At 50.7% G+C, this 71,192-nt stretch overlaps 1 protein-coding gene across 3 annotated transcripts; it reads left to right on the forward strand.

The window, feature by feature from the left end:
- The first annotated feature begins 31,645 nt into the window (after window positions 1-31,645).
- Window positions 31,646-53,759, forward strand: LOC133897231 (histone-lysine N-methyltransferase TRX1-like). 3 transcript variants are annotated; one of them, XM_062337877.1, is made up of 25 exons: window positions 31,646-32,327; window positions 32,428-32,479; window positions 32,559-32,633; window positions 32,917-33,130; window positions 33,933-34,056; window positions 34,135-34,239; window positions 34,384-34,583; window positions 37,892-37,984; window positions 38,107-38,204; window positions 39,416-39,574; window positions 40,753-40,878; window positions 40,967-41,014; window positions 41,095-41,212; window positions 41,281-41,346; window positions 41,432-41,493; window positions 41,597-41,653; window positions 41,728-41,796; window positions 41,904-42,093; window positions 42,422-42,685; window positions 43,419-43,480; window positions 44,187-44,264; window positions 51,923-52,018; window positions 52,712-52,815; window positions 52,891-53,034; window positions 53,418-53,759. In XM_062337877.1, exons 1-24 carry the CDS (start codon window positions 31,837-31,839, stop codon window positions 53,024-53,026), a joined length of 3,087 nt encoding a protein of 1,028 aa, XP_062193861.1. In that variant the 5' UTR covers window positions 31,646-31,836; the 3' UTR covers window positions 53,027-53,034; window positions 53,418-53,759. The 3 variants fall into 3 exon arrangements, 2 of the variants coding, with proteins under 2 accessions (XP_062193861.1, XP_062193862.1); XM_062337878.1 differs by having other exon boundaries at window positions 52,712-52,790; window positions 52,890-53,034; XR_009905876.1 differs by lacking the exon at window positions 52,712-52,815.
- Window positions 53,760-71,192: the final 17,433 nt, after the last annotated feature.

Here is a 71,192-nt window from a genome sequence, read left to right on the forward strand (position 1 = left end):
GACCGCCTCCGGCCACTTGGTGAACTTGTCGATAGCGACATATAGGTATGCATAGCCCCCGATTGCTCGGGGGAATGGACCCAGAATGTCCAAACCCCAGACCGCGAAAGGCCATGACAGGGGAATGGTATGAAGAGCCTGAGCTAGCTGGTGAATCTGCTTTGCATGGAACTGGCACGCCCTGCAGCGCCGAACCAGCTCGGAAGCATCCTGGAGAGCTGTAGGCCAGTAGAAACCTTGCCGGAAGGCCTTCCCGACCAGCGTGCGGAATGATGAATGGCCACCGCACTCGCCCTCGTGGACCTCAACGAGAAGATTGCCGCCTTCCGCCCGGGAGATGCATTTCAGGAGGACACCTCCTGCGCTACGCCGGTAGAGATCCCCATCTACTATGGCATAGCGTCTGGACTGCCAAGCAACTCTTTCGGCAGACGCCTCATCCTCGGGTAGGAACTTTTCTTTCAAGTACCCTCAGATGTCAGACATCCACGAGGCATATTGAGAACATTCGGCGAGCACAGCGCACTCGCCGGACGGCGGCGCCCTGACGGGGCTTCCCACTGAGGGCACCGCCGGGGTCCCCTGAATTGAGTTCGAGGTTTCCCCTTCATCCTGTTCGGCAGGCAGGACGGAAGGCCGTGCGAGTCTTTCTTCAAAGACTCCGGCAGGGACGCGCGCACGTGAGGAGGCCAGGCGAGAGAGCTCGTCGGCCGGAGCATTGTCGCGGCGAGGGATATGCCGCAATTCGAGGCCGTCGAAGCGTCTCTCGAGCTTTCTGACTGCAGCCACGTATGCCGCCATTTGAGGATCCGTGCACTGGTACTCCTTGGATACCTGGTTGACGACCAGTTGGGAGTCCCCTTTGACCAGGAGGCGACGAATCCCGAGCCCCACCGCAGCCCGGAGGCCGGCGATGAGACCTTCATACTCCGCCATGTTGTTGGATGCGAGGAATTGCAACTGTATGACGTACCGGAGCTCTTCACCCGTTGGGGAGGTGAGAACCACTCCGGCCCCTGCGCCTTTCAGCGAGAGGGAGCCGTCGAAGTGCATGACCCAGTACCCGGGCGCGTCGTGCCCGGGATAGGCAGAAACCTCTTCTGGGACGACGCAGGGGACGGGCGTCCACTCTGCCAAGAAGTCAGAGAGCGCCTGGCTTTTGATTGCCTGGCGACTGACGAAGTGTAGGTCGAACTCCGCCAGCTCTACTGCCCATTTGACAACGCGCCCGGTGCCTTCCCAGTTCCGGAGAATGGGTCCCAGTGGATAAGTGGTAACCACCGAGACCTTGTGCGCCTGGAAGTAGTGGCGCAGCTTCCGGGAGGCGAAGAGCACGGCATAGAGTAGCTTTTGCGCCTGGGGATATCTTGTCTTGGCTTCCCAGAGGACTTCGCTGACGAAGTACACCGGTCGCTGCACCCGGCGAGCCCGGACGGCGGCTCCACCCGGGGGGCTACTGCAGCCCCCAGGGTTGGCGGCACGGTCGGGGCTGGCCGGGCACTCGGGCTCGACTCCTTGGCTGGGAAGAGCAGTGTGCTCGGGCTCGACCCCTTGCCCAGGGGGAGCCGCGAGGACAAGTGAGTGGTCGGGGGCCTCTGGGAGCTGGGACCCAGCACCCGGCCCCAAACACTCGTCGCGCTCCACCACCAGCACTACGCTCACGACCTGAGGAGTGGCCGAAACGTAGAGTAGTAGGGGCTCACCTTGAGAGGGAGCCACCAACACGGGTGGTGAAGTAAGGTACTTCTTTAAGTCGCGGAAGGCCTGCTCGGCCTCCGGCGTCCAGTCAAAACGACCGGATTTCTTCAAAAGCTTGAAGAGGGGGAGCCCTCGCTCCCCGAGCTTGGAGATGAAGCGCCCGAGGGCTGCCATGCAGCCGGTGAGGCACTGGACCTCCTTGAGTCGAACCGGGGGTCGCATCTGCTCGATAGCCCGGATCTTTTCTGGATTGACCTCGATCCCTCGGCCAGAGACCAAGAAACCAAGGAGCTTGCCCGCCGGCACCCCGAAGACACACTTCTCCGGGTTGAGTTTGAGGCGGGTAGAACGGAGACTGTTGAAAGTCTCGGCAAGGTCCTCGAGCAGGGTGGCACGGTCTCGAGTTTTGACCACGAGGTCGTCGATGTAAGCCTCGACGTTACGGCCAACCTGCGAGTCAAGAGTAATACGAATAGCGCGCTGGAAGGATGACCCAGCGTTGCGCAGGCCGAAAGGCATTGACATGTAGCAATAAGTCCCCACCGGGGTGGTAAAAGCAGTTTTTTCCTCGTCCCCTACGGCCATGCGAATCTGGTGATACCCAGAGTTTGCATCTAGAAAGCATAAAAGATCGCATCCCGCAGTTGAATCTATAATTTGATCAATGCGAGGTAAGGGGAAGGGATCTTTAGGGCAAGCCTTATTTAGGTCGGTGTAGTCCACGCACATGCGGAGCTTGCCATTGGCCTTTGGGATGATGACTGGGTTTGCTAGCCAGTCGGGGTGGAGGACTTCTCGGATGAATCCGGCGTTGAGGAGCTTGCTGACCTACTCGCGGATAAACTCCTGGCGCTCTGGCGCCTGCCGCCGGACCTTCTGCTTCACCGGGCGGGCGTCCGGACGCACCGCCAAGTGATGCTCGATCACCTCCCTAGGGATCCCGGGCATGTCGGACGGTTGCCAGGCAAACACGTCTACGTTAGCCCGGAGGAAGGCGACGAGCGCGCTTTCCTATTTGCTGCCCAGGTCGCTGCCGATACGGACAACCTGGGTAGCGTCTTCGCCCACCACGACCTCCTTCGTTGGAACAGAGGTGTCGGCGGCGAGTCAGGGTTTGGATGAAGAGGGTCCCGGGCACCCTGTAGAGCCATCGACCTCAGCCTGCGCTGAGACCAGAGCCATGTATGACTGTTCAGCGCAGGAGACGGCGCCGCAGGAATCGGTGATCACAGAGATGGAGCCTGCGGGGCCGGGCATCTTAACCGTAAGGTATGCATAATGCACGGCCATCATAAACTTGGCGAGCGCCGGACGCCCGAGGATGGCGTTGTAGGGGAGAGGGAGCTCCGCGACATCAAAGAGGACGCACTCCGTGCGGAAGTTGTCCCGGCTTCCGAACGTGACAGGCAACTCAACCTGCCCGAGGGGCAGGGAGTGCCCAGGGGTCACTCCACAGAAAGGGAGCGACGGCTTTAGGCGTCGGGAAGACACTTGTAGCTTCTCAAAAGCCTCCTTAGAAAGGAGGTTGAGGCCAGCACCACCGTCGATCAGCACCCTGCCGACCTTGACATTGCAGACAGTGGGGGACACTACCAAAGGTAGTCGCCCCACGGCTGCAGTACTGGCGGGGTGATCAGCCATGCTGAATGTGATCGAAGTATCCGACCACCTTAGGGGCCTTGCGGCCTCTTCGCTCGGGGTTGCCGAGCACACCTCGCGTCGCATGACCTTGATGCCACGGCGCGAGGAAGGCGTATACGCGCCCCCGTCGATGAAGGCGACGGTGTGCTCGGGCTCCTGGAAGCCGAGCTCGGCGTTGTCGGGGGTGACCTCAGTATCGCCTCCTCCACGGAACTCGTCACGCTCCCTCTGGCGCTGCTCCATGAGTCCTTTGACCGTACGACACTCCGTGAGGTCGTGCCATCTGGTCAGGTGTATGGGACACCATTTACATGGCTCGGGCCCCGCGGGAGCGGGGGCTCTCGCTGGAGCGGGAGCTCGGCCAGGGGCCGGGGCTCTCGCTGGAGCTGGTGCCCTTGCTGGAGCCGGGGCCCTCGTAGGAGGAGCCCGAGCAGGGGCCCTGACGGGGCGTCGATCGACACCCGGCCGGTGCTCTTGCCGGTGATCGGGCTCTTGCGGCACCCTGTGAGCGGGGACCTGGGTTAGCTCAACGGGAGCGGCCTCGTGCTTCCTTCTCTTCTTCTTTTCCCGCTTGTCGGAGCAGGAAGAACTTGGCTGGTCGGAGGCGGGGCGAGGAGCATGCCACGCCCTGGCCTCCGCAGCCATGGCGCACTTATCGGCCAGTGCGAAGAGTTCCGCAGTGGTCTCGATCTCGTGCGTACCTAGCTTTTCGAGCATCCGCTCATCGCGGACGCCCTGCCGGAAAGCAACAATAACAGCATGGGGGGCCACTCGCGGAATGGTGTTGCGAACCTGGCTGAAACGCTGTATAAAGCGCCGTAGCGTCTCCCCTTCCTGCTGTTGGATGGCGTGGAGGTCGCACTCCAAACCGGCACGCGTAAACGTGCCCTGAAAGTTGGCCACGAACTGGTGGCACAGGTCATCCCAGGAGCCGATAGACCTTGGGAGTAAGTTCATAAGCCAAGAGCGGGCGGAGCCCCTCAGGGCAACATGAAAGTAGTTTGCCATCACCTTTTCGCTGCCTCCGGCCGCTTGGACGGCCGTTGTGTAGATCTGGAGGAACTCGATGGGGTCGATGGACCCGTCGTACTTCTCCAGTAGCTCAGGGCGGAACTTGGAAGGCCACCTGACCCGGCGAAGCTCGGCGGTGAAAGCACGGCAGCCGGTGCCGTACCCCGCAGCACGAGCTGGGGTCCTCGGTGGCGAGTGGCGGCGAGCCGGGGATCCCCGGTGGCCGTGGGCCGGGAGAGAGGAAGCCTGGTCCTCTGCCCCGAACCCCTGCCGGGTCTCCCGCTGACGCTCGAGAGTAACTCGGGCATCCTCGTGGCCCCTCCGCTCGTCAAGGCGCAAACGAAGGTCCTGGGCTTCAGATGCGACCAGGGGCACGGCACTCCGCCTGGAGACCCCTCGGCCCGTGCGGGTGTTGCCCGTTGAGGAGCCGGCTCTGGTGGCACCATGCCGGGAAGTGGTGCGAGGACTCCCGGCCTGCACCTGGCGACGAGCAGTGCCGACCAAAGCGACGACATCTTGTATCCACCGGCCTTCCGGAGTGTTCGGCGTGGCCTGAACAGGCGGGTGCCTAAGGAGAGCATGTGCTGCAAGCAGCGCGCTCCCTGGGCTAGCCTCGCTGAAAGCGAGCCCGCATCGTGGTGGCACCCGACGCGGTCCAGAGGCGGACCGGGCGGCCGGGGTCCCGACTACCTGCTGGGGGTCGGAAAGTGCGTCGGCAGCGGCGACGGCCACCCTGATGGGCCTAACGCCTTGATCCCCTTGAGCGGGAAAAAGCGCGCACGTGGATGGTGGCTGTTGCTGGTACGCAGCAGCGACTGGGCCTCCTCTGGCGTCGGGCAGCGCCCCGTCACTGGAAGTGGAGCCAGAACGCTGGAGGCGATGCCCACCGGCCATCTTTTCCTGTGTGGGAAAAAAAGCGAAACAAACAATCCAGGGATATTCCCCCCTACCTGGCGCGCCAGCTGTCGGAGGGTGAACTCCTATCGCAGGGATCCCGAGAGACCCCTTTTTAGAGATTCGGCGGGGGGATGATCCTGAACGAGCTTGTTTTGGGAAATAAGCGGGAAACGGAAATAAATGCAGTGGCTGGTGGGAGATGATCGTCCTAGTGCGAGAAAGATGGGTGCACCGGGGTTTAGACAGGTTCGGGCCGCACGGGGGCGTAACACCCTACTCCTGTGTGAGTGCTATATCTATCCTTGAAGGGAATTCTTCAAGGATGTATCTGGTTACAAGAGAGAGCCACTTACTGAGAGCTTGAGGCTCTCGTGTTCTAGCTTGGCTTGAGCTGGTTCGAGCGTCTACGTCCTCTTTCTTTTTCTTCTTACGGTCTCTCTTTTTACGTGTTCTCCATCCTTTCCTTTTATAGGCGCGCCGACCTCGACATATCCTGAATGGAAAAGAGGGGGTGCCAGTGCCAAGGTGCCACGGAGAAAGGCGTCATCATTCCGTCTTGGCAAAGTGACAGGGGCGGTGGAAAAATGCCCGACGCGCATCCGACCACCCGCCACTGTGGATGCCCTCGGGTGCCATTAAGGGGGCCCACCGGGCAGCCTCAGAGGTGCCCGGTGCGCCCACCCTGTCTTGTTCTTCTACCAGGGCAGGGTGGCAGGCGGAGCGCTTCGATTCTGGCAACGTTATCCCGAGGCACCCGGATGAAACGGGACGGGACCCGTGCATTTAATGGACCCACGCCCCCCTGCCAGTGCATGGCAGGGTCTGACACTGGGGCGTGGGCAGCTGAGAATGTCAGGATGTCAGGCCGCGCGTGCCTATTAAATGCGGCATTGGGCCTTTGACTGGCTGACACCCCGACGATGGGACCCTTCGGGTCGTCGGACGATCTTGCGTGAACCTTCGGGGAACCGAGTCCTCGGGGGGCTGCCACGTGCAGCCCCGAGCCCTCTCTCCCGAGCACTTCGGTGAGACCTTCGGGGAACCGAGTCCTCGGGGGCTGCCACGTGCAGCCCCGAGCACTCTCTCCTGAGCACTTCGGTGGGACCTTCGGGGAACCGAGTCCTCGGGGGCTGCCACGTGCAGCCCCGAGCACTCTCTCCTGAGTACTTGGGTGAGACCTTCGGGGAACCGAGTCCTCGGGGGCTGCCACGTGCAGCCCCGAGCACTCTCTCCCGAGCACTTCGGTGGGACCTTCGGGGAACCGAGTCCTCGAGGGCTGCCACGTGCAGCCCCGAGCACTCTCTCCCGAGTACTTGGGTGAGACCTTCGGGGAACCGAGTCCTCGGGGGCTGCCAAGTGCAGCCCCGAGCACTCTCTCCCGAGCACTTCGGTGTTTGGATCATCGGGGGACTACAGTACTCGGGGATAAGTGAGAAACCTCCCGAGCACTTCCTTCCCGGTATTTGGACTCTGCGGATCATCAGGGAACTGGGGTGCTCGTTAACCTAGAGGCTATGGCCCCGAGCACCTTCCCCCGGGACTTAGTTTTTTCTTATCCTGCAGGGTGGACCTCGCGGGATGGTGACATGTGGCGGATGGCCGGCCCGGTCTCGGGATTCGGGGACCCCTGGTTCCTAATACACCGACAGTGACGTGCATGGAAAATGTTCTTGAACTCTACCCATGCGATCTCCTAGGGATCCTCATGTGCAGTAGTGTACGCTATCATCATTCTTGTGCTGGCCCAATAAGCTGGTGGGAGGCGAAGAGAACTCTTTCTCATCCGGTACACTGGCCTATATGCAGCTTGCTCTCAATAGTCTTTAGCCAGTCATCTGCCTCCACAGGTTTAACTGCATGGGAGAAGGTGTGTGGCTGAGTACTCTGGAAAGTTCTAAGGTTGGACTGTGGTTGTTGCCAGTGCTTGCTGGCTTGAGGTTGCTAATTATTGGCCATAGCATGCACCAAACATTGGAGTATCGGGGAAGGGGCTCCAGCGGTTTTTGCGGCATCGAGGACTGCAGTGGAAGTGGTTTTTGCGGCATCAGGGAAGGGGCTCCGGCGGTTAATTGATGATGACGACCCATAAGATCCCCTCCGAAGGGACCTGCAGAGCCGAAGAGGCGGTTAGCTCAGCGGGAGACGATGCGGAAACGTGGAATTATGGAGGTGCGCAACTCATCGGAGTCGAAGAAGAAAATGGCAGCGGGGACCAACCGATAAAGAAAAGTGGGAGTGAGCGTGTGGAAAACATGTGGAACCTTGCCGTGAAGGTCATGGGTGTCTTAAAAAGGCGCGAGAGCAAGTGGAATGGCTGGGGCTCGGAGGTGAAACGGGTGGCGGCAATGGCCATAATGGCCGGCGGTTTCTGAAATAACTCGAGCATTAAGGAGGAGAATGATGGGGGAAACGGATAGGGAGGCTTGATAGGGCTTAAAGCTTCAAAATCGACCGTTACGGGGAGGAGAGAGAGTGCAGGGAGGCGCGGGATTTGTCGCGGCCGGCAGAGGACATTGAGCCGAGCGGAGGAGCAAGAAGAGGAGTCAATGGCTCAACTCAACGGCACGGCGCGACACAGCATTGGCACTAGCTAGGCCTACTGGTCAGAGAGAAACAGCAAGATGGGGAGGTCAGCTCGGCCGGTGGGCTTGGCCTAGGCGGGAACGCAGGGAACAGTCAGGCCAAGGCCCAAGCGGGGAGAGGGAGGGAGAGGTGGCCTGAGAGGGGGGAAGGAGAGTGAGAGAGGTGAGTTTGGTCTGTGTTTTGGGTAGGATTAGGCCCAGTTGGGTTTAGGAAAATAGGAGAAGGATTTTCTTTTTATTTTCAGAAAATCTCCGCAGAGAGCTTTTAAACGAACGCCTTCTAGTGAGCTTTGTAACATCTTCCACACATAAAAACTTGATGCAACTACTATAGCATGAATTCATCAAACATAAATATAACATATGGCAAATTAAATTTAGAAATTAATTCCCTTCTAAATTTAAACTAAGTCTACAACTCCTATTTAATTCTAGAAAAAGTTTAAACTATTGAGAAAACTAAAATTCAGGTTGTTACAGTCGAAGTCGTGTTGGCTGGTCCGATGGACAGGACACCACTTCTCACCACCTTGACTTAGGCTTTTGTTGTCCCTAGTGTTGCACGAATTGCTCCTGTTGATCCTGATTATGATCGTATCTGGATCCTTGCGCTTGTCCTCGAGTTTACTATTCTTCCCCTTGTTCTTCGAGGACTCGGGCTTGTCCTTACCAGATTAAGGGTTCTTGGCGTGTACCTGGGCTTCCACTTGCTTTGCACAATTGTTGACCAACTCAAAGAGTACTTTGATTGTGTGGATCTTCTGAGTAGCCATCTTCCCGAGCAGATTCGTGTCCCGGATGCCTCACTTGAAGGCGATGATGATAGACTCATCAAAGATGTCGAGGATCTTATTACGCATGTTGTTGAACCAACGAATGAAACCTCGGAGTGATTCATCCTCACCCTGGTTTAGCTGATGAGATCGTTCTCCGTTCCTAGGTGCTTGAATGTGCGTTGGAAGTTGGCTATGAACTAAGCATTCAACTTGGCCCATGATCAGATCGAGTTAGCAGGTAGGTTCAACAACTAGGACCTGGTAGGTCCATCGAGCATGGTCAGTGGATAATTGGTCATTACCTTGTTGTCATCGCTAGCTACTCGAATAACCGTGGTATAGATTTGTAACCACTCGTTGGGGTTGATATTCCTATCATGCTTTTGGGGCCCGCCTTGAACTTCTCGGGCCACCATATCGACCGAAGCTCATATACGAAAGCTTTGCAGCCTCCATCGAATTCTTCAAGAGGAGGTGGTGAGGACTATCACGCATGTTCCTTCGAGCAGGGGAGTCACGTCGACCATCCCATCCTAGAGATCTGTGATTGTAAGAACGGTGATTGTCCTCACATAGTTCCTCATGGCGGCTGTCTATCACTGTACATAGATCATGCCGATTGTGAGGAATGCGATCCCTCAGGTCTTTCTGGTTCCTGCGCCTATAGGAAGGGCAGTTACGGTTTGGCCCGCAAAGTGGTGCTTGGGCTCGATCACCTGAGCTTCCCCCTGGGATCCCTCAACTTGGGGATGCTTGCGTACGTGGCTTCTCGAGCTAGCGCCTTGCCGGTTGGGGTGCCTAGAGGTTGCTACAATTGCTCGCTCGAGCAGCTTGGATTTGGGTCGCATCGAGTAAGGTCTTGACCTGATTAACCATGGGGGTTAAGGGATTCATTGGATCCAACTCCAGAAGGGATGTTAGGATCAGATAGGCTCCCTGGATATTAGCATTCGGAGTGCTAGAAACATCACTGCCCAGACTTGGCTATGGTTGAGAAGATACTGCTCTACGGTTGCTATTCTAAGGGAGCTCGTTCCTCGATGCTTGAGCCGCTAGCGGTGGAGGTGTGCCCATCGAAAGTCATCGTTGAAGACCAGGAGGTACCTAACCTCCTGCTACCCGTCGATGGAGAGTTGTGTCAAGGACACATAAGGCTCTAGCTGCATATGTCTCTAGCGTTATATCACCGGCAACGTTGGTACCATGAGTAGCAGCTACCGTTGTTGGAGCCTCGGGAATTTTCGTGCCATCGTTTACCATGACGTTTGGATCCACCGCCATTGGGTTAGCAAGTGGGATATCAGCTCCTCTTGCCATGAACACGGATCGATTTTTTTGGCTACTCTGGCTGATGATAGAGTCATCATTGCCACCCTCGTCGCTGTCAGTTTCCATGCACTGCAGAACATTAGGATCCTTGAGATCCCACTCGAGATGTCCCACATCGCGGTATGTGTCCAATGGTGTGGACTCGATAATACCAATGCAGATCAGCTCACCTTGATGCTCCTAGCGGAAGATCATAGTTCTGAATGGGATCTTCAATCCGGCTAGGGGCGATTCGAGGGTGATAGTTGTTGACCCGAAGTAGTTGTATAAGTTGACATCGGAGAATCTGGTACCAATGTGCACTCGAGACATAGTCAATCCTAAAAAGCAAAAGATCCCTACCTGGCGCGCCAACTATCGAGGATTTGTTCCTGATAATACATCCAGAAGTAATGGGGTTACCTTCATGGATCAAAGATCAAACATGAAGTAATGCACACGCGATGTATATAGGTTCGGGTCTCTGGTTGGAGTAATACCCTACGTCCTATGTGGATGATAATGTGTATGTATTTACTCGAATACAGGCAATGTGGCTAACCTATTATCATGAGTAGATCGGATCTAGTCTAACCTAGGGCTAAATTAACCGAGTTCCTCAAGCGTTAATGCCTGATGCCTACCTCCAGTAGCTGGGAGAAAACAAGAGTCCCCCTGCGGGGGCTAGGTTCTTGCCTTATATAGAGGTGATGTATCGCCTCCTATCTATCCGTAATCCATAGAGGGTCATTTTCCTTGTTATCTAAGTAGATAGATCTATTATGGATACTAGTCTTCTTGAGTTGGGTAAGCAATCAAGGTATTCCTAGTATACACCTTCTAGATTCCGGGTGTATCAGGTACTATGAATTTTGTTCCATAATATCCAGAGTTGTTAAGTATGCACACGATATACCCTACCAGTATATGATATACTCTTTATACGTATATACCCCATAGTTAGATACTCGATATATTGGGAAAGAGGGACCTCTTTGTTTTATTTCCTAACAAGCAACACTAAGCATCACTTTCGCGACAACCTCATAGTCAACCTACTGGACAACTTATTTATCAAGTATTTTCTAGGCATCTATTTGATTTGAAGGTGAAATTTTGCCTTGCCCTGGTATTTTGGCTGATATTTGGTTTGAGGTCAAAATTTGACACTGCCAAATAGTCCACAACCAATTCTTAGCCCAACCCAGGGCAAGGAACATGATTGACACTGGTTTTGGTAGGGTAAGCTTCCATGCGTTGTGGTCAGCCATATAAATATAACATAAATTTGACACCGTCAAATAGTCCACAACCAATTCTTGGCCCAACCCAGGGTGAGGAAAATGATCGAGCCTGATTTTGGCAGGGTAAGCTTCCATGTGTTGTATGAGCTGATGAGTGGCAGATTGTTTAGCTGCCTATGGTGCGTTTGTAGTTGCCTCTGATCTCGTCAGATTGGAGTTGGAGAACGCCACAAGAGAACATCATGCGCAGAATTGGAGTTGCAGAAAAATAGGTTGAGGTGGAGAAGGCCAGATCGTCTTAGGGAACAATTCAAGTTGAGAAAAATTGCATCAAATCAAAGAACTCTGAGCTCAGGTATGACTTCGATCTTATGCCTAATTATTTTACAGATTATTTGCTTGAGAAAGAAAATTAGTTACGGATTGTTTAGACTTGAGATTTTTCATAGTTTGCACTACCTTATAGGAATTGAACCGCTTCATGTAGGAATTGAATTTTTCATAATTGGCTCTACCAAGATGTTTATTTGAGAAAGAAAATTAGTCAAGGATTTTTGGTACTTGAGTTTTTTCTAGTTTCCACTGCCGTAGGCTCTGTTTGGTTTCTGGAATTGAAATGGTTTTTTGAATTAGAGAACCAATTTCATTTCCCGAGGAACTGGAATTGATCTGTAATTTTAATTTTGCTTTTTGGTTGCAACCTGAATCCGCCTAATGGAATCCAGATACAATTCAATTCGTGAACTTATTTGGATCTGCCTTTTTTAGAATTGTCTTGATGTGATCTCTTGTAAACTATTTTTTATACATATATTATCCACCTTTGTGAATTGAAGTACATGATACCTACCTACTGTCACTGAAGATTCTAACTACTAGACGCATTGTCCAACCATACCAATGAAAGAGCAATACTAAGTCCAACCATACCAATGAAAGTTGTGACACCATTCAAGCGAACCTGTCCAGAAAAATGAAGGCATGTCAACTCATAAACTGGTGCAAAGGCAAGCGACAACTACAAGATCAAACCTGGAAAGGTGTCTCCTCACCAGAATCTTCAGATATGCTTGCCATCAGCAATTCCCATTCATTGTTAATACCAACAGTAGTCGCATGTGTATGACCTGACACCGCTGCTACTGACTAAAGAGCTAACACAATATTGATAGATCTGTTAGCCAAGCAATGGTGAACGAAGAAGGCTAGCAGCCATGCAACATTGGTAGTTGTACTACTCTACACTCTAAAGATGCATGAGACAGACAATGCGGAGATCGTGTTAAGCTATGCTGCTCTATCCTATGGTTCTACTTTGGCCAATCCTGCCGCAGGGGATGCACTCAAATGAGGAGAAACACCTCTGAGGACGGTGAAGTTTTAAAAGGTGGTGAATTATGACACTAAAAACTATTAGCTTCAAAAAATTTATAAGATAAATATATATTAATTTCTATCTAAATATGCTCTAGATTTACCTAATGCATCTACTCTACTATTCATAAAGGTTTGCAACCTAGTCTATGAAGACGAGTTGCAAGTATGTAAATGAGAAAACGTAAATAAGGTAAAGAGAGTAAACTCGAATTTTTATCCCGTGGTATCAGTGACATACAAGCTACCCTTAGTCCACGTTGGAGCTCCACAAAGGATATGCTTCCGATCGTCAAGACTCTTTCGGTCACGGCTCTTGAGCTACTAAACCACCAAGACAAGGCCTTAATCACGATAGGCAACCAAGATACTAAGGCGAGATCTCACAAGTAATCTCTCTTCCAGTCACTTATGCGTCATCTCCACTTCGGAGTTTTAGCCACCATGGCAAAGGCAGGTATCCCCGTACACGCCTCTTGCCACCGCTCCACACTAAGTCAGAGGGTCAACAAGCTTAAGCCACCAATGCTCAAGGTGTCGGCAAGTCACCAAGACTCTAAGGCGCCGGTGTACCTCTCGGTACAAGGTTGGATCATTTCTTAATCCATTTTCTAGGTTGTAGCACCTAACAACACTTCTCTCTAGGCTTATAAATACTAATCACTCTCTAATCTTGTGCTTAATCACCTTAGATTATCACTTTGAACACTTTGATAGCTTGGATGTCTTCTAAAATGTATATATGCTTCTTTGAACTCCAGCACTGTCGGAGAGTGAACTCCTGTCGCAGGGATCCCGAGAGACCCCTTTTTAGAGATTCGGCCGGGGGGATGATCCTGGAAAAGCTTGTTTGGGAAATAAGCGGGAACGGAAATAAATGCGATGGCTGGCGGGAGACGATCACCCTAATGCAAGAAAAAAGTGGGTACGCCGGGTTTTAGACAGGTTCGGGCCGCACGGAGGCGTAACACCCTACTCCTGTATGAACACTATATTTATCCTTGAAGAGAATTCTTCAAGGAGGTATCTGGTTTTAAGGGGAGAGCTGTTTACAAAGAGCTTGAGGCTCTTATGTTCTAGCTTAACTCGAGCTGGTTCGAGTGTCTGTCGATCTATCTTTGGCCTGGTTCGTCGGAGATTGTTGGTCGTCTGGTGGTCGAAGGCTTTTTCTTTTTTTTTTTTTTAGTGTTCTCCATCCTTTCCTTTTATAGGCGCGCCGACCTCAACATATCCTGAATGGGAAAGAGGGGACACGAATGCCAAGGTGCCACGGAGAAAGGCGTAATCATTTCATTTTGGCGAAGTGACAGGGGCGGTGGAGAAATGTGGCGCGCATTCGACCACCAGCCGCTGCGGAAGCCTCGGGGCGCCCTAAAAGGGGCCCACCGGTCAGCCTCAGAGGTGCCCAGTGCGCCCACCCTGTCTTGTTCTTCTGCCAGGGCAGGGTGGCAGGCGGAGTGCTTCGATTCTGGCAACGTTATCCCGAGGCATCTGGATAAAAACGGGACGGGACCCGTGCATTTAATGGACCCACGGCCCCCTGCTAGTGCATGGCAGGGTCTGACACTGGGGCGTGGGCAGCTGAGAATGTCAGGATGTCAGGATGTCAGACCGCGCGTGCCTATTAAATGCGGCATTGGGCCTTTGACTAGATGACACCCTGACGACGGGACCCTTCGGGTCGTTGAATGATCTTGCGCGAACCTTCGGGGCACCGAGTCCTCGGGGGCTGCCACGTGCAGCCCCGAGCACTCTCTCCCGAGCACTTCGGTGGGACCTTCGGGGCACCGAGTCCTCGGGGGCTGCCACGTGCAGCCCCGAGCACTCTCTCCCGAGCACTTCGGTGGGACCTTCGGGGCACCGAGTCCTCGGGGGCTGCCACGTGCAGCCCCGAGCACTCTCTCCCGAGCACTTCGGTGGGACCTTCGGGGCACTGAGTCCTCGGGGGCTGCCACGTGCAGCCCCGAGCACTCTCTCCCGAGCACTTCGGTGGGACCTTCGGGGCACCGAGTCCTCGGGGGCTGCCACGTGCAGCCCCGAGCACCCTCTCCCGAGCACTTTGGTCTTAGTATTTGGACCCTGCAGATCATCGGGGAACTAGGGTGCTCGGGAACCAGAGGCGGCGGCCCCGAGCACCTTCTCCCGGGACTTAGCTTTTTCTTACCTCGCAGGGTGGTGACATGTGGTGGATAGCCGGCCTGGCCTCGGGACTTAGGGACCCCTGGTTCTGAATACACCGACAGTAGCCCCCGGGCCCGTTGGTAGGCGATGGGACGGAGACTGCGAATGGGCCCTTCGTCGCGACCGAGGCCAAGGCCAGCGCGGACGCCATATGGTAAGCTTTCGAGAGGTGGCCCTTGCGGACCTAGACCTCAAGTACGTTCCAACGGGAAAATGAGTGGACGCGTGTCCACACAACTTCCGAAGGGTATGATAACCATACGGGCGGCACGCGCGGTCGGCGCGTAGATCGAGGAAAATACGCCTGGCAACCGCTGACATCGTGCGATCGTCGGGAGATTCGTCTGATAGTTGCGTCGATCGAGGCGACGCTTCGCCGAGCGAACCGTCTGGGGCGGCAGTTTTCGAATTTTGAGATATAAAAGGGGGAACGGATCGGTCCGTTTCCCCTTTTTACGCTCTCTGGCACTTGCGCTCCTGCCTTCTTGGTGCTCCGAAGCCCTCAGGAAAATCCCAAGCGACCGGAGCATTCTCTCTTCTCCCACTTCTCCACCAAAAAACACCTTCCACCCTGTTGAGATGACGAGGGTTGGAGGAGGACGCCGGGATAGGACTTCGGACAGCATCTTGCCGGAGTCTCGTCTGAGGAACGAGGAGGCGGCGGAGAAGATTAGGAAGCTGTTGGTACCGGAGGGTCAGGAAGGTGCCGTGGTGGTGAGGCCGGCGACTCTGACGCCGGCGACGACCGTCCCGGGGCGGACCGTTCTCTTCACCTCTTTCGTGGCGGCGGGGCTAGTGCCGCCGTTCTCCGCCTTCTTTCTGCAAGTTTTGGAGACGTACGGCATACAAATGGCGCACCTAAGCCCCAATTCCGTCGTGGCGTTGGCAGTCTTCGCGCATCTCTGCGAAATGTTCGTGGGGGTGATGCCGTCGGCGACGCTGCTTCGCCATTTCTTCGTTCTCCGGCCGGTGGGGAAGAAGAGGGGGTACTCCACGGCGGACGTCGCGGGGTGCTGCAACCTTCAGCTCCGGGAAGGCCTGGGGGATCATTATATTCCCCAGGTTCTGCGCAGCAAGTGGGAGGAGTGGCGGCGGGACTGGTTCTTCGTCGACATCGACCCCCACGAGCGCCTCGAATTGCCAGAGAGGGCGGCGGAACCTCGGCGGTCGACGTGGGAGGCGCCGCCGCCAGAAGATGCGAGACTGAAGCCGGTGCTAGAGCGCATCTTGGAACTGCGCGAGGGCGGGCTGACCTCAGTCATGGTGGTTGTGGACTTTCTGCGTCGTCGGTTGGCACCCTTGCGAGAGCGGGCCCGACCAAGCTGGTTCTACACCGGGCCGGAGGACATCACCAGGACCCAGATTGGCGCGAGCTGGGATCTGGGGCAGGCGGAGCTGCGAGGGATGACCCGAGTGATCACCGGGACGGAGGAAATGAGCCGGGCGGAGCTCCCGTGGCCGGAGATGGCGCTCTGCGCCAATCCCAACCGGGTGGCCATCATGGCGGGGCTGCCGGAGTTCGATGCCCAGGGGCCCGTGGACCGGCCACGAAGCCGGAGTCCCGAGGCCTCCGACCTCCCCGGCCTGGAGGAACTTCTTGGCGAGGAGGTCGCTGGTAGTTCGGCGCGGGCTGGCGACGTGGCCGCCGCAAGCAGCAGCCGCCGTGCCGGAGAGGAGGGCGCCACTGAAGTTGTTGAAGAGTTGGCGCCGGGAGACCGGGGAAAACGACCCCGGGCCTTGATCCTAGTGCCGGATTCTCCGCCGTCGCCGACGGCAGCGGCGGCATTTCCGGTGCTGGAGCCGCGCCTGGTGCGGATGGGGCCTGCATCGACGCCTGCGACCTGCACGGCGGAGACCGAGACCCGTCCGGCGGCACCCGAGGTTCGCACGACGGCGCCCGTGGCCTGCGTAGTGGTTCAGCCGAGCCCCCAGCGGAAGAGGCGGCGGGAGGAGTCCGGACCGACGGCACCGGACCCGGACATCAGACTCCCAGCGGCCAAATGGCGGTATCGGTGAGTCTTCTTTCTTGCCCTTCCATGGGCATTTTCGGCCCGAACTAAGTTTTGACAACTTTCACTTGTCTCCCGCAGGCCAGCTGCAGGCGCTGTTGTGACGGAGAGAGAGAGGGCGCCGGAGCCAGAGCCGAGCTTGCCCGCTGCGACGGCGGAGGCCGGCATAGGATCAGCGGAGGTGCCAATCGACGTGGCGGCCCCTGGGAGAGAGGCGGAGGTGGCAGCCGAAAGAAGGGTGCCGGCGGAACCTACCCCGGGCGCGGAGAGCCCGAGGCGGATAACGGTGGAGGCGGATGTTCTGCCGGGGCCGGTGGACAGGGCGGCCGATGCGGGAACGCGGCCGCCGTCCGAGACTTTGGCTCCGGCGGAGCCTACCCCGGGCAGGCAGAGCCCGGGGTGGATGGCGGCGCAAGGCCCGGCGGAGAGCTCGGCCCCCCTGGAGGCATCGCGCGGAGAAGCCTGGGCGCCCGCAGTGCCCGGCCGGTCTGCCGATCCCTTCCTGGCCGCCATTAAAGGCGTCCAAGCAGCAGTCGGGCAACTGGGCGCAGTGGTGAAGGCCAAGGAGGGGGAGCTCGAAGCCGAGTGCGCCCGCCTGGCACTGGAGAAGGCGCAGCTGGCGGGCGCCCGGGAGGAGGCCCGTGCGGCAGCCGCGCGGGAGCAGAAACTCCTAGAAGACATCCGCGCGGAAGCCGCGCGGGAACGAGAGACTTTGAAGACCGCGCGGGCAGAGGCCGCGCGGGAACGAGAAGACGTCGCCCGCTCGGCCGAGGCGTCGAGGCAACAAACTGCCGAGGCCCTTGCCAGGATGGGGCAGGCGCAGGAGAGGGAGGCGGCAGTCGCAGCCCGGGAGGAGGCTGCGGAGGAGCGGCAAGCCGAGCTAGCCCGCCGGGAGGGCGCGGACGAGAAGACGCGCGCCGACCTCCAGCGCTGGGAAGACGACCTCCAGAAGATCAGGGAAGAAATCAAGCGCTGGGAAGAGGACGTCTCCGTCCGGGAAGTAGACAACGAGCTATCAGCGTCGGATCTCGGAGCCCGGGAGGATTCGGTGGTCCAGCAGGAGGATGTGCTGGCCCGGCGGGAGAATGAGCTGAGTCGCCGAGAAGGCGAACTGAGTCGCCGAGAGGGCGAAGCTGCTGCTGCGGTGGCCGCCGCGGCTACCAGGGCGGAAGAGAATGCGAAGCACGAGGCGGAACTGGCCGCCCGTGAGCGCGCCTTGTCCGAGATGGTGGCCAAGGCGAAGCAGGATGCCGTCCCCGCCGCAGCTGGCGGTTCTTCTGGTCCGGCCAGGGACCAGGGACTCGAGGCACAGCTGCGGGCCGCCAAGGAGAAGCTCGAGACCGCCTTTGTCTCGCGGGTCAACCTAGAGCATATGCTGGAGGACATCCTCCGGCGGATGCAACGGGCCGTGGAGAAGGGTGGTCTCGGACGGCTTGTCGACGACAAGAAGGGCGACGGCCCCGCACGACAAGTGTTGGGGCTGCAGCAGGTCTGCGAGCGCCTGGAGACCCTGCCCTGGGCAGTTCAGGAACTTGCCGCCCGGGAGGGACGTGGCTTGGCACGTGCCGTGGCCGAGCACGTCTTGGCCTGCTACCGAAGCAGGGACCCGAACTTCCCGTTGGAGCCAGCGCGGGAGGGAGTAGTCGAGGCTGAGGAGGAGGCCGCCCGGGCAGCGGTTAGGAGTACCGCCTCCGTGGTGGCGGCCGGCTTCAGGCGAGAAGTGCCGCCGCCGCCAGCCCCCGGGGACGACTCGGAGGATTCAGCCGACGCCTCTGCCGCCGACTAGGCCTTCTGTGCCCTCTCTTCTTTTGTTGTAGATGTAGGAGTGAATATTAGGAGTGAACCCTTAGAAAACGCCTTGTATATGTCTTGTGAATATAATGGCAGCTTTTCCTTGGGCTCGCAACTCCAATTTCTCTGTGTGTTTGACGTTTCTTCTGGTGCTCTGTCTGGAAGTCCCGGGGAGTACTCAGTCGGGCCGTTCCCGACCTTCCCATCCCCGAGAAATGAAGTTGTTCCGGTCGCTGGCGTTGGCGCAGCCAGCCCTCAAGCTCTCGCGAGTCCGCACTACCTAGGTTAAGAAACGAAGACACAGACTCCCTTGCCCGGGAGATAGATCGATCCTGCTCGGAACACGCCGTGCCTAATGAACACTTTTTCACTTTGCGACCACTCAGTTAGTAGAAGGGAGACGCGTGCGGGCAAGAATGTGACCAAAAGTCCTCGCGGTCCGGTGGTGCCCGGGCTCAAAACGGGCCGGACCGAGCACTGACAGCCCGCCCCCAAGGCCGGAGCTCCGGACTACTCGAGCAGCTCGAGCGATAGGATTACCCAGGGCACCCGAGGACTCGGTAGTGATCGGGGTCCATAAAAGCAGACCGAACACCACGACGACCACGAAGGGCTTCGGTCAGACATTATCGTAAGCACGGTACTCCTTTCTACAAACCGCTATGTCGTTCTGGGAAAAAGGTAGACACGCGGCAGGGTTTTTGCGTGCAAGGAGACCACCTCGCCGAACAGATTAAAGCGCGAGAGCCCCCGAGAATGACTCGGGAACATAAATTTACTGAAAGCAGACTTGTCTGAACATAACCACTCACCGGACAGCTGTCGGCCTTCTAGCCAACCGATCCAGGAGGGGTGTGCTTCCGAGCTCGGGGGCCCGGGGACTTGATTCTTTCAACGGAGCGCCCGAGGGCCCAGAGGCATACGAGGCTCCTAGGGTCGGGTGGCCTCGACCACCCAAGCCTAAGTGGTAGGACCACCCGAAGACCCTTGGAGCCGACCAGAGACCGGGGCATTGAAGCCCTCGCGGCCGAACTGCTTGTGATTGCCAGCCTGTGACTTGAGAGAGAATATAGAATTTCTTTGTCTGGTGCGCTCTGTTAGTGCGGTACTTGCTATAGACTGTTCTCGTTTTTGACCCGAGACCTCTTGAATACCCAAACCGGCGAACAAGAGCGGACAGAGGCATAACCTAGAGGTCCTATGGTTCGATGGCGTCCGGGTACGACAGACCAGACCGAGCACCGACAGCCCGCTCCGAGGTCCCGAGCTCCGGACTACTCGAGCAGCTCGAGCGATTGGATTACCCAGAGCACCCCGAAACTTGGTAGTGCCCGGGAGCCTGCCATGACACCGAACACCACAGCCTACCATGCCGGACGTGGGTCAGTGGCGACTGCTCGCATGCATACCGATCGGGATTCTTTTGTCAACGGGAAAAGAGAGAGAGCGAACTTTTTCTCGCACAACCGAGCTCCTCACCAGACATATTAAACATACGGAATCCAGAAAAAGTATTTTGATATAGCAATTGCTTATTGAAAAACTTAATGTGCAATATTTACAAGGTTGGGTGACATCGACTTACCCCACGGGGCGAAGCCTTCAGACTGCTCGGGCGGGGAGAAAGCCCCCGGCCTTACTAACCTGAACCGCGAGCACGGCCATCTACGGGTAGAAGCGTCGAAGATGCTCGATGTTCCACGGATTCGGGAGTGGCTGTCCTTCCTCCGTCGCCAACCTGAAAGAACCTGCCCGGGGGACCGCGATCACGGTGAAGGGACCTTCCCACACAGGGGACAATTTATTCATTCCTTCGCGCGACTGGATGCGTCGGAGAACTAGGTCCCCCACCTCGAGAGACCGGGCCCGGACATGGCGCAGATGATAACGCCGCAGACTCTGCTGGTACCGAGTCGCCCGGACAGCAGCACGCCGCCGGCGCTCCTCCAGGTAGTCTACGTCGTCACGCCTTTGATGCTCCTGCTCACCCTCAGAGTATGCATGCACTCGAGGGGAGCCCAGAGTGAGCTCGGAGGGGAGGACTGCTTCGGCGCCGTAGACGAGGAAGAAAGGAGTCTCCCCGGTAGCGCGGCTTGGCGTAGTCCGATTGGCCCATAGCACGGCTGGCAGCTCGTCCACCCATCCCTTCCCGTGCTTAGCGAGCACGTTATAGGTCCGGGTTTTGAGGCCCTTTAGTATCTCCGCGTTGGCGCGCTCGACCTGCCCGTTACTCCGGGGATGAGCGACGGAAGCGAAGCAGAGCTTGATGCCGAGATCTTCGCAATAGTCCCCGAACAAGGCACTTGTGAACTGGGTGCCGTTGTCGGTGATGATCCGATTAGGGACACCAAAGCGGCTAGTGATGCCGCGGATAAACTGGAGCGCCGTGTTTTTGGTCACCTTGATGACTGGGACCGCCTCCGGCCACTTAGTGAATTTGTCGATAGCGACATATAGGTATGCATAGCCCCCGACTGCTCGGGGGAATGGACCCAGAATGTCCAAACCCCAGACCGCGAAAGGCCATGACAGGGGAATGGTATGGAGAGCCTGAGCTGGCTGGTGAATCTGCTTTGCATGGAACTGGCATGCCCTGCAGCGCCGAACCAGCTCGGAAGCATCCTGGAGAGCTGTAGGCCAGTAGAAACCTTGCCGGAAGGCTTTCCCGACCAGCGTGCGGAACGATGAATGGCCACCGCACTCGCCCTCGTGGACCTCAGCGAGAAGATCGCCGCCTTCTGCCCGAGAGATGCATTTCAGGAGGATACCTCCTGCGCTACGTCGGTAGAGATCCCCATCCACAATGGTATAGCGTTTGGACTGCCGAGCAACCCTTTCGGCAGACGCCTCATCCTCGGGTAGAAACTTTTCTTTCAAGTACCCTCGGATGTCAGACATCCACGAGGCATCTTGAGAACATTCGGCGAGCACAGCGCACTCGTCGGACGGCGGCGCCCTGACGGGGCTTCCCACTGAGGGCACCGCCGGGGTCTCCTGAATTGAGTTCGAGGTTTCCCCTTCATCCTGTTCGGCAGGCAGGACGGAAGGCCGTGCGAGTCTTTCTTCAAAGACTCCGGCAGGGACGCGCGCACGTGATGAGGCCAGGCGAGAGAGCTCGTCGGCTGGAGCATTGTCGCGGCGAGAGATATGCCGCAACTCGAGGCCGTCGAAGCGTCGCTCGAGCTTTCTGACTGCAGCCACGTACGCCGCCATTTGAGGATCCGTGCACTGGTACTCCTTGGACACCTGGTTGACGACCAGTTGGGAGTCCCCTTTGACCAGGAGGCGACGAATCCCGAGCCCCACCGCAGCTCGGAGGCCGGCGATGAGACCTTCATACTCCGCCATGTTGTTGGATGCGCGGAATTGCAACTGTACGACGTACCGGAGCTCTTCACCCGTTGGGGAGGTGAGAACCACTCCGGCCCCTGCGCCTTTCAGCGAGAGGGAGCCGTTGAAGTGCATGACCCAGTACCCGGGCGCGTTGTGCCCGGGATAGGCAGAAACCTCTTCTGGGATGACGCAAGGGACGGGCGTCCACTCAGCCAAGAAGTCGGAGAGTGCCTGGCTTTTAATTGCCTGGCGACTGACGAAGTGTAGGTCGAACTCCGCCAGCTCTACTGCCCATTTGACAACGCGCCCGGTGCCTTCCCGGTTCCGGAGAATGGGTCCCAGTGGATAAGTGGTAACCACCGAGACTTTGTGCGCCTGAAAGTAGTGGCGCAGCTTCCGGGAGGCGATGAGCACGGCATAGAGCAGCTTCTGAGCTTGGGGATACCTTGTCTTGGCCTCCCGGAGGACCTCGCTGACGAAGTACACCGGTCGCTGTACCCGGCGGGCCCGGATGGTGGCCCCACCCGGGGGGCTGCCACAGCCCCCAGGGTCGGCGGTATGGTCGGGGTTGGCCGAGCATTCGAGCTCGATTCCTTGGCTGGGAAGAGCAGTGTGCTCGGGCTCGACCCCTCACTCCGGGGGAGCCACGAGGACAGGTGAGTGGTCGGGGGCCTCTGGGAGCTGGGACCCAGCACCCGGCCCCGAACACTCGTCTCGCTCCACCACCAATACTACGCTCACAACCTGAGGAGTGGCTGAAACGTAAAGCAGCAGGGGCTCACCTTGAGGAGGAGCCACCAACACGGGTGGCGAAGTAAGGTACTTCTTTAAGTCGCGGAAGGCCTGCTCGGCCTCCGGCGTCCAGTTAAAATGACCGGATTTTTTCAGAAGCTTGAAGAGGGGGAGCCCTCGTTCCCCGAGCTTGGAGATGAAGCGCCCGAGGGCGGCCATGCAGCCGGCGAGGCGCTGGACTTCCTTGAGTCGAACCGGGGGTCGCATCTGCTCGATGGCCCGGATCTTCTCCGGATTGACCTCGATTCCTCGGCCAGAGACCAAGAAACCAAGGAGCTTGCCCGCCGGGACTCCGAAGACACATTTCTCCGGGTTGAGCTTGAGGCGGGTAGAGCGGAGACTGTTGAAAGTCTCGGCAAGGTCCTCAAGCAGGGTGGCGCGGTTTCGGGTTTTGACCACGAGATCGTCGATGTAGGCCTCGACGTTGCGGCCAACCTGCGAGTTAAGAGTGATACGAATGGCGCGCTGGAAGGATGATCCAGCGTTGCGCAGGCCGAAAGGCATTGATATGTAGCAATAAGTCCCCACCGGGGTAGTAAAAGCAGTTTTTTCCTCGTCCCCTACGGCCATGCGAATCTGGTGATACCCAGAGTTTGCATCTAGGAAGCACAAAAGATCACATCCCGCAGTTGAATCTACGATTTGATCAATGCGAGGTAAGGGGAAGGGATCTTTAGGACAAGCCTTGTTAAGGTTGGTGTAGTCCACGCACATGCGAAGCTTGCCGTTGGCCTTCGGGACGATGACCGGATTTGCTAGCCAGTCGGGGTGGAGGACTTCTCGGATGAATCCGGCGTTGAGGAGCTTGCGGACTTGCTCGCGGATAAACTCCTGGCGCTCTGGCGCCTGCCGCCGGACCTTCTGCTTCACCGGACGGGCGTCCGGACGCACAGCCAAGTGATGCTCGATCACCTCCCTAGGGATCCCGGGCATGTCGGACGGTTGCCAGGCAAACACGTCCACGTTAGCCCGGAGGAAGGCGACGAGCGCGCTTTCCTATTTGCTGCCCAGGTCGCTGTCGATTCGGACAACCTGGGTAGCGCCTTCGCCCACCTGGACCTCCTTCGTTGGAACAGAGGTGTCGGCGGCGAGTCGGGGTCTGGATGAGGAGGGTCCCGGGCCCCCTGAAGAGCCATCAACCTCGGCCTGTGCTGAGACCAGAGCCATGTATGATTGTTCGGCGCAGGAGACGGCGCCGCGGGAGTCGGCGACCACGGAGATAGAGCCTGCGGGGCCGGGCATCTTAACCGTAAGGTATGCATAATGCACGGCCATCATGAACTTGGCAAGCGCCGGACGCCCGAGGATGGCGTTGTAGGGGAGAGGGAGCTCCGCAACATCGAAGAGGACGCACTCCGTGCGGAAGTTGTCCCGGCTCCCAAATGTGACAGGCAACTCAACCTGCCCGAGGGGTAGGGAGTGCCCGGGAGTTACTCCACAGAAAGGGAGTGACGGCTTTAGGCGTCGGGAAGATACTTGCAGCTTCTCAAAAGCCTCCTTGGAAAGGAGGTTGAGGCCGGCACCACCGTCGATCAGCACTCTGCCGACCTTAACATTGCAGATAGTGGGAGACACAACCAGAGGTAGCCGTCCCACGGCTGCGGTGCTGACGGGGTGATCTGCCATGCTGAACGTGATCGGAGCATCCGACCACCTCAGGGGTCTTGTGGCCTCCTCGCTTGGGGTTGCCGAGCACACTTCGCGCCGCATGACCTTGATGCCACGGCGCGAGCAGGGTGTGTAAGCGCCCCCGTCGATGAAGGCAACCGCATGTTCGGGCTCCTGGAAGCCGAGCTCGGTGTTGTTGGGGACGACCTCGGCATTGCCTCCTCCGTGGGACTCGTCGCGCTCCCTCTGGCGCTGCTCCACGAGTCCTTTGACCGTACGACACTCCGTGAGGTCGTGCCATCTGGTCAGGTGTATGGGACACCATTTACCTGGCTCGGGCCCCGCGGGAGCGGGGACCCTCGCTGGAATAGGAGCTCGGCCAGGGGCAGGGGCTCTTGCTGGAGCTGACGCCCTAGCCGGTGCCGGGGCCCTCGCGGGCACAGAGGCCCGAGGAGGAGCCCGAGCAGGGGCCCTGACGGGGCGCCGATCGGCACCCGGCTGACGCTCTTGCCGGCGATCGGGCTCTTGCGGCTCCCTGTGAGCGGGGACTTGGGCTGGCTCAACGGGAGCGGCCTCGCGCTTCCTTCTCTTTTTCTTTTCCCGCTTATCAGAGCGGGAAGAACTTGGCTGGTCGGAAACGGGGCGAGGAGCATGCCATGCCCTGGCCTCCGCAGCCTTGGCGCACTTATCGGCCAGTGCGAAAAGCTCCGCAGGGGTCTCGATCTCGTGCGTACCTAGCTTCTCGAGCATCCGCTCATCACGGACGCCCTGCCGAAAAGCAACAATAACAGCATGGGGGGCCACTCGCGGAATAGTGTTGCGAACCTGGCTGAAACGCTGTATAAATCACCGTAGCGTCTCCCCTTCCTGCTGTTGGACGGCGTGGAGGTCGCACTCCAGACCGGGACGTGCGAACGTGCCCTGAAAGTTGGCCACGAATTGGTGGCACAGGTCATCCCAGGAGCTGATAGATCCTGGGGGTAAGTTCATAAGCCAAGAGCGGGCGGAACCCCTCAAGGCAACATGAAAATAGTTTACCATCACCTTTTCGATGCCTCCGGCCGCTTGGACGGCCGTCGTGTAGATCTGGAGGAACTCGACGGGGTCGATGGACCCGTCGTACTTCTCCGGCAGCTCGGGGCGGAACTTGGAAGGCCACCTCACCCGGCGGAGCTCGGTGGTGAAGGCACGGCAACCGGTGCCGTACCCCGCAGCACGAGCGGGGGTTCTTGGTGGCGAGAAGCGGCGAGCCGGGGATCCCCGGTGGTCATGGGCCGGGAGAGAGGAAGCCTGGTCCTCTGCCCCAACCCCCTGCCGGGTCTCCCGCTGACGTTCGAGAGTGACTCGAGCATCTTCGTGGCCCCTCCGCTCGTCAAGGTGCAAACGAAGGTCCCGGGCTCCGGACATGGCCAGGGGGACGGCACTCCGCCTGGAGACCCCTCGGCCCGTGCGGGTGTTGCCCGCTGAGGAGCCGGCTCTGGCGGCACCGTGCTGAGAAGTGGTGCGAGGACTCCCGGCCTGCACCTGGCGACGAGCAGTGCCGACCAAAGCGACGACGTCTTGCATCCACCGGCCTTCTGGAGTGTTTGGCGTGGCCTGAATGGGCGGGTGTCTGAGGAGAGCTTGTGCTGCAAGCAACGCGCTCCCTGGGCTGGCCTCACTGAAAGCGAGCCTGCACCGAGGCGGCACCCGACGTGGTCCAGAGGCAGACCTGGCGGCCGGGGTCCCGACCACCTGCTGGGGGTCGGAAAGTACGTTGGCAGCGGCGGCGGCGCTGATGGGCCCAGCGCCTTGATCCCCTTGGGCGGGAAAAGCCGCACGCGTGGATGGCGGCTGCCGCGGGTACGCAGCAGCGACGGGGCTTTCTTCGCGGGGCAGCGTTCCGTTACTGGAAGTGGAGCCGGAACGCTGGAAACGGTGCCCACCTACCATCTTTCCCTGTGGAGAAAAAAGTGAAACAAACAATCCAGGGATATTCCCCCCTACCTGGCGCGCCAGCTGTCGGAGAGTGAACTCCTGTCGCAGGGATCCCGAGAGACCCCTTTTTAGAGATTCGGCCGGGGGGATGATCCTGGAAAAGCTTGTTTGGGAAATAAGCGGGAACGGAAATAAATGCGATGGCTGGCGGGAGACGATCACCCTAATGCAAGAAAAAAGTGGGTACGCCGGGTTTTAGACAGGTTCGGGCCGCACGGAGGCGTAACACCCTACTCCTGTATGAACACTATATTTATCCTTGAAGAGAATTCTTCAAGGAGGTATCTGGTTTTAAGGGGAGAGCTGTTTACAAAGAGCTTGAGGCTCTTATGTTCTAGCTTAACTCGAGCTGGTTCGAGTGTCTGTCGATCTATCTTTGGCCTGGTTCGTCGGAGATTGTTGGTCGTCTGGTGGTCGAAGGCTTTTTCTTTTTTTTTTTTAGTGTTCTCCATCCTTTCCTTTTATAGGCGCGCCGACCTCAACATATCCTGAATGGGAAAGAGGGGACACGAATGCCAAGGTGCCACGGACAAAGGCGTAATCATTTCATTTTGGCGAAGTGACAGGGGCGGTGGAGAAATGCGGCGCGCATTCGACCACCAGCCGCTGCGGAAGCCTCGGGGCGCCCTAAAAGGGGCCCACCGGTCAGCCTCAGAGGTGCCCAGTGCGCCCACCCTGTCTTGTTCTTCTGCCAGGGCAGGGTGGCAGGCGGAGTGCTTCGATTCTGGCAACGTTATCCCGAGGCATCTGGATAAAAACGGGACGGGACCCGTGCATTTAATGGACCCACGGCCCCCTGCTAGTGCATGGCAGGGTCTGACACTGGGGCGTGGGCAGCTGAGAATGTCAGGATGTCAGGATGTCAGACCGCGCGTGCCTATTAAATGCGGCATTGGGCCTTTGACTAGATGACACCCTGACGACGGGACCCTTCGGGTCGTTGAATGATCTTGCGCGAACCTTCGGGGCACCGAGTCCTCGGGGGCTGCCACGTGCAGCCCCGAGCACTCTCTCCCGAGCACTTCGGTGGGACCTTCGGGGCACCGAGTCCTCGGGGGCTGCCACGTGCAGCCCCGAGCACTCTCTCCCGAGCACTTCGGTGGGACCTTCGGGGCACCGAGTCCTCGGGGGCTGCCACGTGCAGCCCCGAGCACTCTCTCCCGAGCACTTCGGTGGGACCTTCGGGGCACCGAGTCCTCGGGGGCTGCCACGTGCAGCCCCGAGCACTCTCTCCCGAGCACTTCGGTGGGACCTTCGGGGCACCGAGTCCTCGGGGGCTGCCACGTGCAGCCCCGAGCACTCTCTCCCGAGCACTTCGGTGGGACCTTCGGGGCACTGAGTCCTCGGGGGCTGCCACGTGCAGCCCCGAGCACTCTCTCCCGAGCACTTCGGTGGGACCTTCGGGGCACTGAGTCCTCGGGGGCTGCCACGTGCAGCCCCGAGCACTCTCTCCCGAGCACTTCGGTGGGACCTTCGGGGCACCGAGTCCTCGGGGGCTGCCACGTGCAGCCCCGAGCACTCTCTCCCGAGCACTTTGGTCTTAGTATTTGGACCCTGCAGATCATCGGGGAACTAGGGTGCTCGGGAACCAGAGACGGCGGCCCCGAGCACCTTCTCCCGGGACTTAGCTTTTTCTTACCTCGCAGGGTGGTGACATGTGGTGGATAGCCGGCCTGGCCTCGGGACTTAGGGACCCCTGGTTCTGAATACACCGACAAGCACCTTCGAATGACTGAGTGGAGGTGTATTTATAGCCTTAACCCTGCAGACTAGCTGTTGCCTCAACGACTTAAATTCTCTATATATATATTGAATATTCCGGTGTAGACATATTGTACTCACTAGAACTTTTGGCGTGTACACATTTCAAAAACTAGCCATTAGAACTCCACTCAAAACCAATGTGAAAATCGGATGCTCCGACGTATTCACTAGCTGCATTGTCGAACCTTCTGGCGTGTTCAACTGAGCCATCTCATACCTTCCTCAGTGCAAAATACTCTGGCATTGCTTTGCTTCATTGTCGGACCATCCGGCATGTTAAACTACACCAAACTGGAATTTGACATCTTCTATACTCCGGCGTGCACACTTCAATCGCCAGACCTTCTAGCGTGTAGTCCTTCGGTCTTCCCACTGTTACAATCATCTCTGCAATAATTGCTCTGATGTATACCCCAGCGTGCACACTACTGATCATCGGACCTTCCGGCTTGTACCATCCTTGAGCTTCAACTCAGAAATGCTCTGGCATTCATATCTCCATATCACCGGATCATCTGGTGTGTAAAAATACTAGGCAAGAAAACACTCCGGCGTTCACAACTCCTCTGCGCTGGACCTTCCGGTGTAGTCATTTTTCCGAGGACTTCTCCAATTCAACCAAACTTTATCCCGGATACGGTGACTTCTTAAAGTATTGCATCCATGAGCTCTACTAATATATATTTTGATAAACATATTTGTCTCATTGACTATATTATCATTAATCATCAAAATCATAATCATTGTCTAATAGAACCATTTTCGCTACAACATCGATAACCGGACATGCCCCTAGAGGATCTGCAACCAAATTGATGAGGCACAGGCGGAAACGAATTACTTGCATCAGTGGCAGTGGTGGAGGATGGGCTACTAGTGGTGTTGGATCTGCTTTGAGGGCGGGAGGTCAGGGGAGGTGGCGTTCGACCACAGGTGCTGGACCAAGGGCGATGGTGTTGGAGGAGCACGGGCGACAGTGGCGGATTAGCGACGGCGGCAGAGCACGAACGATGGTAGAGAATCGGCAGCGATGTCCTGTGCAATGCGAGAACAATAGTTGTGGGCGAGTCGGGTGGCGAGATCAGGCTGATTTGGAGGACTGAGTTGCGGGATTGGAGAGGGTTCATATCAAGTTGTCTGCAAATTCTGGGAATTAGACCACCAATTCAATTTCGCATGGTAAGATGAATCAAACAGCCCAATTGAATTGAGGCCAATTTCAATTCTGAAATTTCAGCCCCAATTCCAGGTTCCAAATTAGGGGTTACAGGAATTGAACTCTTTATTTTTTTTGTAATTTGCACTATCTTATGTTGTGGTGTGTTACATGATTGTTTAAATAGCTTGGTGATGACAGTTCACAACAAGCTGTGATAATGAGGCAATAGTTTGCAAAAGGCCTTACGATAATTTGAGGCAAAAGTTTGCAGATAAGTGTTACGATATTATGAGTAGTTAAGGCACAGGTGCAATGTGCATGTGCATGAGGCTTATGGTGATGACACTTGAGTGATAGGGTAAGCTGTAATGTTCATATGCATGAGGCTTATGGTGACGACACGAGTGATATGCATAGATGCCATGTGCATGAGGCTTATGGTGATGACACTTAGAAATATGTGGAGGCTGCCTCAATGCATAAATGGAAAGCCGTTTGATGTAAGATATGCACATAATAGTACCACCGCAATCGCATGGATGAACTATAGCCTTTTACCTAGAGTATTCCAAAGTTATTGAATCCTCTGGTAATCCTAACATCGTTGATTGCCTTAAGAGTTATGAATAAAGAGAGTTAAACATCTGATAGTTCATGGTGATCCTTAATGGTTAAGATAAGTAACAATTATGTATATTTATGTGAAAACCTAGAGTCTAAGAATTAGCTTTGTTGATTCTTTTCTTACACATACACACAACTAGTCGGTGCATCAATTGTATAGTAGTTAAAAAGTTGTATGGATATCAAGGTAAATTGTTGCATGTGTTGACTTCTGTGGGTGATTGTATGCTACTTAGTGATAGCCCTACCCCTTATATGGGTAGATAGCAAAACATTAATGTGACCCACCTTGTCAATGACCCCTCATACTCATTTTAGAAAATCCTTACTATATGCGAATTAATTCAAGAGCTTCATTCCCTTCTTTTTGGTGGAGTCAAACTAGCAAAAAAGAGGATGAGAGAAGAATGTCACCAATTGTTACTTTTTTCTGTTCCTTGATCAGTAAAAGGTTACTAATGAGGTCCTCCTATATAGTCTAGTTAGTTGTGTGCAAAAGTTTGCAAAAATATGTTATGACAACATGAGTAGCTAAGGCATTAGTGCAATGCCCATGTGCACGAGGTTCGTGGTGGTGACACTTGTGTCATAGTCATGCATATGTATAATAATGTGTATGTGCATTAGTCTTGTGGTGATGACACTTGAGTGATAAACATGTGTGTAATGTGAATGTGCATGAGGCCTCTGGCGATGTGAGTAGGGGCATGCTGGTTCAATGCATGAATTGAAAGCTTCAGTTCACAACCAAGCAATGTTTTATGTGTGATTTTTTTTCCTCAGATGGTCATTGGACTTGTGTGTTTTGGTGGACTTGCCTTCCTTTAAGTGTGCCCGCTATCCAACCACCACAACAAAAAGTGCATTTTTCACACTTTGCATTATTTGAATGCAGTAATTAGCAGTCTTCTATCACAATGTGCGATCCTGTCATGACTCCATGAAGGGTTGGTCAATCCTTCGAAGCATATTGTTATCCTTCTTCTCATTCTCGTCCCCACTTCCTCCCCATAAAAATAGATATGGGACAATGTGAGCTTCAGAAGGATAGTGATCGCAGCTGGCGGGGGTGCCGCCTTCGAAGAATATTGGTCATGGAATATTTGGTTTCCCCTAGCCCTGATTTTGAGTTTCAAATAGAGTTGATTTTTTTTTGTAATTCGTGGTGAGACTATTTGAAATCAAAATAAAATTATTTTGATTTGAGTTCAAACTCATTCGAATTAAGTTGATTTTTTTTGACATCGAGTTGTACTTTTTTCATTGTGAGTGGAAACTCAAATCAACCGAGGAAAATATTTTTTGATTTGAGTATAAACTTTCCTAAATAGAGGTGAATATTTTTAGATTTAGTTGAAAATAAAACTTGTACCAAAAGAATGAGACGAAGATAGGATGGAGTCAATCAATGCATATATAAGAGCTACCTTCCATTTATGGAAAGGAGCGCGTGTTATCTGTTTCATTGTAACAGGTGATTATGATTTATTCTTATCTTTTTATTCTCTCTGACTCTTCCCTCTCTATATAACAGGTATACAATAACCTTTATAGTTGAATCACTCATCTGGCAGTCTTACTGCATTTATCGGTGCGCTTCCTTGGCAGCCGTTGAGGGGAAGAGCATTAGGCTCTAGAAGAAAGCAAACCCAAGAAGTGGATCAAACAGGGAAGATGAATTGGTGCGGGTGGGTACCATTTGTCTCCCTCCCTCCTCCACCTTTTAATTTTCTCGGATTCAGTTTTTTAAGATTTCCTCAGATTCCATTACTTCTCTTTTTAGGATTTTCTCGGATTCAATCTTTTGTTTCGTAAGAGATTTTCTCGGATTCAATGGTAAGAGAACCCAAACACAATAATAAATGTGCTAGACACACTAGCACTGCAAAGTGGAAAGGCTGCCAACCTCTCGGGGCAGGGAGAGACAGGAGGAAACGAACCTCCGGCGGGAAACCGCAAAATCTTTTCGCGAGGGCTCCGAAACTTCCCTACCCAAAATTCCCCAAAACCCATCGCCATCGTCACCATTGCTCACCGAGAGTGGAAACCCTAGCCAAGCCCGCGGCCATGGTGATCGCCGTGGAGGGCGGGTTCGTGCACGAGGAGGAGGAGGGTGACTGCCCCATCCGCTACCTCCCCCTCGGCCACGTCTACTCCTCCTCCGCCCCCTCCCCGAGCCCGCCGCTCCCCAAGAAACCACGTTTCGATGACGGCGGCTGCAAATCCCCCATGAAAGTGTACTACCGGCGCCGCCGCAAGAAGCAGCAGGTCGAGGAGCCGCCGCCCTCGCCCTCGCCCGCGACGGCCCCGCTCGCGCCGCGGGAGCGGGACGAGGAGGAGGAGGAGGTCGGTCCCTCGCGGCGGAAGGGTTCTCTCAAGAAGGAGCTGCTTAGCCTGGGTTCTGCCCCGTCCGCATTCGACGTGGGCGGGGAGGAGCCTGTGCGGCGGTGGGGGCGGCCGAGGCGCGGTGGAGGGGTTGAGAAGACGGTTTGCTTCTCCGAACCCGAGAGGCGGCGGCCAGGCAGGCCCAAGGGGTCGGTCGGGAGGAGATGGGTCGAGTGAGTTGGATATGTGCATGATGGTTTCATGACGGTTTGAACTAAAATTGCTACGCTTTAATGAAAAATCGAGCTAGCATTGATGATGTTATTGTCGCAGGTTGGAAATCAACAGTGCGGATCCTAACATGTTTGTCGGATTAGCGTGCAAGGTGTGAGCTCTTTAGATTTTTGTTGTCTTTTCTTGGAAATGCTGGGAACTTTGAGCCTAAATTTTGATTGTGGGCGCAGGTTTTCTGGCCGGTGGACGATGATTGGTACAAGGGTTCCATCACGGGGTACAATGAAGCAACCAAGAAGCATTCTGTATGCACTCTGACCTTGGTGGTGTAAAGATGCTTATGTTTCCTTTGGTCTTTAAATTATTTATTGGTTGCGAAGACCTCCAATGTTTGCTGAGTTAATTGGATAAGGCTTGATTATATTTTTTTTCCATGTGTTCTCCTAATGTAAAGATTCGTTCTCTTGAGGTATCGGATGCTAGATATATTTGGCATTTAATTGCTTGCCACTCAATTTTCCATCCATTGTCTGAATCACAAAATGTGCAATACCCAGTGGCTGAGAACTGTACCTAAATGAACTGCAGGTAAAGTATGACGATGGTGAAGCAGAAGACATTAGCCTTGCAGATGAAAGGATAAAATTTTCTATCTCCTCTGATGAAATGAAGTCCCTGAATCTGAAATTTGGAATTTCCAATCAGGATAAGAAGGGACATGATGAGTTGCTTGCACTTGCTGTTAGCTTTCATGACTATCAGGGTCTTGACCCGGGTGATCTTGTGTGGGCTAAAATAACAGGTATTCTGTACACTTGAGTTCTCTGCCGCTGAACACTGATGTTTTCATCTGATTTAATTTGAATTTGATGGTGATGGGCTTTTAGTTTTCTTCTGTATCATGTCATTAGAAATTTAATTGCTATTCAAATATACCAGAATACATGTTTTATGAATTTTGTCTGTGTGGTGCTTCATTTATTCTGGTGTTGGGTGAAATTTTGCATTATCTTCTTAACACAGTTTTGTGTTTTGAGCTCCATCACATGTGCTAGATGATTTCACTAAGTCTCTTTTGTAGAAAATGTTTCCAATTAGTGAAACCTGCTTGCCCTTGGGAACTTTATATGATGTTTCGTTTTGTCTTGGTCACTTCCTACTTGACCTTCGAGTTTTTATTCTTCAATTGCCATTTTAGTTCCTAGTTTCCCCTCTCTTCCTAAACTATAAACTCAGGAGCATGCAATTCCCTTTCTATTTCCCCCTATCTTCCTAAACTAGCATGCTTTTTTTTGCCTTTAGATAATTTTTCTTTTTGTTTGTGGTGCACATGTGCACGTTTCTTTTTCCTTTTTTTATGGTCTTGACCGAGGTTTTTTTGTACTACCCCTTTTCCTTCTATTAATGAAATGACACATAGCTCTCCCGCGTTGTTAAAAAAAAATCCCTTTCTATTTAAGGCTTCCACTCAGAGATGTGATTTATTCAGTTTGTTTCTTTTGTGGTTCTTCACAGTTTCGTTCCTTTATAAGCGGACTGCTCACTTTTCTCGGTCACCCAATATTATTCTGTCTTCTCTAATGGGGCCTGATGTGCTTCAACAGGTCATGCAATGTGGCCGGCTGTTGTTGTGGATGAGTCAAATGTACCTGCGAAGCGGGCTTTGAAGCCAGTTCGATTGGACCACTCAATACTTGTTCAATTCTTTGGTACTCATGATTTTGCAAGGTTGGTCCTGTAGATAGATTTCTGACACCAGTTTGACTTCATTTTTCTTGGAACCACAATTATGTGTTTTCTCGTCAGGATTAAGTTGAAGCAGGCTGTGCCATTTCTGAATGGCCTTGTTTCTTCCTTGCATCTCAAATGCAAGCAAGCAAGTTTCTGTCGGAGCTTAGAAGAAGCCAAGGAGTATGTGTTCCAAACCAATTTTACAGTAGTAAATCATCTTTGAAATTTTCTGGGGAGCAGAGCACATAGATGGACCTGCAAGTTATTCTTTTATCTTGTATGGTTGTCTTTTGTTATGACCATGTTATTTTTTTTATTCTGTAGATTTCTCCGCACACAGCAGCTTCCGGAAATTATGTTGCAGCTTCGGAAATCTGTTCAACATGATGGTTCTGATGTTAATTCCTGTGAGGACGGGGTAGACTCTTGTGGTAATTTATCAGAAGATAGAACAACACAAAATGGAGAGGATTATGCTGAAATGACTCAAATAGAACTAGGAAATCTTCGTGTGAGCAAGTTAGGTATGTATTAAACAAAAATAAGAATGCAGCCTCTTCTATTTCTGTTCCTAAGTACACCGCCAGTTGAGGTTCCAGATAGTTTATACTAATGACATTGACCACAGAGCAGATAGAAGTAGTACAAACACGAGTTATATACTTACATCAAATGAAATTTAAGATATAAAAAGGTTGAAAAGCATGTTTATCCAATTTTGTTCCGTTTTATTTGATTTGTTCTATGATATAAAGTTATAAGGTTGTTTGCGATGATGCCACCCTATTTGAATCCTGTTCAAGTGTTCAGTTCATTGACTCCTGCTCAGTTCCTGCTCAAGGAGTGTTCATTTGTCGGATAATGCAAAAATATGTTCCTGCTCAGTTAATTGACTCTGAAGATCAATGAGTGTTTTCCCCTCATTTTGAATCTTGGACTCATCTTAGGAGTCATGATGCTAGAACTGAATGCCAGTTGGTTCTAATGGGCTTAACGGTCAGTAAGGTTGTCATATTTTCCTTCAGGAGACCAAAATGAATTTGGTTCTCCTGCTTAGTATTTCACATGCGAGAATTGGAGAAACTATGAACAAGCACAAGAGTCTTTTTTTGTGCTGTCCAACTGGTCAGCTTTTCTGCATATTTGATTCAACTATATAAAGAACAAAATAGTCTAAACATAGGAGTAAACAACAAGCACTAAACTCGGCAGTTTCTACCACACTTATTCCACACCACTATGTGCTGCAGCAATTGCAAAGAAACTGAAGAAACAGGCTGGAAACTAAAGAACACCTAGCCAAAAACAAGAAACTGACGCCCACGTAAAGTGCATTAAGCACCAGATGTGCTCACACTAATTAAAAGACCTAATCTCCGCATGTAGTGGCTCAAGTCATCCATCAGCAGCAGGAAGTAGTGGATGCTGCTTGGCGTCGTTGGCGTGATCGGCCTGCAGAGATCGCCATGCACAAGGTCGAGGATGTGCTTCGCGCGATACTTCGCCAGTTTGGGGAGGGATGCTCGTCTCTGCTTCCCGGCGAGACAACCATCACAGACTTGATCAATCCGCGACAGCTCTCGCACCATGGCCTGCTTGGAGAGCTTGCGTAAGGACTGAAAGCTGAGGTGCCCGTATCTCGCATGCTAGCACCATGCCTCCTCTGAGCCTCTTGCCGACAGGTCGCACAATGTCGAGGCTAAGTATGTACAACCTGCTGGGGGAGCGCCTCACTCTCGCTAGCAGTTGTCGATCTGAGTCCCAGATCTGCAAGACGCCGCCATGGACCAACACCTGACAGCCGTTCTCGTCAAGCTGGTTGATGTTGATGATGTTGGTGAGATGGGGAATGAAGTACACCCCCATGAGCGTGCGGAGCTCGCCGGCCTTGTAGGCCAACAAGATCGTGCCGCGTCTCTCGATGTCGACAATGGAGCTGTCGCCGAACTTGACAGTGCCTCGGATTCCGGAGTCGATTTTAGAGAAGGCAGCGCGCAACCCGGTCATGTGGTTTGTGGCACCGATGTCGATGTACCACATCCAATCGTCGCGGTCCTCCTCTCGATCCAGCTGTGCGAATACCTTCGCCTCGACCAGTTGCAGAGTGGACGTGGTGGGTGATGCGACACAAGCCTTGGCCATCAAAAGCGTGGGCACGTTGTCATCACCCTGTGTCAGGTGGGCCTTAGCCCGCTTTAGCTTGCTGTGACAATCCTTGGCCCAATGGCTAAATTTACCACAGTTCCGACATTTGTCTCAATCACCTCCTGAGCCAGACGTGATGGTGTTGCCGTCACGCGGCCCGTTGCCGCGGCCGCGCCAACGGTTCTTACCATGACGACGGTGGGAGCCACTATTGCCACCGCTACTGGATCCTCCCTCGCCATTGCGCTTCTTCATGCGAGCTAGCCGCTCCTCAATGAGGAGTAGCTTATGCCCACCATTGCCGCCTGAAGAGCCGAGCTTGTACCTCTGCTCCACAGCACGCAAGCGATCGGTCACCTCCTCAATCAAGATTGTGCTCAGATCAAAGAGGGTCTTGATGGAGATGGCGACTCGTTGGAGACATTCTGGAACGACTTGCAGAAATATTTGCACCACCTCAACATAAGTGACTTAGTCCCCTAGTACTCAGAGGTTGTTGGCGAGGCTCGTGATCCTCGTGGCGAAGTCATCGACAGACTCGCCATCCTTGAACTCGATCTCGTCGAGCTTGCGTCGTAGCTTCTGTGCATTCGCCTCTCTAACACGCTCGACGCCAACGCGTATCGTCTTGATCGCATCCCAGGCGTCCTTGGCGGTGTTCTTACGGCGAGAGTGGACAACATCTTTGACAGCACGACGCGGAGAATGGCGGATAGCACTAGCCTATCATCGCGGTAGTCATCGCCGCCGGGTTTGATTGCCACCCAAAGGCCTTGTGCCTGCAGGTTCACCTGCATCACGAGCGCACACTCGGTGTAGTTTGTCCGTGTGAGCGTGGGATAGACCACCGAGCTTGTTGCCTCCTTGACGACGCGCTGCATGACCATCTTGCAGCCACTGTCGTCACGGTGCCGTGGCCGGCGTGAAGGAGGTGTCGGTGAGCTACGGCGGTCTCGACGCAGAGGAGTGCTCGACTGTGTGCCCCTAGGAGCCCACGACGACATAGCTGCACCTGGATCGACAACATAGGCTTTGATACCAAATGTCAGGATCGCTTGTCGATCACCTAGAGCTTCAACTTTGATTTCACATGCGAGAATTGGAGAAACTATGCACAAGCACAAGAGTCTTTTTTTGTGCTGTCCAACTGGTCAGCTTTTCTGTATATTTTTGACTCAACTATATAAAGGACAAAATAGTCTAAACATAGGAGTAAATAGCAAGCACTAAACTCGGCAGTTTCTACCACACTTATTCCACACCACTATGTGCTGCAGCAATTGCAAAGAAACGGAAGAAACAAAGGCTGGAAACTGAAGAACGCCTAGCCAAAAACAAGAAACCAATGCCCACGTAAAGTGCATTAAGTACCAGACGTGCTCACACTAATTAAAAGACCTAATCTCCCAGGTCTAATTGCAAGGATTAATTATTTGTCAGATACTAGAAGCCAAACGCATTTCAGGGTTATGCTATATGTCCCATGCTGGTGAGACTCAGTGCTAGGACTAACTAAATATTAGAACAGAATAATTTTGTTTGCTTGCCATAAGTTGTAACTTTTGGTGTGCATTTCTTGGTGCTGCCAAACTTTTTCATGTTAATATTTTGATCCTACTGTATTTATTTGCTCTCTAACGCTTCCTCTTTTGTGTGGCAAACTTATATTTTGTGAGTTCCTTTCCAGGTAGGATAGTTTCTGATTCAGACCATTTCCATAACAAAAAGCATATATGGCCTGAAGGATATACTGCTTTCAGGAAGTTCACATCAATAAAAGGTAATTGTTCACCTCCAAACTTGTCATAAACTGGTTGTAAAATTTAGTGTTCCATTTTGAAATTTGTTATGCTCTCATTTGATTATGCATTGTTTAGTAAGTATATGATAATATTGTTGCAGATCCACATTCAGTAATATCTTACAAAATGGAAGTACTGAGGAGCTCAGATACAAAAGCACGTCCATTGTTTAGGGTGATCTCAGAAGATGGCATGCAGGTAAGCAGATTAGCAGTTGTCTTATTGATTCTGTCCTCGTTGATAATTTGAAAAAAAAATGCTGGTTGTGTGATTTTTTAGAATCTGGCATGTCGTGACTTGTGAGATGTTGTGTTGCATAGATGTGTATGGAACAACTGTCCTGAACCCTAAAGTACTGACCGTTGGGAGTTAACCTTTATAGCAACCTCATTGTCTTGTTGTTTCACTAGCTACAGTTTTTGGGTCTTAGGAGATGCTTAACAATAATTCTTGATAGGTTATATGTATTATTGCTTTACCATTGTAAATACATCTTTAGAACCTTGTGTCGTTATGCATAAGATGTGATGTAACACATGCTTTAGTAGAAATTGGTGTTCCATTTCTGATATTAGCTTTTAAGGTAGCGTTGTGACTCATGGACCTTAAGCTCCACTGTCTAGCTGCTCCTTCATCATGTCATTGTAATTGTCCTGTTATCCTGGTTGCATCATCTTCTTGTTTGACTACTGCCACTTTTAATCTGTACATTTTTCTAGGAATAGGCATGAAGATGAGTTGATCTGATTCCATATGTCAAGAGTGGCATATAGAATTTTTTGTAATGCTTTGTTGTTAGAGGTGTATCACATTTGATGCACAAAGTCCTTCTAAGGATAATTTAGGCTCTGAATTGCTTAACATGATACCTGTCAACATTAACTGATTGCATCGAGTTGAGGCACTTCACTGCATTTCTCATGATACAACTCACATTTATTTCATGCCAAAATAGGCTAGTTTTCTTGTTGGAGTATAAAATAGAAAATAGCAAGTTAAAGCTTAGCTAAAATTCTAGCTTATAGATTATTCCACTCAATGCATCCTTTTTAGTTATTACATGCAAAAAGTAAAGAACTGTGCATTCATTGTGACAGTGTCTGACATTTTTCTTCCCTCTAGATATCAAGTTAAATTTTACTAGAAAGCCTTAGATTTAAGACATCTATCTTTCTGGTAGAAAGTTTTCTATTTCTGCCATTACAAGTTATGGTACATGTAGTCTGTTAATTCAGTAGCACTTATTGCCTTTTTTTATCAATCATTTTCATGTAGTTTATAGAGAAGATTGCATTTTGAGGATTATAAGTGAACTCTTTTTGTATGCTGCGGATATAGCAGCATCATGACAAATTTAGTAGCTCCAAATGTGTACATTTCCCTAATGTTACCATCTTTATGATGATCAGATTGATGGATCTACTCCAAATGCATGTTGGAAAGAGATATACTGCAGGATAAAGGAAAAACAGAGCAGTGATGCCACTGATTTGGAAGGAAATGTTTGCCAAAGTTCTGGTTCCTACATGTTTGGCTTTTCAAATCCGCAGATAAGGCAGCTTATTCAGGTTCTAAAAAAATCTGTTCAAGATTTTCTTTCATTTATTGTTCCTAATTTTATCAAGGAGTGCATTGGGCTAGACAATTAATTCATCTTTGATCCATATGTTTTATTTGTTTATACCCTAGTTTCCTTTTCCTAGTCATCCCTGTCATCAGTATTTCGGGTCAATTTATATGCCCAACCATACTACTTTAGTGTATTTGCTCAGATTGAAATTTAGTATTTGATTGGTTGAGACATATACGTCTCTGCTATCAAACTGTTCTTTCAAATTGGTTCCAAGTTGACTTCTGCAATAAGCCTCAACACCAGTGTAGTCTACACTTGTTCTGCTTAGTTTGGTAATGCTTGATATTGTTTAGAATATAGCACCCCTATAGTAGATAAGGTTTTCTTAATGTGGCCCATTGTGCTAGCAAGAAAGAGTAAACAAGTTGTTACGTGTCTGGAAAAAAACAAAAGGGGGAAAATGTTGTTTCACCATGTTCACAGGAGGGCAGAGTGGATTAATGAAATCGTTACGTGTGTTCTTTTGTTTGATATTATCTTATTACTTTGACATTTTGCCATTGGCTTGTATATGGTAGCGATTTATCTTTAAGATTGACAAGATGACTAATTTAAATTTTCTTTTGTAAATATCTGCTCATTATGTCGCCATTTATGCTATCTTCCATACATAAGTATATAAGTCATTTTGCAATACGAGTTTGGGAGTATGTGACAGCCAAGTCGATCAGAGCCATTTCAGGCGCTTGTAGCATGCTCGGCCATAGCTTTGATAGAAACCCGATCGTATATGGCATTATTATTAATCTAGTCATGTGGTGTCATCAAACGCATCATGTACCTTTTTTTTTGAACTGAGTGTTTTCAATGTGCATGTTTTCAAGTCCATTTTGTTTAATTCATGATATGGTGCACTTCCAAGGATTCCTTGATCTCAGTGGGTTGACATGCTACATTGCAATAACATCTAGGATGATGCGTGTTGTTTTATTTTCATCTTACTTAGAAGTTTTATTCTCATTAAAAATGAAAATATTTCAATCCATGCATTAATAGCATTCTTTATCAAGGCTTTTGCATTCTTTTCTCTACTTCATACCAGTGGACTTCTGGTGGATAGTGGTTTTCATCCTTTGTTTTCTGAAACTTCAAGTTCAATTGTGTATTTGTTAGGAATTGCCCAATGCAAGGTCATGTCTGAAATATTTTGAAAATGGTGGAAACACTATCCTTGGTTATAGAGCTGTTAATGTTAATTGGAAAGATCTGGACTATTGCAATGTTTGTGATATGGATGAGGTAAATAATCCTATTCCTGTTCTCATGCAGGTTATTCAATAGATAAGTAATGAATCTGAAAGTTACTAATCTCTTGTTTTCATTCCAGGAGTATGAAGATAACTTGTTCTTGCAATGCGACAAGTGCCGTATGATGGTATGCATGCTTTCGTTGCCTGTCTCTCTGAAGGTTATCAGTTGTGGAAGTGTTTACAAATGCCTTAAAATATGATCCAGGTTCATGCTAGATGTTATGGTGAACTAGAACCATTGGACGGAGTACTTTGGCTTTGCAACTTGTGTCGACCTGGTGCACCTCGTGTTTCTCCACGATGCTGTCTATGTCCAGTCACTGGTACAGACTTGCATTGCACTTTATTGCAAAATGACTTATATACTTATGAGATATAAAAATCTTTTTAGGGGGTGCAATGAAACCTACAACAGATGGCCGTTGGGCTCATCTCGCATGTGCTATATGGATTCCTGGTATAACCATTTCATTGATCCTTTGGTTTTAGTGATATTGTGGCATGATATGCTTTTAGTTCTCTCAATCTTGATTCTGTCACAGAAACTTGTTTAAAAGATGTAAAGAGAATGGAACCGATTGATGGATTGAGCAGAATCAACAAGGTCCCCCCCCCCCCCTCTCTTGCTTTTGGTGTGAACTTTTTATTCAATCTTTTACTGTTTCTGTAGAAACATCATCATTCATCAGTTTGAGTTGTCTATCCAGGACCGTTGGAAACTTCTATGCAGCATTTGCGGAGTTTCTTATGGAGCTTGTATACAGGTACATTAGGAATTGGTTTAAGCTATTGTTTAGATGATCAAGACATATTATGTCTCTTTTTCTTGCATCAACAGTGTTCTCATCCTACCTGTCGTGTTGCGTATCACCCTCTTTGTGCACGTGCTGCTGATCTTTGCGTTGAGGTACATTACCGATCTTTATGCTGCGGCATATCTCCTTCCTGGGAACCAACTTTTATGCATCCATTAACATGCATTTCCATTATGTGCATCTATTTTGTTAATTTTAGCTTGAAGATGATGACAAAATCCACCTCATGTTACTTGATGAGGATGATGATTCTTGTATTCGTCTACTCTCGTATTGCAAAAAGCACAGACAGCCATCCGCTGATCGTCCATCTCTAGAAAGTGACCATACTGAGTGCGCTCAGGTAGTTCAGACAGATTTGACTTCATCATCAGGTTGCGCAAGGACTGGTAAGAGAACAAGCCCTGTTAATTTGACAGGGAGTTTCTTAACGTTCTCTGTACGCTAAATTTGACTATGCATTAAAAAAATCACCTTAACTGTGATCTTGATTATGGATTTTTGCTCCCCTGTTAGATTTACTTATTGGGTTTGTCATTCAGATATTTGTTTTGGTGATATCCTTGGCTCTGCAGTATCATGTGACTTGAAGCTGCATAGTTATGCATATGTTGTGAATTTAATAATTGTTTTTTAATAAAGTTCCCCCTATTATTTTGATTAACTATTGTGTTCTGTTATACTATTTCATATTTGAATGCCCTGTTTCCTTGTCAGAACCCTATAATTTCCATCGGAGAAGGGGACAAAAGCAACCACAAGTTATGGCTACTGCTTCTCTGAAACGTTTATATGTGGAGAATAGGCCCTATATTGTCAGTGGCTACGGCCAAGATAGAGTAGCCAGTCATGGTAGCAGTGAACCAAGTCAACCGGTTGGCTCGTTGGATGCTGCGCAGCAAGAGGCTTTTGGCAATGTGTCTTCTATGGTTGAAAAATATACAAGCATGAAGGCCACATTCAGAAAGAGACTAACTTTTGGTGAGTTCTGTTCATTTGTCATCCTTTCTTATTTTCATAGTGTAATCTTCTGCAGATGGTCGAGTCTTCATATCTTATTTCCAGAAAATAAAGTTTGAGAAGTGTAAGATACTATTCTCATCATGATATTAATCACTTGTTTTTTCCCCATCTCCTTCCTCTTTTAAGTTTTAATCAGAGAAAGCAGGGTTTTTTTTCCTAAACATCTTGTGTTTTTCATTCTTAAGAGTAAATTAAAGAGAGGAAGCTTCTCATATTATTTCACATATGGCTCGTTCTATACTATTTATCAATAGCTGTGCTTCAGCATTTATGTTGTTATGCTAACTCTGATTTCAATGTTGGATGGATCATTCTCTATAGTAGCAGTGGAGTCTATAGCAAGATATGGACAAGTTGTTACAAATCTGTTCTGGTTGAAAAATGTGCAGATTTTGGCATGAGTTCTACCAAAAAGATATGCCAGTGGATGGATTGTAACTTAAAATTTAGTATTAACTTAGGGTTCTGGTGGTTTGGAGTGGAATAGGATTTAAATCCTACCAATTCTGAGGATTGCAGATATGGGCAGGGATTGTCTTATGATTTGTGAGGAGAGGAATATCAGAATTATGGCATTTCAAATATATTGATTGAAATATTGGATTTGGAAGACATAAATTGGCAGTGTTATGATAGTCACTTTTGCTTCTGTGAGTTGTGGTTTATATATTGATTGTACTACTTTTGACAGGAAAATCAAGAATTCATGGATTTGGTGTCTTTGCAAAGGTTGCACACAAGGCTGGAGATATGGTATGTTCTTCAACTTCCCCCTTAAAACAAGTTGTAAATGCTTTTGACAAGGAGTTGATTCCTTTGAATGGAAAAATTGGCCTGTAATTTTGCCAAGGAGCAACTGCAGATAAATTAGTAAATAACACTGCAACCCTCCAATGCCCTATCACAGTGCAAGCAGCAAAAGGGCAAAATAACATTGCTGTTTGTTCTTCCCTTAGTTGGTAATGGGTAGCCGCACTTAGGTCTGTATTTTATTAAGATACAGAAAAGCCACTCACGCTAATGTTGATATGATAAGCCAGTCAATTACAGGTAACAATGGCTACTCAGCAGATGGGTGGTTGATTGCTATACTCTGGTCCGTTGGAGCAGCCATACGGTACCAGATGTTGGCCTCTGGTAGAGTTTGGAGAGAGGACAAACTAAAGAGCTAAAGCCAATGCTATTTAGGCAAATTTTTATTTTTTGTTGTGTTGTGTCACTGTGGGTCGAGGACAATTGCAATATTATTTTACTGAATTTGCACATTTGTGTTGCTACTGAGCTAATTTTCTCTATCCTTCATCTACTTGTTCATATGATTGAAATGTGTAGTGTTGCTCATTTGACCATCAATATCAGAAAATAGAAATCGGATTAGACAATTATGATGTATTTCGCTAAATTTGCACTTTGCATTGCTACTGAACTAATTTTCCTAATTTTGCAACTACTTTTACAGATGATTGAATACATAGGGGAGATCGTTAGACCACCAGTATCAGACATCAGAGAGCGGCAAATATACAACTCACTAGTGGTAAGTTTTTGTTTAGCTAGTTCATTTTTTTGGTTGCAGATAATTTTTGATATATAGATGTGCATAACTAGATTTGCCAGCTTTAAATAAGGTTGCTTTATCATCATCTTCTGGTTATGGGAAGGCACTGTTTGATTGATAATCAGTTTTCTGTGAAAAGATTAATATGGATAGTAGATTGGTCAGTTGAACTGATTTTGTTGCAGTGTTTTTTCACTTGTAGCTGTCTAGCTGGTTAAACTTACAAATAATTTTATAAATAGTGGTCTATGGTGGTTTAGCCTTTGGAACACTAAGCTAGAACACTAAGCTATAACACTATTGCAGCCACAAGATGCTATGGCCTTATTTTGCATAGCTTATCAGCAGCTTCTGCTTCTTAGAAGCCATAAGCTGTGCCAAATAGGCTGAGCTTATGCTGGCTTTTGAAAAGCTGATAAGTTGGTTTCTGATGAAATGAACTAAAAGTTGATAAGCTGGTTGAGAGTGGTTTTTCTGAAAAGCTATGTGCTGAGAGTCTAAAAATTAAGACCATAAGCTAACGACTTTTCTCATAAACCAGAAGTAGTTTTTTAGAATAATATCTTTTCAGCAAAAGTCCATAAGTTTTAGTTGTGCCAACAGGGCCTATAGCAGTAATAGTTTTCCATATTGTTTTATGCTTAGAGGAAGTAGTGGTTGCTATGCAGTATTTTGTAATTTTAGGCTTGTGAACAATTATTTGATATGCTAATGGTATGTTAGGACTAGCTAGAATTAGTTTCTCGACACAAGAGGTTGGAAAATTTGTTGTTACATTATTCATTCAAAAGTGAATAAGAAAGTCATTCAAGTTCGACTGGTGTCGCATCACGTCGGTTACGGCGAGTGTCATTGCTCCCAGTGGCCTCACTGGTTCAGCTCCCGACAGCTCTCCCCTTCCTATATCGTCCTAGGGTGGCTCCGCTGTGGATGAGGCTACTGGGGCTTGTGATGTTCATCCGCATCGACGCTGGCGCTGGCGTCGCACTTCAGCAGTAGTGGGCGGGGCTTCGATGCTGAATAGTGATGGAGGTTCCCCTGAGCAAGCGTTCCTGCATCATGTTCAAACAAATCCGGTGACTACTCAGGATGCTACGTTACCAGAGATGTGTTTCATTGGACGTTCGGAGCACATCCTAGCAGCTGAAAGTGAGCTGTGCAAGCAAGCCCTCGTGACCGTCGTGGGAACTAGACCTGTGGTCTCACCGGGGGACGCCTTGGAGGCCATCGCTACCCATTTTGATCTTGCTGCGGACACCCTCTCCATTCACCGTACCACGCCGGTGGATTTCTTGTTGCTGCTGCCAGATGAGGGGTCTGTGGTGCGAGTGCTCAATGACGGCTGATCGCTCCATCTGCCTTGCTTTGATCTCTTGCTCAAGCGTTGGTTGCGGTTTGCCCATGCTACCAGCAAGACACTCCCTTTTCATGTTGAGCTCTCGCTGCTCGTTCCGCTACATGCGTGGGGTTTGTCTTTGGTGGAGCACCTCCTTGCTCCGCGCTGTTGGATGCAAAGTGTACATCCGACCACTCGAGATCGTTCATATTTATCAGAGTTTTGTGTCACTGCGTGGACCAGCAACCCAACATTCATCTCGCCTTGCAAAGACCTCCCAGTCACGAAGCCCATGCAGTTCATGGCGTTTGAGGGGTTGCTGGTAATGAGGTCCCTGGTCTATCTGGTCAAAATCCATGTTTTGGACTGTGCTGGTTTTTCACAGCCACTGGAGCCGCCTTCCCCACCAACAGATGATGGGGCAGATCGCCGCAGGTGTGCTGATGATGGTCCCTTTGGCACTCCGGAGAGTGGCATCTCGAGAGGAATGAGGTTCGCCGGTAGGGACGACCGCGCGGGTAGCAACACCCTTCATGGCTTGGTGTCGCGGACGGCGCGTGGCTCCACCTCACTCGACACGTCCCATGTGGCAGTCAACGTGGTTGTAGCAGCTGTGGTGGACCCACAGCCTGCATCACAAGCTGCATCCTCGCACCTTGAAGATGCATGCCATTGTCACTGTCGCGCCGTAACCCTAGCTCTCTGATTTCGCCGCCGCCCTCTAGATCTGTAGGCTCCATGGCCAGATCGACGAGCTCTAGGGGTGATCGGTCAACGGGGAGCTGGATTGTGAGGCCACAGTTGTCGATCCCTTATCGAGAGGGACCCCTGGACTACAAACCAGCCATGTTCTATGCTTGTGGGAAGAAAGCTGCTCGGTGGCTGTCATGGAGCGACGACAATCCGGCAAGGAGGTACATGACATGCGCTCGCCGTTGAGTAAGTTTGGATTTCCGATTCATTCCTTGAGTTTGTCTAGTTTTTGTGTTGTCCTGAGTTTGGATTCGTGGCCATTGCTTAGGTTGGGGGTTGCTAGTACTGGGAGTGGTTTGACTTGGAGAGCACACCATTTCTCAGACAAATTTTGGTCGATTTGCGTGATGTGGCTCTTGATTTGAGGAGGGAGAACAATGAGCTTAGAGGTGTTGTTTCAGTTGCAAATGGAGAGGTCCAAGAGCTGAAGATTAGGCATGGAGAAGAGGTTGCTACACTGCTGAGCTATGTGAAGCAAGAATCTGAACCTAGATTAGCAGGCTAGAGAGGCAAAAGAAAATGCTAATATATGCACTTGTATGCTGTATTGTGGTGTTGTTTGTTGTGCTGACAGCTTGAATCAATGTAATTTGCTATCAATAATTAATGCTTAGTGGATATTATCTAAGTTCAATTTGTGAATCAATATTTTGATGTCAGTTCTGGTAGGAATATATCTCACTTTCACACTTTGGTGATAATCTTGAAATAGACAAAATTCTTATAGTCAACACTTTGATGGTAAAGCCAAAATTCTCTGAAGAAACTAACCAGTTCCTCCCTATCCTCTAAACTGAAACTACCATTCTCCCTCCACAGAATGTCAATCAGTACGAAAGTAAGCACTCAATTCTGGTAGATAAGCATACAAATCCATAAAATCTCAATTCAATATATTACAAGTACTCAATTCTAGTAGGATGGATAAGCCAAAGTTTGGTATTTAGGTACGATAAGCCACATTGGGCACATTACACAGATAAAAACAAGTGAACTAGATCAGTGTGAACTAGAAGATGGCAGAAGTCTTGGAGGTGGCTTGGGTGAACTAGAAGATGGCATAAGCCTTAGAGGTGGCTTGGTGCTCTTGCTTGGCCTTATTAGTTTCTTGCTGGGTTCATGGGCATGGACTTGAGTAGATGCAGAACCAGAGGTGATAGAAATGTTCACCTTTGAACTTGCTTTGGCTGGCACATTGGCATCCAAATTAACTGAAGCTGTTCCACCTTGGTGTGTGGAGACTCTAGCCCTTGCAACAGTCATGATTGTCCTCCGGTTTGACATTTCAGGCTGCACAAAAGGATGTATGGAAACTCAGTAACTGGTGGATTCTTGTGCCAGTACTTACATTCAGTATTGGTACTTACATTCTGAATTGTTGCGCCAATCCTCTCTGAGTACAAGATCCCTATTCCAGAGCATCTTCTCGTGCTTTGACCTGATGGGTTGGTGTCTCCTTGATCCCTGGAGCTCCTCTTACCTTGGTTAGAACAGCTCTGCTATGAAGTAGTGAATAGAACTTAAGAGAGCAACATATTTTAAGGAGTTCCTATTGTTAATGAAGATACTTAGACAACCTGATAGGAATGTACTAATGTAGTGTAATTACCACAACATTTTGTTCTTATGCAGCAGAGTTTCCAACACTTACAGTTGGTGTACTCCGATTTTGTCCATTTCTCTTCTCACAAGTGAACTTGTTGTGACATGTCCCTTTGCAAGTCCTACACCTTATGACTGTGCCAACTTTGGACATCTTAGTAGTAGGATTGGGCTTGTCTTGAGGCTCTTTGGTTTTGCAAGTCTTTGGCCTTCCTGGCATTTTCAGGTTCTTAGGAGCTCTTGGTCTAGACCTATTAGATGTGGACCAGAAATGCACTCATAAGTCTTTTTGTATTCTTCAATTGAGTAGCAGTGAGCAATGTAGTCATCAAGTTTGTTGGTTCTCCCATGAATGCATGCAATTGCATGTGAGCAAGGCAGACCAGACAACTAGCAATACCTACAAGAACATGTATTTGTGCTCAAATCCACCGTAAATCTATGCTCCTTGTGAGTCACCTAAAAAGCATCAATTCCATTGTACATTGCATAGCAGAAAATAGACTCATTGATGTAATTTTTTTAGCTTCTTAAAGATATTGGGGCATACTATTCCTTTCCACTTCTTTGCCTTACTCAAACTGACTTGGAACCTTACCATCACTTTTCTCCTGATCCACTCTAGCATATAATAATAGGGAGAAACCTTGACTCAACAATGGAGTGATTGAAACTCTCACACATGTTGTCAACTGAGTCACAATTTGATCCAAGTCTGAATCATGCTCTACTCCAATGCTTTGGATCGGTTCTCATGATTGCCTCTGCCCCTACATGTGTGTCTTCAGCCAGCTTTGCCTTATGATAGTTGAAGAGATTAACATATGGAGATTTTGCACATTTCCATAACTTCTTCTGCAACTTCCTGTCCTTGAACTTCTTCCTCCAATTTGCATATATGTGTCTAGCACACATCCTATGCTCCACTTGTGGCACCCATTTCTCTACAACATTGATTAGCCCTTTCTGTTGGTCTGAGATGATAACCCGTCCTTCACCATCACCTAGCTGCAGGCCCATGAATAGAATATCACAGAACCAATCCCAAGAATTATTGATTTCCTTCTCAACAACAGCCCAAGCTATTGGGTACATTTGGTTATTCCCATCTCTGCCCAAGGTACAAATGAATTCTCCAGTGATACAACCCTTGAAGAAACTTCCATCTAGTCTAATTATTTTCCTGTATCTTGCAAGGAAACCTTTTTTGCAGGCATCAAAAGAAATGTACATTCTTTGAAATACATCTTCTGTGCTGTCTAGATGGAGCTTAACAATCACATTGTTGTCTGGATTGCTCCTCAACAACTCTTGGTAATCAAACAACCCTGCATACTTCCCTTTCATTGAGTCCAACAACTTGTGCATGACAATAGACTTGGTTCTCTTGCACTTTGATATGCTAACATCAACATGCATCACCTCTTGCATTGTTTGCTTCATATGCTCAATCTTCCAAGCTGGATTGGCCATGATGGACGTCTCAAACTTTTTTGCAATCCTTCTTGCTATCACTAATGAATTATCCCTTCTTGCTGGACAACTATTCTCATCTTTAAAAGTACTGACTTGCCATCCTTCAGTTATGCTTGTATCTGATAATAGGATGTACGATGGGCAATTTGCCCAGTCACATTTGGCCCTCACCCTCTTTAGGCCATTCTTAACAAATTTGATGATCTTCTTTTCAGCTAGACCATACTTCCTCACTGCCTTTATAAACTGCTCTTTTCCTCTAAAAGTCATGTCTAGTTTGAAAGTAGGAATGGATACCTTCTTGTCACACCTTGGATACTTTGGTTTCCTCTCACCAGTTCACCATCACTGCCTTGTTCATCATAACTATCTTCTTCACTAGATGAAAAATATGAAGTGTCACTGTATTCATGCAAGATATCTGTTTGTTCATCCAGTTGTATTTGCTTAAAGACCTTTTTGGTGATTGCTTCAACACCTTGAGGATCCACATGTACCATATATTCTCCCTCCTTGTACTTTGTCAAGTTCTCCAAAGCTTCTTCATCTTCCTTAGAAGTGTCATTATCTCCCTGAAGGTAGTCACTATCATTGCTGCCATTATCAACTTCTTCTTGAATTGCAGATGTCAGAGAGGTTTTGCATGTGTCTGGAGATCTAACACTCTTCCCTTTTGAACAAGATGGAGATGAATAGAATGATTTGAGAAATGCTATATCCCTTTGTATTTGTTCTGGTGACATTGGTGGTTGCTCAACAATCTGTCTTCCTAAAGCCTCACCAGCCTCCATCTCATTCTCCCAATCATTGCATGTCTTCTTTATCAGCATCGGCATCAGCCTCCATTGACTCCACATAAATGTCAACCACATCACCATTAGTGATGTAATCTGGCATTGTTTGGCATGTCTTGTCATCGTAAAGCACTCTTAGTCCATTTGACAACTCCTAGCCAGGGAACAACCAACTCAAAGGACAACATCAATGTCCTTGCAGTGGTCTTCTAGATGGCCTCTTGTCTCTAGCAACGGCATTTTATCTCTGTTGATATATGACATCCCCTTTGAACCTCCATAATACTACACTACCTTGTCATCATTGAAAACTCCCCATTGTAGTGAAATCTCACTGCCAACTTATCAAAATTATCCATTCTGTCAACCTACAAGCATATAGAATTCACTCAATACTACGTGGGGCAAAATGGGTGCCACTAGACAATACAAAAATGCAAGCTTCACCACTAAAATAATCGAGCAACAACTTAAACAAATGAAACCAGTAACTTAAACTAATCAAATCAGCAGCTAAACCAGGTCTATTTTATTCGGTTTGAACAAATCGATGCGAATCTCCAATACAATATAGCTGCAGATGCACTCACCTTTTTCCTCACTGATCAATGTCGAGCCGCGCGTAATTCCCATGCATTCTCCAACAATGTTGGGATTCTGGACCTGCGGTGGCCAGATTTGCACCACACGATGGTGACAATGGCGTGCGGTGGTGGGATTGTAAAGGTGACGGTGAGAGCAGAGGGGCTAGGGATTTGGGAGTAGAAGGTGACAACGCGAGCTCAGGAGCAGATAAAAAAACGGGCTTGTGGCCGACTCAGCGTTCCAGTGCCATGCCAAGTCCCAGTCAGCGGTGAAAACCACTCAAAACGGTGCGAGGGACGAGCTCGGAACGGGTTCGCAACTTGGAGGACTTAAGATTTCTGGTTTTTGAGATGAGAGATAATTTTAAACCAACTCGATAGTTGAGGGTCCAAAAATGGACTTTTTCCTATTATATATAGTACTGTTTTTTAGAGTTGTTTCTAGGTATTATAATCTATTAATCTCACTTGAATATGTATTTTGAACAAAGTATGGGAAATGATGGCTATAAATTGTGCCACATATTGGTTTAATTGTTTATCACTTGAATATTTTCGTATTTGCTTTGTTTTTTAGCCCCCCTTGAAATTTTGGTGAAGCTCCGTCGCTGAATAGGAGTAATAGGACTTATGACAAACCTTGCTTCAGCCACCAAGCTTGGTCTTATTGGTTGGGAGTTAAACCCTCGTCAACCATTTTCATGTACTTGTTTAGTACTCAAGTGTGCATGGGATAGTACTTTGGCACATCTGCACGGGGCATCACGATAACCGGCCGGGACTTACCTGTTACTGTGTTACTGATGAACAAGAAGATATTTCAGATAGGATATTACAAATACCTAAATAAATTTCCATAGGTTTCATAGGTAATAAATTTTCAATGCAGCAAAACTCAATACTTCTACAAACGTCTAAGTAACTGTCCCTGTTTAGTTTAATAAGCATGGTCCAACTTGTCACCCCTGACTCAAGACTTCAGCTGAGTCAATGGTTTGTCTAATTCTCATAACACTGAAAGCAAACACCTCTGATCTAAACTTTCTGTACGTCATGGTAATTGCACGCAAGTCATAACACTAATGCATGCAGGGTGCTGGTACGTATATGTTCAGGATAGATGATGAGCGTGTTATAGATGCTACACGGTCAGGATGCATAGCCCATTTGATCAATCACTCATGTGAGGTGAGAAATTATTTGTTCGTTTTGCAGGGGCTTTCCATTTTCTGTTAGCAGCTCAGATCGCCTCATCCCTTATATGCTGATGACAGCACATCAATTTTTTCAATAATTGTTCATTTGCCTTTATAACTTTGTTTTGGTGTTTCCTTTAATTCTTAACATACATGCTCTGCACATATGGATAGCCAACATAATATTTTCATCAGGCTCATGATGATCATGCATTGTGCCTATTCTGGCCATATTTAGCCTTCCTTCTCAGATACGTGAAAACAACAGCAGAACAAAATTTGATCCGAACACACTTGAGCCAAGCATGGGTCTTAGAAAGCACATGATAATTATTCATAGTTTGTCTTGAAATATTTGTATTTTTACCTGAAAGGAATTAGAATAGTCTTCTATGATCTTAGTAAAGGCCAAGCAGGTGTTCTAAAATTCCGGAGGCATTATGTAACATGTTACTGTAATAGGCATTACTATTAACATAATCATATTATTGTACCGTGTTATGTCATTGATGCAAATAACAGCTCTCAGCTGTAGAGTATTCTTTACCATTTTTATGATGCTTAGTGATATCTTCGTCTTTAGATCTTAATAGTTAGAGAAAGAACAAAGGAATGTGTATGCTGTATTTCAAAGATGTGTTTTTTGCATGGTGTTTTACATAACAATTCCATTTTATTGTTGCAGCCTAATTGTTATTCCCGCGCCATAACTGTTCTGCGGGATGAGCACATCATCATTTTTGCAAAGCGGGACATAAATCCATGGGAAGAGTTGACATATGATTATAGGTCTAATTGGATTATAATTCTGCTTTTGACCTTTTGAACATTATAATTTATCAATCATGTTGATGCTTTGTTCAGGTTTTTTTCGAGTGATCAGCGACTTCCTTGTTATTGTGGATTCCCCAAGTGCCGTAGAGTTGTTAATGATATTGAAGCAGAGGCGCAGTCAGCTAAAATAAGGGTTACGAGAAGTGAATTATTTCAGGAAAGATGAGTCTAAAGGTAAGTGTATAAATACCTGCATTCCTGCGTCTGTGCCAATGTGAAGTTCCTACTACCAAGTGCTAACAAAGTCAATCTCTCTCTCTCTGTCTCTCTTGATGTGACCTCTCTAAAGAAATGAACATGATAAATATTCACTCAGGGTGTTGCCCAGGGCAATTAGTGTAAACAAGACGGACCGACCCATTGTTTTTACTTCAACTTAGTTTTATTCTATAAAAACTAAGCTTCGGTTCAAAGAAAAAAAATACTAAGCTTATTGGTGTCTTTGGTTTCTGTCCAGTTTTTGCTTGTTTATTGAGGTGTGCGCTGAGATTTTTTTTAAGACAACTGTTCTTTCCTTCCATATATGCCACACTAGTGACAGATTTTATTGTTGGCAGGCAGACGGGAGGTGACAGGCTTGGATTTGCTGATTTGTTAACTGCGGTGCTTACTGTCAAATTCTCAAAAATTGCTGAGTTCATTCTAGGAATTCTGATCATTCTTGTCATTCTTTTAGAATGGAATGTCAATGTAATTGTATAGGTACTCAAATATAGGTTTGGCAATCCAATTTGGGTAGGTACTCAAATATAGGTTTGGCAATCCAATTTGGGAACGGCAGTTGAAACCGATTGTGTTGACCATTGAAATATTCCGTGTTTACATGTAATTCGGTCATTCATCCTGTTGGACTCACCCTATTAACCAACAGAAGTGGTTGACGCTGGGTATTTCTTTTACATGATTTGAGATGGCCTGTCAAGTGTAACCAAAGTACATGGTTAGAATCTCGGGCGATGCCATTCTATAATTAACCACAAATAATTGTAGCGCGGATGTTTGGGATATTGGAACTTAAACAGGACAGATAAACAACTATCTAATACTAGCTTTCTTTTACCAGCATTAACTTTATTTCGAGCTCCCCGCCAGATACAAAACAAATCGTTTCCAAACTCGATATTTTCCTGAAAACATCTTTCACTGAAGTGCATGATGCCAATCGTGCCCTCCATTCTTCTTTCATTCCTTTGCACTTGAAAACCAGGTGGCCTCCATGTTCATCAAGCCTATTACACAACGGGCAGATAATGTCAACGTCCAAACACTTCTACTGATATTTGACCGCAGAGCAAGGCTAGACCTTCAGCGTCAAATTCCTTCCATTCAAAATTGTAGCGAACATGGTTCTAATAGGCTATGATTATAATTTTGTTGATTAATGATAACATAGTTACGGTAGAAGTGTAGAACTTGATCGCTCGTGCGCCTGACCCCTACATCGCTCGCTCTGGCGACTCAGGGGCGTCTCGCGTTGTAGCCAGCTCCCTCCAAACCAGTGACCTCCAGCCACAGCCGCCGACTGTCGAACGCTGGCGGCGGCGGCCAGCGATGGTTCCGAAGCCGGACGTCGCAGGCCTTCCTCTCCCCCCTCCCTCCCCTCTCCTCCATATCCCCTGCCCCTAACGTGCCTCACTTGTGCTCCGACCGGATCCGTACGATTCTTCACCGGATCTGCTTTCTCCGAGTCGGATCCGTGCGGTGGTTGCTTTTATCGTGCAAGCTTGCCTTTGGCCGCCTCTTCCCTTCGTCTGCTCTGTAGGAGGGCTGCGGCCAGGTGCTTGGTTCGCCGTGCGGTCGCTCCATGCGGTTGCGTGCCGCACGCTGCTCGCGGTTGGACTGCTGTAGCATGTTGTCCCGGACCGATCACCTGCCGACATGGTGGCGTGCTGGTGTCGGCTTTAGGCCGGCTTGCTCTTGGCCGGTTGCGGATGCCAGTCTGCCCCTTTGCCGGTGTGGCCGCCGGTTTCTCCTTTTGGCCACCGCCGGTCTGCTTCCTAGTGGTCGATCCCGTCTATGGTTGGCTACTGGCCGTCGGTGGTCCGTGTGCGCCATGTGACCTCTCTGCTGCTTGGAGTGTTGCTCGGGCCTTCGTGCCCTCTACTTTGTGTTGCTTGCTGTTCTCCTGCATGTGCTTGGTCCGGCCAATCCATCGAGCCTTGTGTTCACAGGTTGCGTCGTGGTTTGGGGAATTACGGGCGAAAGCCCTAATTGGCATCCTTGTCGACAACGGTGGCGCCCGCGAACGTCATTACCTCCTGGGGGTGTCATGTCGAAGCTTCCCCTCTGGGTTCTCTCCGAGTGAAACCCTGTCTAGCTTCCCGGATGAGCGAAACGACTCCTCTGCTGCTCCCTTCCTGAAGGTGTCTGTCGGTGAATCAGGAACCGGGGGTCCCCGAATCCCGAGGCCAGGCCAGCAATCCGCCACGTGGTGCCATCCCGCGGAGTCTCATCCGCGAGGTAAAAAAGATTGAGTCCCGGGAGAGGGCGCTCGGGGCCACAGTCAGTGGTCCCCGAGTACCCAAGTTCCCGATGATCTGCGAAGTCTAAATACCGGGAAGAAAGTGCTCGGGGAGGTATACGGTGGCCCCCGAGCACCCGAGTCCTCCGACGACCAGGAAAGCTAAGTACCGGGAGAAATGTGCCCGAGAACGCGAGCGGTGGCCCCCTGGGCACCCAAGTATCCCGAGGACCCACTGAAGGAAGTTCCGGGAGAGAGTGCTCGGGGCTGCGTGCAGCAGCCCCCAAGCACTCGGTTCCCCGAGGATCCGTACAAGTGTGCCCGGGAGAGAGTACTCGGGGAGGTGAACAGTACCCCCTGAGCACTCGGTTCCCCGAGGATCAAGAAAGGGCATTCTCGGGAGAGAGTGTTCGGGGAGGTGAACAGTGACCCCCGAGCACTCGATTCCCCGATGACTCAGAGAGCCCCCTGACAGTGGCCCCCAAGGGGCACACTGATGAGGTGTCAGCCAGTCAAAGGCCCAAGGCCACATTTAAAGAGCGCGCGTGGCCTGTCACCCCCAACTGCTCCCGCCACGCTCGGTGTCAGTTCCTGCCACATTCTGGCAGAAGGGCGTGGGGTCATTGAATGCACGGGTCCCATCCCGTGCCATCCGGCCCGTCTCGGGATAACGTCATAAGGGCCGAGGCGTTTCGTCTACCACGCTGCTGTGGCAGGAGAACAAGACAGGGCGGGCACGCTGGGCTGCTCTGCGGCTGCCCGGTGGGCCCTCTCCACGGCGCCCGTTGCCAGTGCATTTATGGTGACGGATGACCGGGCGTGGGACGCATTTTCCACCCCCGGTCACTTCGCACAGAGGCTATGATGACGCCCTTTCCATTTATGGTATCTTGGAACTCGTGCCCCCCTTTCCATTCGGGGCACGCTACTGCCGGCGGGTATTTAAAGCTGCCGGCAGCACGTACAAAAAGAGAGTTTTTTAGAGGCTCTGGAGTGAGTCAATCGCCCACAAGCAAAAGAAGTTCTTGAAGCTTTGAAATCTCTGAGCAAGCTAAGCAACGAAGAGAAGAGAAGATCGAGAGCACCCAGAGCCAGCAGACACACGCAGACCGAAGAAGAAGGAGCCTCAGGCTCTAAGATAGACAAACATTCTTGTAACCAGCAACATCCTTGAGGGACATTCTCAAGGCATTTATAGTATCCATACAGGAGTAGGGTGTTACGCCTCCGTGCGGCCCGAACCTGTCTAAACACCAGCGTATGTACTCCGTTCCGCACTAGATCATTCCACCCCATCAGCCATCGCATTCATACCCATTTATTTCTCCGGCGAACATATTCAGGATCATCCCCCCGCCCGAATCTCTAAAAAGGGGTCCCTCAGGATCCCTGCTATAGGAGTTAACCCTCCGACAGCTGGCGCGCCAGGTAGGGGGGAAGCATCCCTGAATTTGTTTGTTTGTTTTCCTCTGCAAAAAAGATGGCCGGTGGTCATCGCCTCCAGTGCTCCGACTCCAGCTCCAGCGGGGAAATGGAGCCCCTCGCTCAGAAGGCCCCAGTCGCTGCTGCGTCCCAGTAGCAGCCGCGATCTGCACGCACAGCGTTCCCCTCTCAAGGGGACCAGGGCGCTGGGCCCAGCAGGGCCGCCACCGCTGTCGCCGGTGCACCACCCAACCCCCAGTAGGTGGCCGAAACTCCTACCGCTAGGTCCGCGTCTGGACAGCGCCAGGCGCCGCTCCGGCGTAGGCTCGCCTTCGGCGAGGCCAGTCCCGGGAGCGCGCTGCTTGCGGCGCACGCTCTCCTCAGGCATCCGCCAGTCCAGGCGGCGGGGGAAAGCCCGGAGGGCTGCTGGCTCCAGGAAGTTCCCGCACCACCTCCCAGCGTGGCGCCGCTAGGACCGGCCCATCGTCAGGTGGCGGTCGCGCTGGCCGGGGGGCCTCCAGGCGGAACGCCGCCCCCTTGGCCACTTCCGGAACCCAGGACCTCCGCTTACACCTCAACGAGCGGAGGGGCATCGAAGACGTGCGCGTCACTCTCGAGCGCCAGCGGGAGACCCGGCAGGAGGCTGAAGCCGAGGACCAGGCCTCCTCTTTGCCAGCCCATGATCGCCGGGCTCCCCGGCTCGCCGGCGTTCACCGCCCAAGGGCGCTGCCCGCGCCGCAGGGTACGGCACCGGTTGCCGTGCCTTCACCAGTGAGCTCCGCCGGGTCAAATGGCCCACCAAGTTCCGCCCCGAGCTGCCAGAGAAGTACGACGGGTCCATCGACCCCGTCGAGTTCCTCTAGATATACACCACCGCTATCCAGGCGGCTGGTGGCAGCGAAAAGGTGATGGCTAACTACTTTCATGTTGCCTTGAGGGGCTCTGCCCGCTCTTGGCTTATGAACTTACCCCCAGGGTCTATCAGCTCCTGGGATGATCTTTGCCACCAGTTCGTGGCTAATTTTCAAGGCACATTCACGTGCCTCGGCCTGGAGTGCGACCTCCACACCGTCAAGTAGCAGGAGGGGGAGACGCTGCGGTGCTTTATTCAGCGCTTCAGCCAGGTCCGCAACACCATCCCGCGGATAACCCCCCACGCTGTCATTGTCGCATTCCGGCAGGGCGTCCGCGATGAGCGGATGCTCGAGAAGCTAGGCACGCACGAGGTCGAGATCACTGCGGAACTTTTCGCGCTGGCCGACAAGTGCGCCAAGGAGGCGGAAGCTCGGGCGTGGCACATTCCGCGCCCTGAGCACCCCGCCGCCGATCAACCAGGTCCTTCCCGCTCCGACAGGCGGGAAAAGAAAAAGACAAGGAGGCGTGAGGCTATCCCCATTGAGCCAGCCCAGGGCCCCGCCCGTGGACCGGCCCAGGAGCCCGACCGCCGGCAAGCACGCCGGGCGGCTGCCGACAGACGGCCCGCACCCGTGAGGGCTCCGGCCCGAGCCCCTCCTAGGGCTCCGGCTCCCGCAAGGGCTCCCGCTCCGGCATGGGCCCCCGCTCCTGCGGGGCCCGAGCTGGGGAAGTGGTGCCCGATTCACCAGACCAGGTGGCATGACCTCACGGAGTGCCGCACGGTCAAGGGCCTCATCGAGCAGTGCCAAAGGTACCGCGAGGAGCCCCGCCAGGGTGGCGACGACGAAGCCGCCCTCAACAACCCAGAGCTCGGCTTCCAGGAGCCTGAGCACACCGTCGCCTTCATCGACGGAGGCGCGTACACACCCTCCTCCCACCATAGTGTCAAGACCATGCGGCGCGAGGTGTGCTCAGCGACCTTGAGCGAAGAGGCCATAAGGCCCTTGAAGTGGTCGGACGCCCCGATCACATTCAGCTTGGCCGACCACCCCGCCAGTGCTGCAGGCGTGGGGCGACTACCCTTGGTAGTGTCCCCCACCATCTGCAATGTGAAGGTCAGCAGAGTGCTGATGATGGGGGCGCAGGCCTTAACCTCCTCTCCAAGGAGGCTTTCGAGAAGCTGCAGGTGCCCTTCAGGCGCCTAAAGCCGTCGCTCCCGTTTTACGGGGTGACGCCCGGGCACTCCTTGCCCCTCGGGCAGGTCGAGTTGCCCGTGACATTCGGGAGCCGGGACAACTTCCGGACGGAGAACGTCATCTTCGACGTCGTGGAGCTCCCCCACCCCTACAACGCCATCCTCGGGCGTCCGGCGCTCGCCTGGTTAATGGTGGTCACGCACTATGCATACCTCACGGTTAAGATGTTGGGCCCAGCGGGCCCCATCTCCGTGTCCGCCGAGACCAGCAGCGCCGTCTCCTGCGCCGAATAGTTATACTCGGCCTTGGTCTCAGCTCGAGTCGAGATCGAATGTCGTCCAGGTGGCCCGGGACCCTCTTCATCCAAACCCCGACTCGCTGCTGATGCCTTCGTTCCTACGAAGGAGGTCATGGTGGGCGAAGACGCCTCCCAGGTCGTCCGAATCGGCGGTGACCTGGGCGGCAAATAGGATAGCGCGCTCGTCACCTTCCTCCGGGCTAACGTCGACGTGTTTGCATGGTAGCCGTCTGACATGCCCGGGATCCCTAGGGAGGTGATCGAGCACCACCTGGCTGTGCGCCCGGACGCACGCCCGGTGAAGCAGAAGGTCCGGCGGCAGGCGCCCGAGCGCCAGGAGTTCATCCGGGAGCAAGTCAGCAAGCTCCTTGATGCCGGATTCATCCGAGAGGTCCTCCACCCCGAATGGCTGGCGAACCCAGTTATCGTCCCGAAGGCCAACGGCAAGCTCCGCATGTGCGTGGACTATACCGATCTAAACAAGGCTTGCCCCAAAGATCCTTTGCCTTTGTCCCGCATAGATCAGATTGTAGATGCAACCGCGGGATATGATCTTTTGTGTTTTTTAGATACAAACTCTGGTTATCACCAGATTCGCATGGCCATAAAGGATGAAGAAAAAACTGCTTTTACCACTCCGGTGGGGAATTATTGCTATGTGTCGATCCCTTTTGGTTTGCGCAACACTGGGTCTTCTTTCCAGCGCGCTATCCGCATCACCCTTGATTCGCAGGTTGGCCGCAATGTCGAGGCCTACATCGACGATCTCGTGGTCAAATCTTGAGACCGCGCCACCCTGCTCGAAGATCTTGTCGAGACTTTCAATAGTCTCCGCACTACCCGCTTGAAGCTCAACCCCGAGAAGTGCGTCTTCGGGGTGCCTGCGGGCAAGCTCCTCGGTTTCTTGGTCTCCAGCCGAGGGATCGAGGCCAATCCAGAGAAGATCCGGGCCATCGAGCAGATACGATCCCTACTCGACTCAAGGAGGTTCAACGTCTCGCTGGCTGCATGGCGGCCCTCGGGCGCTTCATCTCCAAACTCGGGGAGCGAGAACTCCCCCTTTTCAAGCTTCTGAAGAAGACAGGTCATTTCGACTGGACGCTGGAGGCCGAGCAGGCCTTCCGCGATCTGAAGAAGTATCTCACCTCGCCACCCGTGCTGGTGGCCCCATACGAGGGCGAGCCACTACTGCTCTACGTCTCGGCGACTCCTCAGGTCGTGAGCATGGTACTGGTGGTGGAGCGCGATGAGTGCACGGGGTTAGGTGCTGGGTCCCAGCTCCCGGCCACCCCGAGCACTCCCCTGTCCTCGTGGCTCCCCTTGAGCAAGGGGTCGAGCCCGAGCACTTGGCTCCCCCCGAGCAGGGGGTTCGAGCCCGAGCACTTGGCTCCCCCCGAGCAGGGGGTCGAGCCCGAGCACTTGGCTCCTCCCGACCAGGGAGTCGAGCCCGAGCACCCGGTCAGCCCCGACCACGTCGCCGAGCTCGGGGGCTGTAGCAGGCCCTCGGGTGAAGCCGCAGCCCAGGCCCGCCGGGTACAACGACCGGTGTACTTCATCAGTGAAGTCCTTTGGGAGGCCAAGACAAGGTACCCCTAAGCTCAGAAGCTGCTCTACGCCGTGCTGATCGCTTCCCGAAAGCTACGCCACTACTTCCAGGCGCACAAGGTCTCGGTGGTTACCACGTACCCACTGGGGCCCATCCTCCAGAACCGAGAAGGCACCGGGCGTGTCGTCAAGTGGGCGGTGGAGCTGGCGGAGTTCGACCTGCACTTTGTCAGCCACCAGGCGATCAAAAGCCTGGCGCTCTCTGACTTCCTGGCAGAGTGGACACCCGTCCCTGAGGTCGTCCGAGAAGAAATCTCCACATATCCCAAGCACGATGTGCCCGGGTACTGGATTATGCATTTCGACGGTTCCCTCACAATGAAAGGCGTGGGGGCCGGAGTGGTTCTCACCTCCCCAACAGGTGAAGAACTCCGGTACGTCGTGCAGCTGCAGTTCCGCGCATCCAACAACATAGCGGAATATGAGGGCCTCATTGCTGGCCTCCGAGCCGTGGTGGGCCTCGGGATTCGTCGCCTCCTGGTCAAGGGAGACTCCCAGCTGGTGGTTAACCAGGTATCGAAAGAATACCAGTGCACGGATCCTCAAATGGCGGCGTACGTGGCAGCAGTTAGGAAGCTAGAGAAGCGCTTCGACGGCCTGGAGCTGCGGTACATCTCTCGCCGCGACAACACTCTGGCCGATGACCTCTCTCGCCTGGCCTCCTCCCGTGCGCACGTCCCTGCTGGAGTCTTTGAAGAAAGACTCACACGTCCTTCCGTCCTGCCTGCCGAACAGGATGAAGGGGAAACCTCGAGCTCAATTCAGGGGACCCCAGCGGCACCCTCAATGGGAAGCCCCGACAGGGTGCCGCCGTCCGGCGAGTGCGCTATGCTTACTGACAGTTCTCAAGATGCCTCGTGGATGGACGAGATCCGAGGGTACTTGAAAGAAAAGTTCCTCCCCGGGGATAAGGCCTCTGCTGAAAGAGTTGCTCGGCAGTCCAAACGCTATGCCATAGTAGATGGGGATCTCTACCGGCGTAACGCAGGCGGCATCCTCCTGAAATGCATCACCCGGGCAGAAGGCGGCGAGCTTCTCGCTGAGGTCCATGAGAGCGAGTGCGGTGGCCATGCATCATTCCGTACGTTGGTCGGGAAGACCTTCCGGCAAGGTTTCTACTGGCCTACAGCCCTCCAGGATGCTTCCGTGCTGGTTCGGCGCTGCAGGGCGTACCAGTTCCACGCAAAGCAGATTCACCAGCCAACTCAGGCTCTTCAAACCATCCCCCTGTCATGGCCTTTCGCGGTCTGGGGGCTGGACATTCTGGGTCCATTCCCCCGAGCAATCGGGGGCTATAAGTACCTCTACGTCACCATCGACAAATTCACCAAGTGGCTGGAGGCGGTTCCAGTCGTCAAAGTGACCAAGAACATGGTACTCCAGTTTATCCGCGGTATCACCAGTCTCTTTGGTGTCCCAAACCGGATCATCACCGACAATAGCACTCAGTTCACAAGTACCCTGTTCGGGGACTACTGCGAAGACCTCAGCATCAAGCTCTGCTTCGCCTCCGTCGCTCATCCTCGGAGCAATGGGAAGGTCGAGCGTGCCAACACGGAGATACTGAAGCGGCTTAAAACCCGGACCTTAGCACTAGTTTCAATGAATTTAAGAAGAGATTGACCTCAGCACCAGTTTTGATTCTGTCGGATATTCAGAAGCCGTTTTCGGTGTATTGTGATGCATCCCGTAAAGGCTTGGGATGTGTGCTCATGCAAGAAGGTCATGTCATTGCATATGCGTCCCGATAGTTAAGGAAACACACAGAAAATTATCCGACGCATGACTTGGAACTAGCCGCAGTGGTTCATGCACTCAAGATCTGGAGGCATTATCTGATTGGTCAGAGATGTGAGATCTATTCTGATCATAAAAGCTTGAAGTATATTTTTACTCAACCGGATCTTAACCTTAGGCAGCGCAGATGGTTAGAGCTTATCAAGGACTATAATTTAGGAATCAAGTACCACCCAGGAAAGGCAAATGTAGTAGCTGATGCCCTGAGCAGAAAGTCTCAAATTAATGCAGTGACTCTTCAAGAGTTGAGTCCCGAGCTATGCAAAGAGTTTGAGAGGTTAAATCTGGGAATGGTGTATAACACCGAAATGGTTGCAATGGAAATAGACTCAACGCTTGAGCAAGAAATAAGAAAGGGTCAGCTTGAAGATGAAAAGATTTTGGAAATTAAGCAGCTCATCAAAGTTGGCAAAGCCCCGGATTTCTCTGAAGATGAGCGAGGCACAGTGTGGTACAAGCACAGGATTTGTGTTCCGAACATAAAGTCTATCCGGGACACCATCTTAAAAGAAGCCCATGATTCAGCGTATTCTATCCACCCTGGAAGTACCAAGATGTATCAAGATCTCAAAGATCAGTATTGGTGGTACAGAATGAAGCGTGCAGTAGCAGAACATGTAGCTTTGTGTGATATCTGCCATCGAGTCAAACACGAACACCAAAGACCTGCAGGACTGCTATAGCCATTAAAAATACCTGAATGGAAGTGGGAAGAAATCAGCATGGACTTCATAGTGGGTCTACCACGAACGCAATCAGGATATGATTCTATATGGGTCATTGTTGACCGTCTGACAAAGGTAGCTCACTTCATTCCAGTCAAAGAATCCTATCGAGGGCCGAAGTTAGCTGAATTGTATATGTCCAGAATTGTGTGTCTACATGGAGTACCCAAGATAATTGTATCCGATCGTGGCAGCCAGTTTACCTCACGATTCTGGCAACGATTGCATGAATCTATGGATACAAGATTGAATTTCAGCTCAGCGTACCACCCGCAGACTGACGAACAGACAGAAAGAGTAAATCAAATTCTTGAAGACATATTGAGAGCATGTGCACTGAAGAATGGTAACAGTTGGGACAAGAATCTACCGTATGCAGAATTCTCGTACAACAACAGTTATCAAGCTAGTCTCAAGATGTCCCCTTTTGAAGCCCTATACGGACGGAAATGTAGAACCTCGCTGTTTTAGAATCAGACTGGGGAAAGTCAAGTTTTTGGCCCCGAAGTCCTAAGAGAAGCGGAAAGACAAGTGCAAGAGATCAGAGATAATTTGAAAACAGCACAGTCAAGACAAAAGAGCTACGCAGATCATCGACGCCGGGAACTAAATTTCGAAGTAGGAGACTTCGTATATCTCAAAGTATCCCCAATCAGAGGTTTACGCAGATTCAAGGTTAAAGGCAAGCTTTCACCTCGGTTTATTGGTCCGTACAAGATTTTGGGAAGACGAGGAGAAGTAGCTTACCAGCTTGAGTTACCATCTCAACTCTCGGGAGTACATGATGTGTTTCATGTGTCACAGTTAAAGAAGTGCTTAAGAGTTCCCGAAGAACAGTTGCCAGTAGAAGAACTAGATGTACAAGAAGATCTCTCATATTTGGAGTATCCGGTCAAGATTCTTGAGATATCAGAACGGGTTACCAGAAACAGGCAAGTCCGAATGTGCAAAGTACAGTGGAAGCATCACTAAGAAGAAGAAGCAACCTGGGAAAGAGAAGATGATCTGAAGACGGAGTTTCCCCATCTCTTCTTCGATCCTTCCGAATCTCGAGGGCAAGATTCATCCTAAGGGGGGTAGGTTTGTAACACCCCAAATTTCAATTTTTACAATAATTTAAAATTTTGCTAGAAATTAAATAGGTGGTTGCAATTTTGTTCAATAGAAAAAAAATTAATTCCTAAAATTAAATTGTCCTAGGATAATGTTTGAGGCATTCATGCCATTAGAGATGCATTAAGGTTTTTATTGCGTGGAAAAAATTGTTAAAATTTGCTAGAAATCGCTCGTTCAAACCCCTATTTGAAAATTGTTGAAAATCAAATTGGAAAAAGAATTTCTAAAAGGAAAAATGCCCTCGGGCCGATTCTTTCTTCCTCGGCCCATCTTCCCTCCCCCTTCTCCTTCTCTCGTGGGCCGCCTTTTCTTCCCCGCGCTGGCCCATCGGCCGAGCGGGCCTGCTACGCACCCGAGCCGGCCCCTTCACCTCTCCCTCTCTGCCGTGCGGGCCACGCACCGAGCCGCTCCGCCCGAGCTGCCCTGCCCGAGCCGGCTCCACTTCTTCCACCTCCCGCCGGTTCGTTCCCCTCTGCCGCCGCCGCGCGATCCCGTGCCTCCCCGCGCCCTCTCCCCTCCCAAAAACAGCCGAATCCAAAGCCTTAAACCCCATCAAGGCGCCCCCGCCCGTTTCCCCTCTTTACTTCTCCCTCTAGTGCCCAATCAATCGAGAAAAACCGACGCCATTGAAAGCCATGGCCGCCGGCCATTTTCTTAAAATTCCGGCCAATCCTCTTCCCCTCTCTCGTATATAAGCCGTCCATCGTCTCCCTTTTGACATTCCGCGCATTTTGCACCCATTTCCCCCTCTTCTTTCGCTCGGATTTGAGCCCGACGCCATCTCCTCCATTGCTGCCGGTGAGAAGCTCGCCGTCGCTTTGTTTCACTGTGCCGAACCCCTTTTTGACCTTGGTCTTCGCTTCTTTGGTGCCGCAGAACCCCGGGCGACGCTTCACGACGCTCCTCGTCTTCGATTCGGTGCTCGAACCCCCTCCCTGACGTCTCTCTGACCGCTGCCGCCATCCGCTTTGTCGCTCGGTCGCCGCGAGCCCTCTCCATCGCTGTTTGCACTCGGGGTAAGCTCGCCACCCTCCCCTCTCTCTCCGCTGCCACTCGCCGTTGATCCCCTTGCCCGGCGACAAGGTTTGCCGCTTCTCCGGTGAGCACCGCCGCCACCGAGCCACCGACCGCTGCCGCTCTCCTCTGAAGCCGGTAGGAGCCCCCCCCCCCCTCAATTATCCACCGTTCGATCCAATTTGGAGGGCCACGATTAGATATAGCCTTACCCTTTCGCAGAGCCAATCGGGTGTCGCCACGTGTGTTATGTAATCCCAGTCACCAAATCAGCCACCTCAGCGCCACATAAGCCAGCCACCTCATCCAATTTGCCTACGTGGCAGTGCCAAATCAGCAAACCTTTACCCAGTAATATTCCTATTTGTTTTAATTCAGGAATAATGGCAAATTTGCAAAACAAACCCCTGTACTTTCCTAAAATTAACCAAGAGCCCATGTCTTTTTGTAGCTACTCCCTAATCTTCTACATATTTACAATTAAGTCCCAATATTTTGCAAAAAGGCCCCTAACCTTTGTATTTTTATTTAAGATAAGTCCTTTTCTTTTACAAACGTAACCCTAATCTTGTTTATCACATAACTTTTTGCTCGTAGCTCCGATTTGGGCGATTTTCGCGCCCAAATGTTCGTAGCAACGTATAGAATATTTTTGTAGGGTTTTTGTCTAGTTTCAATACTGTTTGGTGTACTGTTCTTAGGTTTTCATGTGGTATGTCTTTTCCGGTCTTTCGAATAGGAGGTGATCAGTTCGAGAATCCGCAAGATCAAGTGTTTGAAGATGTTGAGCAGCACCCTGTCGAAGGCAAGTGTCCTTGAGCATATTTATCCTATTTTAGAATTGCAGGTGTAGTTTTTAACCTTCGGAACTCATGCTTTTCTAAACATGAATCCTATGTTAGGGTTTACTAGTTTTGAATCAATATTTTCCTTGTCACCGTTGTTCATCGTGTTATGAAAATGGGTAGTTATGCTAGCACAGTCTTGGTTGGGAAATCTTAATATTGAATAATGAACTATGCAACAATGTTGGGAGATGGTAATTCTTTTTGTAGCAACATGGTATAGGTTTTCCCCAACAGAATGGATGGTTTGAGGTGGAGCCTATGGCTTGTTTGTGTCTGTATCTGTGTGGGGTCCTAAGGACCTATATGGGTACGGCCTGGCCAACTAATTAGTCACCTTCTAGCTTAGTGGGCACCATAGGTCGGTATAAGTGGCACAAGAGGGGGCTTCTGCAGCAATGTAATTGTCTGTTAGCGGTGAAACCTCAGTGGGTGCCTGCGGGTTAGAGGGAGCTTTGTAAAGGCCTTGTAGTGAGGCCCCGACTCCACACCCCGGAAGTTTGGAGCAACAAGGGAATCACGACTCGTGGAGAAAGCAGTGCAAACTCTGCAGAGTGTCAATCTGGTCGATCAGCCGTGCTCACGGATAAGAGCGAGCTTGGACTTCCTCAGGATTAGTTGGGATCAGGGTTTGGTATGGTGAGTTGGGGGTAACCAGGTAATGGAATTATCTGGTGAGTCTTGGTAGTCGGATGGAATATGATGAGTCGAATCTTTGAATATAGTCGTGTCTTTTCACTTAGTAAATAGGATGCCTGATGTTGGAGTCATAGGCAGATCATAGTTGCTTAGTGCTGTTAACCAGTGTCAAAGTCCATTCCTTGACATAAGACGCATATCATGTTTTTCCCTACGCTTGCGGAGTACAATCTTTGTACTCACACTTGTTGTCCCCTACCCTGCATCCTACCGCTGTTCAGAACCTGGCAACCAAGTTGGAGTTTTCGACGATGACTTCGACCCAGAGCTGCTGTTCTAGGCTGTGTTGCCCCCGGCCGGCGCCTGTGGAAGATGGAGCCGCTGGTACTGAAGACCCTTTAGTTCTTCCTCGCTGTGTTTTCTTTAGACCCTCGGGTCCTTTTGTATTAAGTTAAATACGATGTTGTAATAAAGGCACTGTGATAATATTACTAATGATGTAAGCACATGTATGAAACTTGATCCTGGCATACATGTGTTGTGCCCGGTTTTGTTCCTTTAAAACAGGGTGTTACAAGAAATGTGCTGAATTTATTCTTAAGTTGCATGAAACAACTAAAGAGAATAGAGAGCACATGACTAAAAAGTGTAGGATTGCTGGAAGTAAAGGTAGGAAAGAAGTAAAATGTGAACTGGGTAGGTTGCATTTGACAAAGGACAGGTTTCGAGAATTAAGAAAATCAAAGTTGATGGCTAGAGCTGATGGTCCATTTAAGATAATTGAGAAAATAAATGACAATGGATACAAATTTGACCTACCTGCAAATTTTGGCATTAGTCACATTTAATATTTCAGATTTAAAGCCCTAATTGGGAGAAGAAGATGAGCTTGAGTCGAGGATGACTCCAATTGAAGAGGAGGAGGATGATGAGGATATGGCTCCTTTGGATATGAGTAACACTGCTAATAATTCTCAAATCATACAAGGGCCAATTACAAGAGCACATTCGCGATAATTAAACCATCAGTTGAACTCGTTCCTCACTGTTCATGCCTTCTTGGATGGATTATTACTAAATTCTTGTGATGTTTTATTGCTTAAGAATATGGAAGATGCATCACTAGCTCACTTGGACGTTATCACTCGAGTGCCAAATCTACTCAAACTCCAAGTCGAGCTCAAGTTGGACTCCAAATTTGTTTCGGAGTCTCAGGACAACACGTCAGTAAAACAGACATAATTCTCGCATATGAAATCTGATTGAGGCGATCTTGGAAACTCCAAATCTTATGATTTGTGCTCGACCAAATATTCCTTATAGTTTAGTCAGAGTCAAAGGAATAAGGTACCGCGCCACCATTTTGGACCTTGTTGGGTCATGTAATCGTGTCGAGGTCGGAGTTCGGGTTGTGTATGTCTCTTTCCATGGTTGCACAATTATAGGTCAATTTCCTCAAACCCCCCTATAAATATACAATAGCCATCATTGTTTAGGCTTGGGTTTTGTTTAGATTATTATGTTTTAGGTAGTTTCACTGTATATCGGTTTGTAGAACCCCAAACTCAAGCACTACATTGGTAATCAGCAATAATCAGATTGCATCTACCGGCTCTTGCTTGTGTTCTTGATTTGCTTGCAGGAAAAACCATCTTGGTGAGGTCAACCGCATCTTGGCATGGTTGATAACCACAGAGTAGTGGTGAGAGTTCTCGATATGTTCTAGTTGGATCCTTTGGATCATCAATATCGAAACACCACCAAATTGACTTATCACATTACCTTCAGAAGATCACACAAACTCACATCAGGTTCTCAGATCATCTATTTGGGGTTCTAAACACCTCCAAATTCTCAAGCAAGTCCTCGAGAAGGTGTTCTATTTGGGTAGGATTTCTTATTAGCCTGAAAATATCATCCCATCCTTGCATAACTACATGGGAGATAAGACTCAGCACTGACCATGCTCAGAAGTTCGACTGTCGTAGCAGAAGTTTTGAGTGATGATGGAGAGATTCTCTATCTGATAATAAGAGCTAAATGAGTATGGAGAAGCAACGTCCCATCTTCTCAGCTGCTCCGCGCGCACTGAAAAACATGACGGGTAAATGGCCACACTAGCTAACTACCTCTTTGTCTGCATGAGCCAGCTGAAAAGATACGACCTCAACGACCAAGCGGTGACTAGCTGACTACCTCTTAGGTGCCTGTGATCCATTATGTGTCTACGCCCGGAATTAATGCTTGCAAGGTGAAGAGCATCGTCTCTTGACCTATTAGCCTAAAAAAGCCCTCATGTGCTGAAGCTTGGCTACATCAAACCTGAGTTTGATCATGGAACCTCCTCCTTCGCCATAATACTCCCCTCTTCTTTGGAATATTCTTCGTCTTCGTAGAGTACTCTTGCCTCAAAGCACCATCATCTCCCATCGAATCTGGTTCGGTAGTGGAGGTCGTTGACATCTCCGACAAGGATGTTGATGAGGAGGCAGTGACTAGCGGTATCCTCGTTAAAGACGACAAGCCCCTCGCATCCTTAGGATTTCCCCAAGTCTAAGACAAAGTGGACTGGGACCTCATGGAGGTGGAGATACGGGAAGAAGAGGTGGCGGCTTAGGTGAAGGAAGAGGTGACTACCGACATCGTCTCTGTTAATTATAGCAAGGCATCGGTCGCTTCATCCCCTTCGTCCTCGGGCAATGCTAGCGAGGCTAGTCGAAGGGAGTAGCCAGGACCATGACATCGATGAGTTTGGGGAGGAACCAGGGCTTCTCCACTAGCCTCATCCTCTTTGTTGTTGTCAGAGATGTCAGTAGTCGAGGCAGCGACACTGACAAGTTCAGCGGGAGCGATGGCCCCTTTGATGACTTCACCCTCACCGTCAGCGTCAGTGATGTCGGTGGCCGGGGATGAGAACGAGGAGTGAGAGACTTCCCTGAATCTCTCCATTCCTTCCTATATCTACACAATGTCGAGTAGATCTTAGGACTTCTTGTAATCCTATTTCCATTAGCTTATATGTAAAAGAGGTCAAAATTTCGTTAAATGAAAAAAATCCTATTTCTACTGCAACGCCTGTGTGTGACTATGGATGGCAACATGACCAATTCCTGATGTGGAATTCTTCCCCATTCCTATCCCCATTTAGCTATTGGGGGGAAGTTTTCTTCCATCCTCATCCCCGTGGGTAATTTTACGGGATTGGATCCCCAATGGGGATGTAAAATTGGATCATAGTTAATTATTTCTATATACTAACAGTATGTCTGTATTATAAATAAGTAATTTATTAATGCATGCAAGGGTAATTGATACAAGATGGGTTAAATATTGTAGGTTAGATAAAAAAATAAGAGTAATTTATTATTCCTCCTGTAATGTAATGTTTGTTCATTTATATACTAAGAAAAACATGTATATGTGTGATATCGGGGATATAGTGGGGAGCAGGGACGGGGAGCGTCTTCCCGGCCCCGTTCCCATATAAATTTGCGAGGATCAAATTTTCCCCTAATAGGGGAATTCCTCGCGGGTTACCAAGGAACAAAGCCCCATTCCCATCCCTATGTGTGACTGTGAATCTTTATGAATACAATGAACATCGGTGTTTGCTCGAAGGAAGGTGACGAGCATGAGTTCCTATTTAGGATCCAGGCTGGAGCCATCCAAATGGTCTTGGAGCACTTTGCCGGGTCCATAGGAAGTGCCTTGACTTCGCTGTGGGAATTTACGACCACCTTGGGCCTCAAGTTGTTTTGTCTTCATGTCTGGTTGATGCTGTGTAGCCATGTCCAGATTTTGTTTGTTGCAGCGTAGGAGGGGGTGACGTAGGACACCTAAAAACTAATCGTCTCCAAAAACTTCATAAGATAAACCTATAGTAATTTTTATTTAAATATGCTCTAGGTTTATCTAGTGTATCTACTCTACTACTCAAAAAGGTTTGCAACCTATAGCTAACCCTAGAAAACTACTCTAGGAAGGTAAACAAGCAAGGTAAACAAGCAAGGTAAACTGCAAGTATGTGAATGCAAAAATGTAAAGATAGTAGAGGAGCAAACTCGGCACAAGGGATTTTTATCCCATGGAATCGATGGGTATAAATGCCACCCCCTAGTTCACATTGGAGCAGCCACCTAGGCTATTGCTCCCAGACGACATCTGATCACGACCCTTGAGCCACCTAGGCCTCAAGTAGGTTGAGCCACTAAACCACCAAGGTAAGGCCTCATCACAAGTCTCTCTTCTGGTTACTTGCATCGTCCTTTGGAGTTTAAGCCACCAAGGCAAGGGTCTTCGTGTCCCTGTACAAGCGTCTTACCACCGCTCCACACCAAGTCAAAGGGTAAACAATGATGA

Source organism: Phragmites australis, chromosome 17 (assembly GCF_958298935.1).
Source record: "Phragmites australis chromosome 17, lpPhrAust1.1, whole genome shotgun sequence".
Classification (NCBI taxonomy): Eukaryota; Viridiplantae; Streptophyta; class Magnoliopsida; order Poales; family Poaceae; genus Phragmites; species Phragmites australis.

What these genes read in the sequence shown, in the direction of transcription:
- LOC133897231 (XM_062337877.1), top strand. Translation starts at nt 31,837, where the DNA reads ATGGTGATCGCCGTGGAGGGCGGGTTCGTGCACGAGGAGGAGGAGGGT. An exon ending in CTGTCTATGTCCAGTCACTG is followed by an intron (nt 41,213 to 41,280) that starts GTACAGACTTGC and finishes AAATCTTTTTAG; the next exon opens with GGGGTGCAATGAAACCTACA. An exon ending in AAATATACAACTCACTAGTG is followed by an intron (nt 44,265 to 51,922) that starts GTAAGTTTTTGT and finishes TAATGCATGCAG; the next exon opens with GGTGCTGGTACGTATATGTT.